Consider the following 72,089-nt stretch of genomic DNA (forward strand, 5'->3'; position numbering starts at 1 on the left):
TGTGAAGACTACAGTAATCAAATATTTTCCCAGGCTCTCTAACTACTGTCAGCCATGTTCTGCTGCATTAGCCACGAGCAATGTTGGCCATTTTGTGCTGCTCAGTCACGGGAGTCCTAACAATCCCCTCTTTCAGCAATGGGCACCAACCAAAGGCCCTTAAACAGAAATTTGTTGTCAATTTATTGTCCAGTATTCCTTTGGGATTACTTTATTTAATTCAATATAATCAATTTCCAACTGCTATGACCCATCTGGCTTCTTAACTGGTCACATTGGTGAATCAGTAGTGAGTATATGGTCCTTTGGACCCCACAAAACACAAATGCCTGTATGATTTCTTCAAATGTCTTTACAGTTCAGATTTGATGGGATACTACTTGTGCAGTTTGTGACACAGGCCATGTACGTAGATGGGTTTAATGTCTCTCAACCTGCAATTCAGTGTATCCTAAGCCCACACCATTCAATTGCGGAGCAAATTGACTTGAATTTCCCGCTCAAAGTTGGTAGGATTCCCACTCGTTGAAATATTCCTAACTAGACGACAACTGTCTCCTAGCCTTTGTTTTAGCCCATTACAGGTCATTCTGCTATAACACGTGTTTGTTAAAATGAATTCACTGTAGTGCGATTGACGAATTGGTACACTGTTTCTAAAGCCTGAACTTTTAAAATGTGTGTTGGCTGTAATGCAATTACATCGTCAACACTTCGAAAGCACAATGTTTCTATAACGTGGGCTGCACAAGAACACAAGCAGCACATTATACAAGAATGATTTGTAGTTATTTATATTATTCTCTTCCCTTTGCTGTCTATTTAGTGCTCCCATCTCAGTAAGTAAATCTATTCCCAGTACTATGCTCGCTGAATTTTTACTCACCCAAAAATGCATTGGAGTCATTAACGTATCTAAATGTAATAGATGAATCTGACCTTTATATGCCTCTATTTGCTTACTATCCATCCCTTGTATCAATATTTTATATTTTGTGAATGGTAGGTCTCGATCTGTGACTGACACGTACACTCCTGTGACCACGTCCTCTTCACGAATGTTGAGTTCCTTCTGTGACTATCTGACCCATCCTCTGCTGCATATCCCTGTGCTGTTCATTTAAACATGGGATAAGGCCTTCTATTTCCTCGTGATTTGAGGTAACTGTGGAGTGGGTGTCAATGTTTGATGTGCCTCATTTGAGCTTGGCCAATAACTGGGGTGTGTGATGGGACAATGTAAACTATGATGTCTCTACGGTTCACACAATGCAGTTCCCTTTTTATCCTGATTGAGTGATGTGTCGGAGGCAGCGCATGAGTGATTTCTAATATATGCCCTTTCATGTTATTAAATTCACATTTATCAATTCTTGTTAGAACTTACAGTGATCTAGTATCCTCTTAGATTGGATTAATTGTGCCAGCTAAGTACCATCAATCCTATCATGTACTTCCTTCATCTGCATCTGGCCAACTTTATATCTTACCTGGCCCACCATCCAGAATCCATGTGTGCGATCCTCTTATTCTCTAGCAAGTGGTTGAATAGAATTGAATCCTTGGAATGTGGAAACAAGCCATTCTGCTTAACAAGTTTATATCAACTCTCCAAAGAGCATCCCACCCAGGCTCACTCCCCTACCTTATCCCTGTAACCCTGCATTTCCCAGCGCTAACCCACCTAACCTACACATCCTTGGACACTATGGGCAATTTAGCTTGGCCAATCCACCCTAACCTGCACATCTTTGGACTGTGGGAAGAAACCCAAGCAAATTCCCACAGACAGTAGCCTGAAGGTGGAATGGAACCCAGATCTCTGGTGCTGTGAGGTAGCAGTGCTAACCACTGAGCCCCATAGTTGATTGTCATAACACGTGCCTCAAGTAGAGCTATCCCATCCAGCTTGTTGCCTTTACCTAGCCTTGTTAGCTTCCTCTGCCTCCTCTATTAATTCTTTCATTATTTGTCTCAACCATTGTACATGTTCATCCATATCCTGTCCATCTAATAGTCATAGAGATGTTCAGCACAGAAACAGACCCTTCGGTCCAACTCGTCCATGCCGACTAGATAATGAATTAATCATGGAAGACTCAGTATTGACTCCTGTCAAAACATCATTCAATACCTTGCACTTATATCTAGTGAAAGTGTACTATTCAAATCTAGCATTCCAGAATTTAGTGACTCCCAAGGCATCAGCAGCTTGATGCACTCTATATTGGCTAACATATTATACGTTTTCTTTAACCAGTCTGAACAATTTTCCAGCAGCTGAATACCTGAAATATTGCTCAGAATGTGTACAATCTCATGCTTTACGTTATAATACAATATCTCTCCTTCGTTTAACAGTGCTACTTCATTAGCTGGATGTTTCAAGTCTTTTGGGGTTGTGGAAAAGGAAGAGCATGTGGTGTGGTTGAAGCTGTGGGAAAACACACATACAACAATAATACTGGCACCCACTCCCTCATTTATCCCTTTGGTTAAAATATTAAGTATCCCCTTGCAAGTCTTCACCTCCCTCTTTTTGATCCACATCCACTACTTACTTTCTAGAAGTTCCCAGTTGATGAAGTTCTGATTAAATCACGAACAGTTTGTTTTTACTTAATTCTGCTACTTGGCCTGAATATGTCTCAGGAATCTTGCATTTGTTTGGGGTGGCATGGTGGCTCAGTGGTTAGCACGGCTGCCTTACAGCACCAGGGTCCCAGGTTTGATTCCAGCCTCGGACAGACTATCTGTGTGGAGTTTGCACATTCTCCCTGGGTCTGTGTGGGTTTCCTCCCACAGTCCACAGATGTGCAGGTTAGGTGAATTGGTCATGCTAAATTGCCTATAGTGTTAGGTGCATTAGTCAGAGGAAAATGGGTCTGGGTGAGTTACTCTTCAGAGGGTCGGTGTGGACTTGTTGGGCCGAAGGGCCTGTTTCCATACTGTAGGTAATCTAATCTGCTCTCCTGCTATTTAGTTTCCCTCCGTATCTACCACCCTTTGTGCAGTGCAGTGCATTCCCCTTAATATTCCTTGATCCATCCACAAGTAACTCAGGAGATGGTCTCTAAGACACTTTGTTTCCTTCTAATGGTTTCTCTCACTCACTCATGCTCATTCCCTTTCCTCGTCATCAGTCCTGTCATATTTCTACTTTATCTTTAGTTTCTGGAATATCTTTAGAGGTCAGGAATAGCACAGACTCCCATTTAACTCTGTGGCCATCTGATACTGTTCTTAATTTATTTTTGCCTCTAAGTTATCCCATTCGGGTGATGGGGTCAGACACCATGCTTGTCCATGTGACACAATCGCATCGGTGAAGTCCAGCCACTATGGGATATGATTGTTTTCTTATCTTGTCTCAAAGTTTTTATTCTCTGTCTTTCTTCCCTTGATCCCTTGAGTTTAATGATCTGCTCAAATTGTCTACATCTGTTTCTTTTTCAGTCAATTTGTTTACATAACCTGTTCTAAATCATAGAATCCCTACCATGTGAAAATAGGTCCTTTGGTCCAAGAAGTCCACACCGACCCTCCAAAGGGTATCCTACTCAAACCCACAACTACCTGATGAAGGAGCACCACTCCGAAAACTAGTGCTGCTGGGCTATAACAAGGTGTTGAAAATGTGTTGCTGGAAAAGCGCAGCAGGCCAGGCAGCATCCAAGGAACAGGAAATTCGACGTTTCGGGCATAAGGGCTCTGATACTCCAGCATCTGCAGACCTCACTTTCTCCTATAACAAGATGTTGTCTGATTTTTAACTTTGTAAGCCCTTCCCCATTACCCTACATTTACCCCTGACTAATGCACCTAACCTACACATCCCTGAACACTATGGGCAATTTAACATGGCCAATCCACCCTAACGTGCACATCTTTGGACAGTGGGAGGAAACCAGAGCACCCGGAGAAAACCCACGCAGACACAGGGAGAGTGTGCAAACTCCACACAGACAGTCACCAGAAGCTGGAATCGAGCCCAGGTCCCTGGTGCTGTGAGGCAGCAGTACTAACCACTGAGCCACCGTGCCACCCTAAAGTTCACTTTATGCAACTTCTGGCGCCTCTGAATATTATAAATTCAGATTCATGCTCTTTAATTTGTTTTTTTTTGTCAGTTCTCTATCCGCAGATACCTCACCCAATAACAGTAAAATAACATCGTACGTGCACTTAAAATTATCCCAGCCCTTTTCATTTGCATCCGTCTTGAGGATATTTCTTCAGTATTTTCCTTGTCTGCCAATTTATCAATGCTTGTGTCATTGAGTGGTAACCACATCCATACGCAAGTACCCCTCTAGAGCTGCAACATACATGGTCTTAAACAATACAGCTCTCATAAATTACAGGGCCGTTCATCAGGCTTAACCTTCAACTTTTGCTTTCTCATCCCTTTTTGTTGAGGTGTCTATGTGTCATCATTTTGGGCCCTTTCACTCCAGCTCACTATCACTCCTCCCAGAGTTCACAATCTTTCATTTCTGTAACATTTTGACATAATAGCCTATAACACTTTTTTGTTTTGACTGTAATTCCTTTCACTAATACTAGTTTCAATGTTTTAATGGATTATGTGTCAGTTTTTTATTGTTTAAACTATGTTTTTTCTCCAGTAGATGTACATGCCTGAGACTTGTTCTTTGGTGCATTCCTTTATCATGCATTCCCTCATGTTTGTTATCTTTGAGGTAACAATCACTTTTGCCGACTTACATTGGTATCCCAAGACCATGTCCCGTATTCTGGACTCCTATGATCTTATCAAAAGAGCTATGAGATTTTACTCATCCCTTCACATATGGTCCTGATGCGTTAGGTAGTAGTTTGATTATTAATTGCAGTTCTCCTAAAAGGAAAGACAAGGACACAAACATCACCAAGAGAAAACTCTGTTGAGTGCTTTAATCTAAATTTTCTTTTCACTAAAACACATTTTAACCTCAATTGCCATTTCAACCCATTTCTAACTCTTTTGTCTTCAACCACCAATCTCCATCCTTAGTAACTTCATCTCATCCAATTTCACAATTTAACTATTACCATCACACATAGTTCCAGAGCTCTGGTGAGATTTGTGGTCCAATGAATATTTTCTTATAATACTTTAAAATCGAAGTCAAGCATTTCTGTTTGAACCAGACAAAAACGTCCTCTGTTTGTTCTTTCTCTAAGATGATTCCCACTTTTTAAAACAGATTTTTAAAAACTTATTTTAGATATTTGATACATTTCTATGTAAATTTGTTCAAATTCAATATTCTGTTTACTCCCTCAAAGTCACTAACCATGTTTTTATATATCGAAACCACTGAGAATCTGTGAATTTTCCACAACCTTTTTAAATTTTAAGGTAACTATCCCTTTTATATGTTTTAGACTGGCAAGCCGTGTGGGTCTGAATATAATTTTTTTATCACGACATGCTTAAGTGTAACCAGGCTTAATGGTTTTGAAATCCCTGATACTCAATACATTTAATGTTTTCACATCAGTTCTCCAGTGCCAAATTAATGAATGGCTTGATGGGTTGAGGATGCCTTATCCATCCCTGCATTGTGAAGCTGAAAGTCTGCAGGCAGGTTCAGAAGTTCATAACCACTGATGAAAGCTTCGGTATCTTCAATTCTCTGAAAAACAAAAGAACATCCATCCATTCGATTTCAAGCATAATGGGTTAATTAGTGGTGGTTTACTGCTGGTTTAAAGGGAAGGGGTGAAAACTCCTAGACAATATTACATCAACAATCTCTCTTCCTGCTGTACAAAAATGTGTGTTATAATTAACAAGGGAAAAGCCTACCTCCTCTATTTTTAGATCCTTCTATTATAAAACTCCTCTATCAGTTTTCTCAGATTTTAGAGCATAACATCAGATGATTTCTCTATTATTTGGAAACTTTCATACATTTATGTTGAGTAAATCTTATCATCTGGAATTAAAGATCCACTCATGATAAAACAGTTCACTCATAGACTCATAGAGTCATAGAGATGTACAGCATGGAAACAGATGCTTTGGTCCAGATATTTCAACCCAATCTAGTCCCACCTGCCAGCACCCAGGCACTATCCTCCATACCTTTCCTATTCATATACCCATCCAAATGCCTCTTAAATGTTGCAATTGTACCAGCTTCCACCACATCCTCTGGCAGGAGCGTTTCAGAACTGACAGCCAGACTACTGCGACCCTTAGGACTCATAACGGCACACAAACCAACAGCCACGCTCAGACAACAACTTACTAGAACAAAGGAGCCAATACCCAACATGTGCAAAACTAATGTAGTTTACAAAATACCATGCAAGGACTGCACAAAACACTATATAGGACAAACAGGAAGACAGCTAACAATCCGCATACATGAACATCAACTAGCCACGAAACGACACGACCAGCTATCCCTAGTAGCCACACACTCAGACAACAAGCAACATGAATTCGACTGGGAAAACACTACTATCATAGGGCAAGCCAGACAGAGAACAGCCAGGGAATTCCTAGAGGCATGGCATTCATCCACAAACTCCATCAACAAACACATCGACCTGGACCCAAGATACCAACCACTACAGCGGACAGCTGAAACTGACACCCGGAAGCGGCAAGGACAGACCACTATAAATACCGGAAGAAACATCAAAGAAGCGTTTTGCAGGAGGCTCCAGAGCACTGATGATGTCGCCTAGCCAGGGGACGAAACGTTTGCAACAAAAACTTCCAGCTCGGCGAACAGAACCACAACACCTAACCCTTAGAATGCACTAGGCCTTGGCTCCAGACCGAGGTTGAGGTTCATGAAGCTGGGAGATCACTCTTGTGACCAAGAGTTGCGATATTTGGCAAAATACAAATAGTGGATGTGACGCAAATAAAAGGCCGGGTAATTCCTTTGGAGTTCCCGTGGTGAGTCAAATGGGATGGGAGCGCAAAGAAAATGAGCAAAGACAATTGTCAGGGCGATATTAGAAGGGGTTGGTTTATGTTTTTGGATCATTGGAATCTCTTCTGGGGTAGAAGGGACCTGTATAAGAAGAATGGATTGCACTTGAAGTGGAAGGGTCTGGGGGGTTAATGGTAAGTAGGTTTCCCTAAGATAGGGGATTTCAAGACGAGGGTTAATGAAGCTTCACTGCTTTCCAGAATTTCTCTAAATCAAGAACTGAACTGGCCAGAAAGTTGGGGAGGACAGAAACTAGCTGAGCAACCTTGCCCTATTTCGCAAAGCCGGAAATAGTTCCATAAATATTTAATATAAGTCGGATTCAATTTCTCACCTGCCCTCACCTTTTTAACGCACTCCCAGATCAGGGACAACATGGGTTAGATACAGTGTAGAGCTCCCTTGACATTATTCTGTCAGCGTGCCCCTCACTTTACCCAGTGTCAGTATGGAGCGCTCTCAGGACAGGGACAAAACGTGTAATGTGCCAGTCATTTCTAATATCTGTAAATGTTATAGGTTGGATCTTCCTCACCAATCTTGAGATTGATCTGGGACGGAATCCTGCCGAATACCCCACACTACAGTCACGCTGGCTTCACCAGTGAGTATCTGAGACTTCCTCCTCCCTGATGGGTGCACAGTTTGATTTGTTTCTTGCAGGGTCTTGCTTCAATTGGCACTCACTCAACTATACCAATGACTCAGACCAGCCCTTTTTTGAACCAGGTGTCCATCTTCAGCTGCATCATCAATGACCTTTCCTCCATCATAAGGGTCAGAAGTCAGATTTTTTGCTGATGATTGTACAATGCTCAGCACCATTCACGACTCCAGATACTGAAGCAGTCTATGTTCAAATGCAACAAGATCTGGACAGTACCCAGGCTTGGACTGACAAGGGGCAAGTAACATTCCTGCCACACAATTGCCAGGCAATGACCATCTCCAATAAGAGACAATATAAAAAGGATAGACATTTTCATCACTGAATTCCCCACTACCAACATCCTGGAAGTTACTCTTGACCAAACACTGAGTAGACCAGCCATATAAATGTATTGGCTACAAGAGCAGGTCAGAGGCAAGGAATACTGTCGGGAGTAATTCACCTCCTGATTCTCCAAAGCCTGTCCACCATCTACAAGGCAATCTCTTCTGAGTTCTTAACTTGGTGAGAGACCATTTATGGACAAACCAAACCAACTGATGCAGGAATGTGAGAGTCTCCTAATGATCCATGGCAGGTAAAGTGCCTTGTTCAGAAAAAAAGGCAATACGATGACATGACATGCAATCACAGTACATGACAGAAATATGGTCTCACTCATTTTACACAAAGTGGAGATGCTTCAAGTAGAATGTTCACTTTTTGTTAGGGAATAAAGATGTTTTATTTGCTCAGCTGGTCTGTATTAGAGATATTGTTAGGTAGAATGAAGTGTAAATTGAAATGTAGCTATAAACAGACCACCAAATTTTCCACCATTCCAATTATGTCATATATCAGTGAGAAGTGAGCACATGGTAGAACTTTGCCAACAATGGGAGACAATTTCCTCCTGGTAATGTCACTGAGCGAATAACACCAGGTCATTGTTCTTGGGACATCACCACAGCAGATGGTGAAATTTGCATTCAATGAAACTCTGGAATTAAAAGCAGGCTCTAATGGTGACCATGTGACCATTGTCAAATGACCTAAGATCTGATCTGGGTCACTAATGCCCTTCAAGGAGGGAATTAAGAAGGGGCAATAAATGCTGGACTAGCCAGGGATGATGAATAGAAATGGGGAGAAAGATGGTGTGCATCTGAGGATGGAGAATCAGAGATGATCCACAGTCTGCTGGGAGATGTGTTTGACATTGCTTTGTCCAAGAGGAAGGTCCATTTCAAAATGCTGAAATATTTTAATTCACGTTTGTGTGCATGACTCAATGTATATCTGAACGTGTGTGTGTCTTTGTGTGTTTTTCTCTGTGTGTTTGTGTCTGAGTGTGTATTGATGTTTGTGCGTGTGTCAGTACAATGTGTGTGTCTGCATATGTGTTGATATGCATGCGTTGGTGTGTTCAGTGAATTGTGTGTGAGTGTCTATGTTTGTGTGAGTGTATCTGTATGTGTAATTGTTTGGGTGAGTGTGTGTTTATCAGAGGACATTAAGTTGATCACTGCAGTTAAATTGTTCCTTCAAACAGATGGGCCGAATGGCCTCATATGCTCTGTTATTCTGACATCGTATTGTTGATGGTGTTGATTTGATAGTTGGATTTTATTTTTCCACTTTCCTAACAGGTAGAGAAAATGATTGTAGATGAAAAAGGTGAAGTGATCAGGCAACATCCACCTTTCAATGGAGCCAGTGATGTAGGCAACTGCACAGAAACAGATCCTTCACTCCAACTTGCCCATGCCAATCCAATATCCTAAATTAATCCAGTCCTGTTTGCCAGCATTTGGCCCATATCCCTCCAAACCCTTCCTATTCATATACCCATCCAGATCCTCTAAATGTTGTAATTGTACCAGCCTCCATTACTGCCTTTGGTAGCTCATTCCATACACACACCACCTTCTCTGTGTAAAAGCTGACTCTTAGGTCCCTTTTAAATCTTTCCCTTCTCACCTTAAATCTCTGCCTTCTAGTTCTGGACTCCCCTGCCCTATAGAAAAGATCCTGGCTATTTATCCCATCCATGCCCCTTCTGATTTTATAAACCTCCATAAGGTCACCCCTCAGCCTCTGATGCTCCAAGGAAAATAACGCCAGCCTGTTCAACCTCACTACAGCTCAAACCCTCCATACCTGGCAAGATCCTTGTAAATCTTTTATGAACCCTTTCAAGTTTCACAACATCCTTCCTGTAGCAGGGAGAGCAGGATTGCACACAATATTTCAAAAGTGGCCTAATCAATGTTCTGTACAGCCACAACATGACCTCCCAACTCCTATACTCAATACACTGACCAAAAAAGGAAAGCATATCAAATGCCTTCTTCAGTGTCCTATCTACCTGCGATTCCACTTTCAAGGAGCCATGAACATGCACTTCAAGATCTCTTTGTTCAGCAACATTCTATAGGACCTTACCATTAAGTATTTAAGTCCTGTCCTGATTTGCTTTTCCAAAATGCAGCACTTCACATTTATCTAAATTAAACTTTTTCAGACACTCCTCAGTCCATGGCACATCAGTTCAGGCCCCATTATACTCTGAGGTAGAATCATAGAATCCCTACGTGTGTGAAACAGGCCTTTTGGCCTAACAAGCCCATGCCAACCCTCCAAAGAGTATCCCATCCAAACCCATTCCCTATTCCTCTACATTTACTCCCGACTAATGCACCTAATCTACACATCCCTGAACACTATGGGCATTTTAGCATGGCCAGTTCACCTAACCTGCATATCTTTGGATTGTGGGAGGAAACTGGAGCACCTGGAGGAAACCCACACAGACACAAGGAGAATGTGTAAACTCCAGACAGACAGTCACCCGAGGCTGGATTCGAACCCGGGTCCCTAACACCGTGATGCAGCAGTGATTACCACTGAGCCACCATGCCACCCCACTGTCCACTTCAATGCCCACTATACCACCAACTTGGTGTCATCTCTTCACATCCAAATAATTTATATAAATGACAAAAGCAGTGGACCCAGCACCGATCCTTGCATCACATTGCTGGTCACAGGCCTCCAGTCTGAAAAGCAACCTTCCACCAGCTCCCTCCATCTCCTACCTTTGAACAAGTTCTGTAACCAAATAGCTAGTTCTCCATCTATTCTGTGTGATCTAACCTTACTAACCAGTCTACTATGAGGAACCTTGGTGAACACCTTACTGAAGTCTGTATAGATCACGTCCACCACTCTGCCTTCATTAATTCTCATCATTCCTTCTTAAAAAAACTCAGTTACATTAGTGAGACATGATTTCACACACATAAAGCCATGCTGACTATTCCTAATCAGTCCTTGCCTGTCCAAATACATGTAAATTCTATCCCTTCAAATCCCTCCAATAACTTACCCACCACTGATGTCAGGTTCATCAGCCTATAGTTTCCTGGCTTTTCCTTACCACTTTCCTTAAACAGTGGCACCACTTTCGCGAACCTCCAGTCTTCCGGCACCTCATCTGTGAGTACCAATGATTCAAATATCTCAGCAAGAGGCCCAGCAATCACTTCCCTGGCTTCCCACGGAGTTCTAGAGTATACCTGATCAGGTCCTGGGGATTTGCCAACCTTTGTACGGTTTAAGACATTCAGCATCTCCTCCACCTCTGTAACATTGAGACTTTTCAAGATGTCGCTATTTATTTCCACATGTTCTCTAACTTCCATTTCCTTCTCCACAGCAAATACTGGTGCAAAATATGCATTCAGTATCTCCCCATCTCCTGCAGTTCCACACATAGGTGGCCATGTTGATCTTTAAGGGGCCCTATTCTCTCCCTCGTTACCCCTTTCTCCTTAATGTATTTGTAGAACGTTTTTGGATTCTCCTTAGTCCTATTTGCCAAAACTATCTCATGCCCGCTTTTTGCCCTCCTAATTTCCCTCTTAAGTATACTCCTACTGCCTTTATACTCTTTCAGGGATTCAGTCAATCCCAGTCTATACCCGACATATCCTTCATTTTCTTGACCACAAGCTCAATCTCTCTAGTCATCCAGCATTCCCTACAACTACCAGCCTTGCCTTTCAGGTTAATGGGAATATACTGTCCCTGGAACTCTCATTTACCTCATTTTTGAAGGCTTCCCACTTTCCACCTGTCGCTTTACATTCAAATATCTGCCCCCAATCAACTTTTGAAAATTTTTACCTAATATCATCAAAATTGGCCTTCTGCGAATTTACAACATTAATGTTCAGATCAATTCTTTTCTTTTCCATCACTATTTTAAAACTAATAGAATTATGGTCACTGGCGCAAAGGGCTCCCCCTCTGACACCTCAGTCACCTGCCTTGCCTTATTTCCCAAGAGTAGGTCAAATTTTGCACCTTCTCTAATAGATACATCCACACACTGACTCAGAAAACTTTCTTGTACACACTTAACAAATCCCTCTCCATCCAAGCCCTTAACACTATGGCAGTCCCAATCTATGTTTGGAAAGTTAAAATTCCCTACCATAACCACTCTATTATTATTACAGATAACTGAGATCTCCTCACAAATTAGCCCTTCGATTTCGTGCTGACTGTGGGGAGTCTACAGTACAATCCCAATAAGATGATCATCCCTTTCCTATTTCTCAGTTCCACCCAAATAACTGGACTCGACATACTCCCCAGAATATTCTCCCTAAGTACAGCTGTAATGTCATCTCTAAGCAGAAATGCCACTCTCCCTCCTCTCTTACCCCTCTTTCTATTCTTCCTATAACATCTATAGCATGGAACATTAAGCTGCCAGTCCTGTCCATCCCTGAGCCATGTTTCTGTAAAGCTACAATACCCCAGTTGCATGTTCCCAAACAGGCTCTGAGTTACTCTGCCTTCCCTGTTAGGCCTTTTGCTTTGAAATAAATGCAATTTAATTGATCAGTCCTACCTCATTCTCTGTTTGTTACTGTCTGCCCTGACAGTTTGACTTGCTCCTTTTCCCAACTGCACCAGTCTCAGACTGATCTGTTTTCCCACTATCTCCCATCAACCACCACCTCCTTTACTCCTTTAAATCCTCCAGAGGATTTCTAGCAAATCTCCCCTCCAGTATATTAGTCCAGTTCCAAATCGGGTGCAACCCATCCTTCTTATACAGGTCACTTCTACCCCAGAAGAGATTCCAGAGATACAAAAATGTGAATCCTTCTCCTCTGCACCAGCTCCTCAGCCATGCATACATCTGCTCTATCTTCCCACTCTTACCCTCACCAGCTTATGGCAGTGGGAGCAATTACTACCTCGAACACCGACTTCTTATGTTCCTATATTCTCTCCTCAGAGTCTTGTCCTTTTCTCTTCCTAAGTCAGTGGTTCCAATGTGTACAATAACCTCCTGCTTGCCCCTCTCTCATTTGAGAATATTTTGCACTCTGTCTGAGATATCCTTGATCCTGGCACCAAAGAGGCAACACACCGTCTAATGTCTTGGTGTCGGCTACTCAAACATGTGCTGTGCCTCTGATTAGAGAGACCGCTATCATAATTGATCGCTTGGAACCTGGCATACCCCTTGTTACACGTGTGGTTAGGTGTGTGTTAATCAGGGAAGATTAAGTTGGTCGCGGCAGTTGAATTGTTCCTTCAAACAGCTGGTAAACTCACAATGGGCTGAATTGTCTTCTACGTATCATCGATGGGGATGATTTGAGAGTTGTATCTTCTTTCTAACCTTTCTCAACTTTCCTAACAGGTAATAGAGATGGAAGTGGATGAAAAAGATCAGGTAAGTGTGTGTGTGTAAAAGAGCGAGTGTGTCTGTGTGAGTGCATGTGAATTGTGTGAAGGTGAGACAGAGTGTGTGTGTGAGAGTCTGAGTGCCATATTGCTTTGTTCAAGATTAATCCCAACAATCTTGTGTCCATCTATGTATGTATTTGTGGGGTGTATCTGTGTCTTTGTGCATGTGTGTGGGGATTTGTGCGTGTCTAGACACTTGTGTGTAAGTATTTGTTTTGGTGTGTGGGTAAATGAGTTGACAGTTTGGTGCAGGAAAAGCACAGTAGGTCAGACAGCATCCAAGGAGCAGGAGAATCAATGTTTCGGGCATAAGCCCTTCATCATGATTCGCCTGCTCCTCAGATGCTGCCTGATCTGCTGTGCTTTTCCAGCACCATACTCCCGACTCTGATCTCCAACAGCTGCGGTCCTCACTTTCTCCCTGTATGTGGGTACTTGCGTACCTATTTGTTTTGTAGAGTGTGAATATGTTGGTATTGGTATGGATGTGTTGGTGTGTGCCTATGTATGTCCATGTGTGCGCAACTGTTTGTGTGTGTGCATGTACGCTTGTGTGCATCAGTGTGTGGGTCTCTGTGCATGTAGTTGTGTGTCAGCGTGTTATGTATGTGTCCGTGTGCATATTTGCATGTATGTGATTGAATGGGTGTTTATTGGGAACATTAAGTTGATCACTGCAGTTGAATGGTTCCTTCAAACAGGTGGGCTGAATTGTTTCCTATGTGCTCTGTTATTCTGACATTGCATCATCAATCTGGATTATTTGAGGGTTGGATCTTATTTCTAACACATTTCTCCACTTCCCTCATAGGTGGAGATGGACATCGACAATGAAGACAGCAGTGACCAAGATGAGGTAAATCACAGAAGATGTGGGAAATTGTTTTCAGGATGGGTGTGGGTGTGTGAGATTCTCTGTATGTGTGAGAGTTTAGGGGAGTCCACCATTTGCTGTAGTAGGATTTGAAGCCAGCCCCCAGGATATTACCTGGTTCTCTGGATGAACAGTCCAGCAATAATGCCACTAGGCCATCACCTCCCCACAATGTAAGAGTGTGATGAGTGTGTGCCTGTTTGTGCATGCATGACACTGTATGAGTTTATGCATGTGTGTGTGAGTTGGTGTGAACATGTATGTGAATTTGTGAGTATGGGTTTGCGTGAGTGAATGTGTGCACAAGTGGGTGTGTGAGTCTCTGAGTGAGTTTGTGCTTGTGTGTGTGAGTTTATGTGATTCTCTGTATGTGTGAGAAGTCTGGGGAAGTCTGTTTGTTTGCGTGAGTGGTGTCAGTTTATATGTGTGTGAGTCTCTGTGAGTGTGTATCTGAGTCTCTGTGAGTTTGTAGATATGTGAGTGGGTGAGAGTTTGTGAGTGAGTGCAAGTGTTTTGAGTTGTGGGAGTCTCTGTGTGGGTGTGTGAGAGTCCCTGTACATGTGTCTGGGTATTGGAGTTTGTGAGTGTGTGTTTAAATTCATGTGAGTCTCTGTGAGTAGGTGAATGTGTGTGAGAGTGTGTGTCTATCTGTGTAAGAGAATCTGCATGTGTGATGGGAGTCTGTGTAAGAGACTGTGAGTCAGTGTGTATGAATCTGTGTGTGTATAAGAGAGTGAGTGTGTCTGTGTGAGTGCATGTGAGATTGTGTGAATGTGAGACAGAGAGTGCGTGTGGGAGTGTGAGTGCCATACTGCTTTGTTCAAGATTAATCCTAATTGTGTATGTATATGTGTGTGTCCATCTATGTATGTATCCATGGGGTGTATCTGTGTCTTTATCTTTGTGCATGTGTGTGGAGGTTTGTATATATCTGGACATTTGTGTTTAAGTATCTATTTTTGTGTTTAAGTATCTATTTTTGTGTGTGGGTAAGTCAGTTGGGAGTTAGGTACTGGAAAAGCGCAGTAAGTCAGGCAGCATCCGAGGAGCAGGAGAATTGATGTTTCGGGCATAAGCCCTTCATCATGATTCGCATGCTCCTCAGATGCTGCCTGACCTGCTGTGTTTTTCCAGCACCTTACTCTCGACTATGATCTCCAACATCTGCAGTCCTCACATTCTCCCTGTGTATGGGTATTTGTGTACCTATCTGTCTGTGTTTTTGTTTCTTCAAACAGGTGGGCTGAATGGTTTCCTATGTGCTCTGTTATTCTGACATTGTATCATCAATCAGGGTGATTTGAGGGTTGGATCTTACTTCTAACACATTTCTCTACTTCCCTCATAGGTGGAGATGGACATTGACAATGAAGACAGCGATGACCAAGACGAGGTAAATCACAGAAGATGTGGGAAATTGTTTTCGGAATGTGTGTGCGAGATTCTCTGTGTGTGTGAGAGTTTGGGAGAGTCCACCAACTGCTTTAGCAGGATTTGAAGCCAAGCCCCAGGACATTACCTGGTTCTCTGGATGAACAGTTCAGCAATAATTCCACTAGGCCATCATCTCCCCACACTGTGAGAGTGTGTGACTGTATGAGTTTGTGTATGCATGACATCGTGCGAATTTATGCACGTGTGTGTGAATTGGTGTGAACAAGTATGTGAATTTGTGAGTATGTGTTTGTGTGAGTGAATGTGTGCTCAAGTGGGTGTGTGAGTTTGTCTGTGTGCATGTATGAGTGTGTGTATGATTGTCTGAGTCTGAGTGAGTTTGTGCTTGTGTGTGTAAGTGTGTGTGATTCTCTGTATGTGTGAGAGTTTGGGGGAGTCTCTGTATGTGTAAGAGGGTGTCAGTTTATATGTGTATGAGTCTCTGTGAGTGTGTGTCTGAGTCTCCATGAGTTTGTATATGTGTGAGTGGGTGAGAGTTTGTGTGTAAGTGTATTGAGTTGTGAGAGTCTTTGTACGAAAATGTTAAGCGTGTTGGAGTTTGTGAGCATGTGGCTGATTTTGGGTGAGTCTCTGTGAGTGGGTGGATGTGTGTGTATCTGTGTAAGAGAATGTGCATATGTGAGTGCGAGTCTGTGTGACAGACTGTGAGTCAATGTGTGAGAGTCTGTGTGTGTCTGTACGAGTCTACGTGTGCGAGTCTATGAGTGTGTGAAACGTTGCCTGAGCCTGTGTAAATGTGAGTCTGTGTGTCTGCAAGAATCTGTGCAAGTGTGTGAGTTTGAGTCTGTGTGACTGTGTGCAAGTGCATAAGTCTTCGTGTGTGTGTGATTTTGTGAGTCTGAGGGTATGTGTCTCTGTGTTGAATGCATGTGAGTGAGAGTCTGTGTGAGTGCAGGTGAGTCAGTGTGAGTGTATGCAATTGTGTGTGACTTTGTGAGTGTGTGTATGTGTGTGTGTGTGTCTGTGTGTGCAAAAGTGTGTGAGTGTGTGTTTCTGTGTGTGTGTGTGTCTGTCTGTCTGTCTGCATGTGCGAGTCTATGTGTTACAATTTACCATTTCATTGTCAAATGTGGGAGTTAAAGAATTGATATTATTGGTGATATTATTGAATATTGAATAAGTCGAAAGCTTACTGTAAAGGCTCATGGGTAAAATTTGACATTATTTTGAACACATTGTCCATCTTTCTTCAGGTTGAAGACGTGGAATTGGATCCCAATCAGCACTTCTGTTTGAAAACATTTATTTAAACAATTGTTAAAAATTAGTAATAAGATAATATTTATTAATTAATATTTATTAATTGATATTCATTCTTAAATTGGCATCTCTTAATTCTGACACCATGCCCTCTGGCCCTAGACTCTCCCATCAGGGGAAGCATCCTCTCAGCATTGACCCTGTCAAGCCCCTCAGGAATCCTGTATGTTTCAATGAGATCATCTCTCATTCTTCTAAACTCCAGTGAGTGGACTTCCAACAGTTTAAACCTTGCTCAGAAGACAATCTTTCCATACCAATGAAACTTCTCCGAATTGTATTCAATGAAATTATATCTTTCCTTAAATAAGGAGACTGTACTTCCCACAGTATTCCAGATGTGGCCTCCCCAGCACCTTGAACAGTTGCAGTAAAACTTCCCTACTCCAACCCCCTTGAAATAAGGGCCGACATTCCATTAGCTTTCCTGATTTCCTATGTGTGAGCTTTTTGTGTCCCGTGCACTAGTCCCCACACTTCCCTTATTCTTTTGTTCTCCCTTCCAAAATAAACAATTTCACATTTGACTTGGAAATATTCCTTCACTGTCACTGGGTAAACATCCCGGAAAAGGACATTGTGGGTCAACATATAGCACACGGAATGCAGTGATTCAAGAAGCCAGCTCACCTCTCAAGGGGCAACTGGGGATGGGCAATAAATGCTGGACAGCTAGTGATAATCACATTCCACTAGAAATTTTATTTAAAATTTGCATATTATAATCCATTTGCAAACACTTTGCATATTTACTTAACATATCAAGAGCTCTGTATGAACTCTTTGTATTCCTCATACAACCTGACTGTCCAGCAATTTGTGCGTTGTCTGCAAATTTAGCCATTGTACTTTCACTCCTTCCTCTAAGTTATAATAAATATTGTAAGCTGTTAGAGTCATAGAGATGTACAGCATGGAAACAGAGCCTTCGGCCCAACTTGTCCATGCCGACCAGATATCCTAACCTAACTTAGTCCCATTTCCCAGCACTTGGCCCATATCCCTCTACACGCTTTCTATTCAGAATCCCATCCAGATGCCCTTTAAATATTGCAATCATATCAGCTTCTGCCACATCCTCTGGCAGCTCATTCCAAACACACACCACTATCTGTGTGAAAAAGTTGCTCCTTAGATCTCTTTTCTATCTTTCCCCTCTCACCCTAAACCTATACCCTCTAGTTCTGGACTCCCCCACCCCAGGGAAAGGACTTTGTCTATTTATCCGATCCATGCCCCTCATGATTTTATAAACCTTGATAAAGGTCACCCCTCAGCCTCTGACGCTTCAGGGAAAACAGCCGCAGCCTGTTCAACCTCTCCCTGTAGCTCAGATTCTCCACCCCTGGCAACATCTTTGTAAATCATTTCTGAACCCTTTCAAGTTTCACAACATCATTCCAATAGGAAGATCAGAATTGCATGCAAATTCCAAAAGCGGCCTAATCAATATTCTGTACAGCGGCAACATGACCTCCCAACACTTATACTCAATACTCTGACCAATAAAGGAAAGCATACCAAATGCCTTCTTCGCTATCCTATCTCCCTGTGACTCTATTCCTCTTTGTTACTTCTTCAAGACACTCAATCAAGTTCATGAGACATGATTTCCCTAGCACAAAGTCCTTGCCTTTCCAAATACTTATAAATCTTGTTCATCAGGATTCCCTCCAACAACTTGCCCAGCACCAACATTAGGCTCACTGGTATATAGTTCTCTGGTTTGTCCTTACCATCTTTTTAAAACGGTTAGCCAACCGCCAGTCTTCCAGCACCTCACCTGTGACTATCAATGATACAAATATCTCAGCAAGGAGGTCAGCAATCACTTCCCTAGCTTCCCACAGAGTTCTCGGGTACACCTGATCAGGTCCTGGGGATTTATCCACCTTTATGCGTTTCAAGACATCTAGCACTTCCTCCTCTGTACTATGGACATTTTTCAAGATGTCACCATTTATTTCCCTACATTCCATATCTTTTGTGTCCTTCTCCACAGTAAATATTGATGCAAAATAATCGTTTAGTATCTCCCCCCTTTCCTGCGGCTCCACACAAAGGCCACCTTGCTGAACTTTGAGGGGCCCAATTCTCTCCCTCGTCACCCTTTTGTCCTTAATGTATTTGTAAAAACTCTTTGGATCCTCCTTAACCCTATTTGCCTGTCTCATGTCCCCTTTTTGCCCTCCAGATTTCACTGTTAAATATACTTCTACTGCCTTTACACTCTTTTAAGGATTCACTCAATCTATCTTCTCTGTATCTAAACCCTCTTGTCATCCAGCATTCCCTATACCTACCAGCCATTCCTTTCACCTTGTGGTTCCAGCATTGATCCCTGGGCCAGTGGCTACATTGTGCCAACTTGAAAAAGGACCCCTTATCCCCATTCACTGACCATGAGCTGATTCTCTATCTGTGCCAACCTCCAACTCTGTGCTGTTATTTTATTGTAGTGATTGATGCCAGGGTCAGATGGCTCTCTGACTATGAGATCTTTGATTGGGGTTGTTAACCTGGACCATTCAGGGAGATAGTATTGCCGTTATCAGGTTCCCTGGTGACATTGGCGCTTTCTTGGTGGTGGAAATATTGAAGAAAGTGTTTTCATTAAATAAATAGACAAGGTCTCTTCCCTGGGGCGGGAGAGCTCAGAACTAGAGGGCATAGTTTTAGGTTGAGAGGGGTAAGATATAAAAGAGACCTAAGGGGATACTTTTTCATGCAGAGGGTGGTACATGTATGGAATGAGCTGATGAAGTGTTTAAGAGTGTAGTTACTGTTATGACTAAGGAAACAAGGCAGTCTCTTTGTGCACCATAAACTCCTGCAAAAAGCAACACGATAATGACTTGATCATCTGTTTCAGTGACACTGGTTGAGGAATGAATGTTGGCCAGACCACTGGGCAGAATAATCACATGTATAGATGGGATTAATGGTCATTACCTTTTCCCCAGGATGGGGGATTTCAAGGCTAGGGGACACATTTTTAAGGTGAGAGGAGAGAGAGATTTAAAAGAGATAGATGGGACAAATTGTTTACACAGAGGGTGGTTCGTGCGTGAAATGAACTTCCTGAGAAAGTGGTGCATGTGGGTACAATTACAACATTTAAAAGATATTTGGATAAGTACATGAACAGGTAAGATTCGGAAGGATATAGTTCAGGAGCAGGCAGGTGGAATTAGTTTAGTTTGGGATTATGTTTGGCATGGACTGGTTGGAGCGAAGGGTCTGTTTCCATGCTGTATGACTCTCTGACATGATTGAAACAAAAGAGTTTCTGTCATGATTCTGCTCCAGATTTATTCAATTAATAAATAGATTTTAAATTCCTCAGCTGTTTAATAAACAAAAGGCTAGATCTCTGTATTGATGACAAATTAACTACTGATATCATAAAAAGCTACCTGGCTCATTCAGGTCTCTTAGGGAAGGAAATTTGTTATCCTTATATAAATTAGTCTAAACCAGAGTCCAGACCCACAACAAAGCAATCATTCTTGAACTGCCTTTTGAAATGACTCCACAAGCCACTCCAGGAGATTCAAGAGGTGGTAACTCACTATCATCTCCTCATTAATGGGAGCAGGATTTTACTGAAGAAGGATATCAGGAGGGCAGAAAGGGGGCATGAGATAGCCTTGGCTGAGAAGATTAGGGTGAATCCAAAGAGGTTGTTTAAGTCTCACAACCTTGACTGAGTTTTTTGAAGAAGTAACAAAGAGAATTGATGAGGGCACAGCAGTGGACATGATCTATTTAGACTTCAGTAAGGCGTTCATCAAGATTCCCCATGGGAGACTGGTTATCAAGGTTAGATTTCATGGAATACAGGGAGAACTAGCCATCTGGATATAGAACTGGCTCAAAGGTAGAAGACAGCGGGTGGTGCTGGAGGGTTGTTTTTCAGATTGGAGACCTGTGACCAGTGGAGTGCCATCAGGATTGATGCTGGGTCCACTACTTTTCGTCATTTATATAAATGGTTTGGATGTGAGCATAACAGGTATAGTTAGTAAGTTCGCAGATGTCACCAAAACTGGAGGTGTAGTGGACAGCAAAGAAGGTTACCTCCAATTACAACAGGATCTTGATCAGATGGGCCAATGGGCTAAGAAATGGCAGATAGAGTTTAATTTAGATAGCAAATCTTAGCAGGACTTATACACTTAATGTTAAGGTCATAGGGAGTATTGCTGAACAAAGAGACCTTGGAGTGCAGGTTCATAGCTCCTTGAAAGTGGAGTCGCAGGTAGATAGGATTGTAAAGAAGGTATTTGGTATGCTTTCCTTTATTGGTACTGAGTTAGGAGGTCATATTGCAGCTGTACAGGATATTGGTTAGGCCACTTTTGGAATATTGCGTGCAATTCTGGTCTCCTTACTATCAGAAGGATATTGTGAAACTTGAAAGAATTCAGAAAAGATTTACAAGGATGTTGCCAGGGTTGGAGGATTTGAGTTATACGGAGAGGTTGAATAGGCTGGGGCTGTTTTCCCTGCAGCGTCGAAGGCTGTGGGGTGACCTTATAAGAGGTTTATAAAATTATGAGGGACATGGATATGATAAATAAACAAAGTCTCTTCCCTGGGTGAGGGACACTGGCCCGAAACGTCGAATTTCCTGTTCCTTGGATGCTGCCTGACCTGCTGCGCTTTAACCAGCAACACATTTTCAGCTCTGATCTCCAGCATCTGCAGACCTCACTTTTTACTGTATGGAATGAGCTGCCAGAGGAAGTGGTGGAGGCTAGTACAATTGCAACATATAAAACGATCTGGATGGGTATATAAATAGGAAGGGTTTGGAGGGATATGGGCTGGGTGCAGGCAGGGGGAATTAGATTGGGTTGGGATATCTGGTCGGCATGGACGAGTTGGACCGAAGGGTCTGTTTCCACGCTGTATGTCTCTATGACTCTATGACTAAGTAAATAAAATTCGATTTTATAATTATAAGTTCACTGCTTTTTCATTTTTAAATAAAAGTTTATTGTGCAAATCCTGTTACACCTTATATCCTAGTAGTCACCCATGTTAAATTTCTACACATTTCATACTTATAAGTGTTATGGACCAGGCCAGACCCCCTTAAAATATTATAAGAAGGTAGTTGTGGAAGAAAGACCTGCTATCCTGCCCACCTACAGCATGACCACATGACAAACACAGAAGCAGGCCTGCCATACACAGAGATCAAGTCTGCCAACACATACAGAACACACTCACAATGCTCCAGTCTTGGCCAAACAGGTTAACAAAGAAACTAGACATGGCCAGGCTACTCCCAGACCAGAGAATACACTTCCCAAACAGCCTTCACAGTAAAGCTCCCAGCCCCGATTAGCACCGGGGTCCCAATACGCTAAGGACAGGTTCGCTCCCCATTGAAACCGATACCGCATAAACAAACAGGCATACTGAGAGGCTCCAGAGGACTTCACTCACAGGAGGAAAACAATTCTTTACAATTATCACCTTTGTGTTGTGCTCCTACAAAACCTACCGGCACCTTCTGTTCGAGGAAGCGAATCCTGGCCATCTGCCAGAGGATCAGTTCTGTTTCAGCCTGGTCAATTTCTCTTCCGCGACATCGCTTTGTCAATTTCACTGCGATCCTCGTTTATGGTCTTTGATTCCTTGGGCCGAATTTCTCCAACAGTAGCCTCGACCCTGGCTTTTTCTTAATTCAAAGGCAGATGTGAAGTAGATATTCCTGGTGTGATGCAGCCAGTCAAACCACTCAGCTTTAATCAAAACAGCATTTACTTAAACACTACAGTTGAAACATGAACAAAAAAAACGGAATTTAGAATGACTTAACTATTGGAAAACTTAACTGACCCGACACAGCAACTTAACTAAGAAGCTCTTCCAATACCTGTAACATCCCATAAACACCCCCCTTAGCAAAAGGTAAATTCAAACACAGGTTCTAATAGGCAGGAGAGATTTCAGACAGAAAAGTCAGACAGGAATCATCTGCTGAAGCATCAAACCTTTTTGCATTACAGCAGCTTCTCTCTTACAGCTAAATCAGGAGCTGCTCACTGTTCCAACTAAACCAAACTAGGAAATTTACACGTAAATAAAGGAACGTCAAACTTACAGGAAAATGGAGTTATGGTGACAATTGTTAAGTTTTTTTTCTTGAGATTCTTACACACTTGATGCAGCTGCAATCTGCCAACTTCTGTGAACAGCCAAAATTTATTAAGCAAGTACAAGCCATGGAGGATCATTTAAAACTCCTCACAATGCTTGCAAAGCATATCAATATCTTAACAAAGGGACTAGTTCTTCCTTTGTACAAAATCTTACATCACAGTCAGTAATGCCCACAAGATAACCTCCAGCCACTCCCCCACAGTCACATGGCACTTGAGACAAAATGCAGTGACCTGATTATCTCCAAAAACAATGTACTGCAAATCATCCCTTAGTGACAAGATCTGTCGTAAATTGTTTTTCTAACTACAGGATGTGATCAGAATTTTAACTTATTGATTCTGAATAGGAGATGATAATGTAAATTCACTCTGCATAACAGGAGAAGGCAATGTTAATTTTTTTACACTCTACCTGCAAGACAGAGAAACATACCACCCTACCCTTGGGACATCCAATGTCTTGCAGGTCAGCAGAGCAAATTAACTCCTTAACATCTCAAAAATCAGGTCAGGTGTTTGGCAGTCAAAGAGTGGGCCAAGCGCGGACTTGAAGTGAGTCCAGAGCTTCTGGATTGATGAGGCATTCTGATTTTCAACTCACGGAGGCAGCAGCAGAGATTGGTCTGAGCCCAGTATGAGACTCTGCTATGAGACTTTAGCAGTGGCTATTCAGAAAGGTGGGCACAAAGTATTCTCATGGCAGTGATGGGGCCGAGTTTAGGCTGGTGCAGTAACCAGCAGCTGCATTGTTGAGGTCCATCAAGGATTCACAGAGGCAAAGGTGTTGGTGGAGGTGAGTGGTGACTTTTGTTTCATACACATGCCACCCTCTGCATGGAAAACGTTGTCCCCTTGGGTTACTTTTAAATCTTTCCCCTCTCACCTTAAACCTATGCCCTCTAGTTTTAGACTTCCAAACCCTGGGGAAAAGAGATTGGCTATTCATCCATGCCATTACTGTTAATAACATAGTTTAATAACACTGTTCCTAACAGTTATAACAACCATTATCGGATATGCAGTTATTATAAACATAAAGTCTGGTACTTACTTCAGATTTTGTATTTTACAATCTAGATTCCTCAAGGTTGCACACAGTAGTTTCACTTCTGAATCTTGGAGATTATTGAGAGTCAATCTAAACATAGAGCAAAAAACATTTTAGAACAGCCTGATTTATCCAGAGATAAAAAAACATGAGCCAGATTTACTTTTGGCTGAGGAACCCACCATTGTTGGGATATGGATTAAAGACATGATTTTTGCCCAATGCCATCATTAATTAGCATTAAGATGGGTTCGGAGCCGGTGAGAATGCAGATGTATTAGATGAATCATGGGCTTATTGATACCATTGTGGCAGCTATCCACTGTCTCACCATAGGAGCAATTCACTTACTTTATGCAAAACGTTTATTCTGTCCCGTTACAAAATTGAAATGATTCTGCTCTCCTGGTTTAAACTGAGAAGTCACTCACCGTATGCTCCATTAAACAGGCTCTGCATTTACTGCTGACACAACTACTGTCATATTTCAAAGGCATTCTGTGGGGTTCCCCACTCCTGGTGGCTCTGGGGTTGGGATAGATTATTGAGAAATTTGCTATAGACGTTGGCAATTTTACTGGGAATTCCTTCTGGTTGTGCATTGCATAAATGTACAAATAGGGAATTCAAGGCTCAAAATTATGTCAAGAGTGTGGTGCTGGAAAATCACAGCAGGTCAGGCAGCATCCAAGGAGCAGGAGAAGGCCTTTGCCTGAGACTTCGATTCTCCTGCTCCTCGGATGCTAGCTGACCTGCCATGCTTTTCCAGCACCACACTCTCAACTCTGATTTCCAGCATCTGCAGTCCTCACTTTCTCCTAATTGATTTTAACCTAAAATAAATAGCAGGTTTCCTCATTTACTGTGGATTATTGGGAGAAATTTTAAAGAATTAGTCTAGAAATGGTCGATTTTATAGTTTTCTAAATTGAATAATTTTTACTGCTCCCACTCAAAGGATAGATCAGAGTATTTTCTAAACAGCATGAAGTTAAAAACAATGAATGTTCAGAGACTTGGGTGTTCAGGTGCAAAGATCCTTAAAATGTCACAAGCAGATGCAGAAAATAATCAAGAAACCTAATGGAATGTTGGCTTTTATATCGAGATGACTGGAATACAAGAACACAAAGGTTGCACTGCAGATATGTACAACACTGGTTAAACCCCACTTGGAGTACTGTGAGCAGATCTGGGCACCACACCTCTGGAAGGATACATAAGCCCTGGAGTGAGTACAATGTAGGTTTACAAGAATGATACCTAGACTTCAGGGAATACAAGGAGAGATTGTACAAATTTGGCCTATTTTCTCTTGCGTTAGAAGGTTAAGAGATAGTCTGATTGAAATCTTTTAAGATTTAATGAGGAAAAGACGGATTAGGTAAACAATTCCCACTAGTTGGAGATTCTAGGATTAGGATACGTAGTCTAGAAATTAGGGCCAGACTGTCCAGGAGAGATATTAGGAAGCACTTCTACACACAAAGAGTGATAAGATATTTGGAATTCCATTCATAAAACAGCAATGGATGCTGAGGAACTTGCACAGTTTGACATAGGAAATGGAGAGATATTAGGGGCTCTGAGAGACTTAAAAACAGACAAATCCCCTGGCCCAGATGAATTGCATCCCAGGCTGCTGTGGGACATGAGGCAGGAAATTGCAGGAGCTCGGACACAAATATTTAATTCCTCTCTGGCCACAGGCGAAGTGTCAAAGGACTGGAGTGCAGCTAATGTGGTTCAACATTTTTAAGGGGGGGTGGTAAAGATGAACCAGGAAATTACAGACTGATCAGTCTCACATCAGGAAACTACTGGAGCAAATTCTGAAGATGTGAATTAATACCCACTTGGAAAGCAATGGTTAATTAGGGATAGTCAGCATGGCTTTGTCAGAGGGAGGTCATGCTAACAAATTTGTTTGAATTTTTTGAAAGTGTGATAAAGTATGTGGATGATTGAAGTTCAGTTGATATAGTTTATATGGATTTCAGCAAAGCTTTTGATAAGGTCCCACAAGGCAGACCGATTGAGAGTGTTAAAACACATGGAATTGAGGGAAAATTACCAAGATGGATTCAGAAACTGGCTTAGTAATAGGATACAAAGGGGAGTAGTAGAAGGTTATTTGAATGACTGGAAATTCAGCGTTTTACCACAAGGATCATTACTGGGAGCTTTACTGTTTGTTATATGCAAATGACTCCAAAATTGGTAAAGCGATTAATAGGAAGAAGATGGTTGAAGATATTGATGGGTTGGTCAGATGGGCAAACCAGTGACAGATAGTGTTAAACCCCTTACACCTACCAGACATCCCAATTTGACTTAGTCTCATTTGCCAGCATTTGGTCCATATCCTTCTAAACCCTCCCTATTCACATACCCATTCAGATTCCTAGGGCAGCATGGTGGCACAGTGGTTAGCACAGCTGCCTCGCAGCGCCAGAGACCCAGGTGTCTGCGTGGGTTTCCTCCGGGTGCTCCGGTTTCCTCCCACAATCCAAAAATGTGCAGGTTAATTGGCCATGCTAAATTGCCCGTGGTATTAGGTAAAGGGGTAAATGGGTCTGGGTGGGTGGCGGGTCAGTGTGGACTTGTTGGGCCAAAGGGCCTGGTTCCACGCTGTAAGTAATCTAATCTAATCTAATCAAATGTCATAATTGTACCAGCCTCCACCACTTCCTCTGGCAGCTTATTCCAAAAGTGTACCACTCTCTGTGTGAAACCTTTATCCCTGAGATCCTTTTTAAATCTTTCCCTTCTCACCTTAAAGCTATGCCCACAACCTAGAACAAAAACCTTGACTATACATTATATTAGTGCCGTCACAATTTTATAAAACTCTGTAAAGTCACTCTTCAGTCTCCAACACTGCAGGAAAGAAGCCCCAACCCTTTCAGCCTCTCCTTATAACTCATACCTCTCGACAACATCTTTGTAATCACCAATCTTTCACCAATGTCCTGTACACCTGAGTCATAACATCCCTCTACTCAATGTTCTGACCAATAAGAGCTAGTGTGCTAAATGCCTTCTTCACCACCCTGTCTACCTGCGACTCAAAGTTCAAGGAACTACGCACCTGTATTCCTAGGTTTCTTTATTTGGCAACACTCCCCAGGGAGAAAGTGAGGACTGCAGATGCTGGAGATCAGAGCTGAAAATGTGTTGCTGGAAAAACGCAGTAGGTCAGGCAGCATCCAAGAAGCAGGAGAGTCGATGCTTCGGACATGAGCCCTTCTTCAGGAATCAGAACACTCCCCAGGGCCCTACCATTAATTGTATGTCTTGCCTTGGTTTGCAACATGCAACACCTCACATTTATCAAAATTATACTCCATCTGCCACTCCTTGGCGCATCTGATCAAGGTCCCATCGTGCTCTGAGATAATCTTCTTCACTGTTCACTACACAACCTATTTTGGTGTCATCTGCAAACTTGCCAACCATACCTCCTATATTCACAACCAAATCATTGATATAAATAGTGAAAGCAGTGGACCTAGCACTGATCCTTGTGGCACACCAGAGATCACTGTTATTGAGTCTGAAAAACAACCCTCCACCACCACCTTCTTTCCTACCTTCAAGCCAATTTTGTACCCAACTGGCTAGCCTTCCCTAGGTCCCATGTGATATAACCTTGCGAACCAGTCTACCATGCCGAACCTTGTTGAATGCTTTGCTTTCACCAATCTTCTTGGTTACCTTTTCAAAAAACTCTATCAAGTTAGTGAAACACAATTTCCCACTCAAAGTCATACAGACTATCTTTCCAAATACATGTAAATCTTGTCCCTCAGAATCCCCTCAAACACCTTACCCACCACTAACATCAGGCTCACCAGTCGATAATTTCTGGCTTTTGCATACAGCCTTTCTTAAATAGTGGCATTACATTAGTCAATCTCCAGTCTGCTGCCACCTCACCTGTGGCTATCAATGATATACATATATCAGCAGACGGCCCAGCAATCTATTATCTAGGTTCCATCAAAATTCTGGGAAACACCTGATCAGGTCCTGGGGATTTCTCTACTTTAAGCGTTTTAAGATCTCCAGCAACTCCTCTCCTGTAGTAATGAACTCTTTTCAGGACAACACTAATTATTTCCCCAAGTCCCCTAGCTTCCATGTCTTTCGTCACAGTAAATACAAAATGTTTGTTTAGTATCTCACTTATCTCCATATAGACAGCCACACTGATCTCTAAGGCACTCAATTACCCCCTAGTTACTCCTTTGCCTTTAATGTATTTATAAAACCTCTTTGGATTCTCTTTAAATCTCTTTGCCAAAGCTATCTCATGTCCTCTTTTTTGCCCTCCCAATTTCCCCAACTGCCCTTAAAGTCTTCCAGCGATTCACTTGTCTTAAAATAAGAGGGTGTCGCTGATGCTAAAATGTTGAAATAAAATCAGAAAATGCAAGAAATACTCAACAGCTGTGGCAGCATCTGCAGCAAGAGAAATTGAGCTAAACTTTGAGACTATTATGGTCCTTCCCAAACTACTGAGTATTTCCACAACAGTTCCCATGGCAAATTGTCCCTTGCTTGTTAACTCCACCATTATGCTGGCTCCCAATTTAAGAGATATTTCTTGTATTCATTCTTGCATGTGCAGGCATCAATGTCAAGGCTCGTATATATTGCTCACCTCAGGCTGCACATCGAGCTGTTAAATGTGGAGTTCCAAGATTTGGAATTAGTCAGGATATTGTCTTGGAAGAGAACATTGGAGAATCCTGTTGTTTGTTATGGAGTCATAGAATCATACAGCACGGAAACAGACTTTTCAGTCCAATTGTTTCATGCCGACCATGTTCCCAAACTAGTCCTTCTTGCCTGTGTTTGGCCCATATCCCTCCAAACCTTTTCTATTCATGTACTTATCCAAACATCTCTTAAAACCTTTCATTCTCACCTTAAAAATATAGCCCCTAATTTTGAACTCCTTCATCCTAAGAAAAAGACTTTTCATCTTATCTATGCCCTCATGGTTTTATAAACCTCTACACGGTCACCTCTCACAATCTCCTGTGCTCCAGTGAAAAAAGCCCCAGCCTCTTCTTATAACTCATCCCTCCATTCCCAGCAACATCCTGATCATTTTTTTCTGAAGCATCTTCAATTTAATAATTTCTTTCCTATAGCAGGTTGACCAGAACTACACACAGTACTCCAGAAGAGGCCTCAATAGGACCAGGAACATAATCCCTCTAAACTCTTGTTATCTCACTTTTGAAAGCATCCCCTTTGTCAGTTGTTACTGTACTTGTGAACAATCTATGTCAATTAACATTTGAAAGTTCAGCAAAAAACATTTGTTTGATAAAAACTGCCAAAAAGCCTTGCTGCATCCTTAGGTAGTTGGTACATAGGGCATCTTTCAGACTTTGTCCAAGGTGTTTGTTTTTAAAATGGTGGTTAGGCCATTTGAAAAGGCAATTATAGCCCTCCATATTGCCCTAGGTCCAGGGTGAGACAAGCCACACTGGGTAAGGACAGCAGATTTCCTTCCTGGAAGGACACTGAAGTAAAAATCCATCAATTTACCAATCTATGATAGTTTCATGAAAACAAAGACCAAATATCAAATCAAGATTTATGGACAGAATTTAAATTTCACCACCTGCCAAAATAGGACTGTAACCCATGTCTCCAAAGCATTGACCTGGATTATTAATCAAATGACATACCAGGAACACAATCCTTTTATTCTGATGATTTCAGGTGGAATTACCCAGCTAAATGAAGCACATTTCATTACTATTATGTGCTGTGAAGCAAAGACTTGAGTTTCGACAGCTGTAATAAATTTTCATTTTGCGTAGGTGGGTATTGCTCAAGTGTGCTGAGATCAAAGAGCTACCACGAGCACAGATATGAAAAGGTGGGTCTTTTGTTGGTTGCAGGGTGAGGAAATTTAGATCTCATCATCTGAACTGAAAACATTAAAAACCTTCTCCCCATTTTAATTCAATTTTGTGAGCAAATCCAAACATTAAAAAGAAGCACAACACGGCTGAATACAGCCTCACTTTCCACACAAAGGATCCTCTGCAATCTCCAACAGGACGCCACTATTGAATATTTTTGTCAGCAATCCACTGGGTCTGTTTCTGTGAGTGACACCTTGGCCCACTCCACCATTCTAATGCACGCACAGCACCTTTCCAGGTAATCAGAACCATAACAGCACCTCACTGCCCAAGAGCCCACACCTTCCAGGTAAAGCATCTCTTGCTCTTGTAATCTACAAGATTGGCTGTGCACAATTTGATCTTGGTTACATTAGTGAGATTAAAACAAATAAATTGCAGGTCACCTCCACTCTATTCAGTGCAATGACCCTGATCTTCCAGGTACTTGCTATATCATAAAACATCCTGCTGTTGTTAACATTGCTCCCCTGGGTCTGCTGCAATGTTCCAACAAGGATCAAACATCTAATTTCCTGTATGGTCACCTTAAAGCCTCTAAAAGTGAATATTAAATAGCACTTCAGTGCCTGATCACATTTGTTCTCTTTATTCTTACATTCTCTGCCAGATATGCCTCATTTACAATTGTTTCCCCTTCACACATTTATCACCTAAACTTTCCCAATTAACCAATTGATTGCAAAATATCTACTTGCAAGGTCTCCCTTGCCCCACCTTGTCCAAAAAAAAACTGGGGTTTCCAAACTTGGCTCTCCTACAGTAGCATAATTGGATTCACCTTTCAAGTGAACCAACAATCTAAAATGGAGAGATGCTTGACAGAATTTCACTTGTAAGCAGTATTTAACCACCCTTCATGCTTGCCCCTCCTTTGATTATTTTGATAACTTCTACATTTGTGTACTGTAAGGGCTAATGTTTCCCAAAAATTAATTTATATAAAACAATTAGGACCCAAATTTAGAACCAACATTTTGCTGTACAAAGTAGCACATTTCCTGTAGCTAACAGGTCCAAGCAGGAAGCCAATGTGCTTAATCATCCTTTTGTGGTTACACCCACACTTGGGAAACCACCAATACAGCACTCTTGATTAGTCATCCATCACCCTAATCAGTGGCAATTTCTTAAATTTCCAGTGTTTGTCAGAGTGCACCATAAGGTATGTTCCAACCAATTCTTTAAAACGGTGGCACAGTGGTTAGCACTGCTGCCTCACAGTGCCTGAGACCCGGGTTCAATTCCCGACTCAGGCGACTGACTGTGTGGAGTTTGCACATTCTCCCCGTGTCTGCGTGGGTTTCCTCCGGGTGCTCCGGTTTCCTCCCACAGTCCAAAGATGTGCGGGTCAGGTGAATTGGCTATGCTAAATTGCCCGTAGTGTAAATGTAGGGGTATGGGTGGGTTGCGCTTCGGCAGGTCGGTGTGGACTTGTTGGGCCGAAGGGCCTGTTTCCACACTAAGTCTAATCTAATTCTGTCTTCTACCAGGTTGTTTTACATGGTACATTTTAAAATTGGGCAATGACCATATGTGCAGATCAAATTAAAATGAATCCAGAAAATTGTAAATCACTTTCTCCAACGAGAAGCTAATTTCCCACTATGCAGTTTCCACAAAAAATGCAGCTAAGTACAGTGCCTGGGAAGATAAGACAAATACAAAGACAACTTATTTAATTGTTTTATTAAAAATCACAACACTTACATACAAAAACTACAATAGCTAATGCTATATTACAAGCCTTTTGCACTTCGTCTACTTTTAGCCTTCCTAACTTCTTCTATTAAATCTTTTAAATACTGAATTTCTTTCACTAAGGAGTCAGCTTTCTCTTGCAAGTTTTTATTTTTCTCTTCCAGTAAGGTGCACTCTGCAAGTATAGCACCGTGCTCTGCTCTCTTCTTTTGTCTATACCGTGTTGCTGCACTTTTATTCTGCTCCATCTTCTTCAACTTTTTCTCCAGACCTCTTGACTCCACACTGCTGACTTTTACTTTTGATGAACTGCCTGTATTTTCTACACTAGGACGATCATATGGTTTTGGTCTTACAGGGCTCGAGTCATCTGATGACAAGCCACTACTTTGTGGCGACCCTTCTGATATACTCCTGTCAGAAGATTCAGCAGGAGAGTGAGGAGGACTAGCCCCAACTCCACTGTCAGAATCCAGTAATGGCCCTTCATCCTCCTCTTTACAGGAATCCTGCAGAGGCCAGGACCGAGTAAATTCCTCACTACCTAAAACTTTAGTTTCCTTCTCCAGCAAGTGTAAGAAATGATCAGGGGACAAGATTAAAGATTCTGGGGTAATGGTTGGGGTATTAGGAGCCAGCTGATCTGACCCTGGGGGTGAATTTGGAGGTGACCCAAGGTCAGAACTCGAGCCAAGGTCAGCTACTTGTAGTTTAGCTGGCAAAGGATCAAAAGGCAATTCTTCCAGGTCACAGGAACTGTCCAATACAGCCAACAGCTCCTCTGAGGAGGGAGAGCCATTTTCACCCATAATCAAGTTGTCAAAGAGATCAGTCTTCTCCATCCAGTCAAAGCCGGTGAATGCATCCTCTGTAAAACAAGGGAGAAGAGGTTAAGTCAAGATCATTCACTTACTTAGAAATCCATTAGAGAACAGAATAGGAAACACCACAGGGCCCAGTCTCAACAAACTGAACATAACAGGACATTAGTTAAGCAGTACGCCACATCAAATCATAACCTGTAACAGTTTGTCTTGCTCATTAGGCACCGAAACAGCACAACGTGGGGGGGGGGGGGGGGGGGGGGGGGGGGGGGGGGGGGGGGTTAAATGTGGACATTTTAACTGTACAGATACTCAAGCTTATTTCCAACTTACTACAAGATATTAGTTTGTAATTAAGGTGCATTACCTACACCGGTTTAGGAACAAATTCATAAGTGAGTCAACCACCCACTACACTCAGCTATTCAAACATCACAAGACATTTCTGAACTTACCCATTGAATCATCCGTGTCCAGTAACGTGTCAACACATGGGATCAGGGAGGACACATCGCTTTCCTCATTGCCACCAAACAGTGGTCTGAGGCACGATTTCACCGGCCCGGCCTCCTCCAGGTCTGTGTGCAGGAGACACGGGTCCCCTTCAGCCGTCAGAAACGGCGAATTGGGGGACAACATGAAGTCCTCCATCAGGGAAGAGAAAGAATCTGGCCAATCTGAAATCATCTGACTGTATTTTTAAACTGAGATACTCTTCAAGGAAAAACAAAGTCTTCAAGTCGAGTGTTTCTATGCTGTCGACTACAGCAAAGCTGAGAAGCCCATTGTGGAGCCTGGGAATAAAACACAGCACCATTCATTTCAGTATGGCATAGCAGCATTCAAGAAAACTGAGCAGAGAAACCAAGCAATGTATAAATTCGACATTTACACAGTAAGATGACATTTGATGAAACTTAATAGATTTGTGGCCTCCCAGAAGGATTACACAGCATGGGGGAAATCCCGTCAGCCAGATCAGATGGTGTTACTAATGTTCCTTCAGATTCAGGAAAGGCTTGGCTTTGTGCTTGCTATATATTTGATTTCAGACCACTCAAATGATCATACAGAATATATTGTGGGGGCAGGAAAGGGCAGGATGGTCAACACTCAATGGCAAAATTGCCGGAAGGTAGAGTTGCAGAATTTAGGAATACTAATCACTTGCTGAATCGTAAACAGACCAAGCTCAGAATAGGGGCAGATGAAAACCTGGTGAGAAGAATTGTCAAGGGAGCACAATGTTCCATTAAAGAGTTAACCAGGATCCTGTAACCACACCCAGCAGGAAGGAATGGCGGAAGGACAACTGCCACTGGGTGTCTCCTTCTCAGCTCTGCCACGTTTTAATGAGATGATGAGCCGCCATCTTCACCCAGTCACAAACAACCCACAGGCTCCAGACCATTGGGGGGGGGGGGGGGTACAAACATTGAACTTACCCCCCAGCCCCACAGGGCATAATATTTATCAAAGGGAATGCAGGAGAGTGCTGAGGGGACAAATATTACAGATTAAAAGGACCTCATCTGTTGATTACACAACCCCCACCACAACTTCCAAAAAAAGGAAGTATTTCAAAATGGGGGACAAACAATTGAGGACTAATTTCCCAGCCACAAACTCGTTGACCTCTAAAAGAGATAATGGATCCTTTCCATTAAATGTACGTAAAAGTACAACACAAGGTCAGAATAGATTGCGATCACATTTTAAAAGGGGATTGTAGTGAGTTTCATCACCAACAGATGAGGCGAAATCCATTTAACTGAACACGGCAAGAGGCCTCTTCGGGCCACGAGGAAGTGGGGAGAAAAGGCGGGTAACCCGGGGGTTTAAGGGACGGGATTTTTTTTAGGGAAACGAGGCAAACTTACGCCATTTTTGAAGCTGGTGCGTGTCCTTGTTGCCCAGTGCTCTGCACTGATGCGTCGCTGCTGCTGCTGCCTGTCTACTGAGTCGCCATGTCGAGACCCGGGCGGATCGGACTCCGACACATTAATAATTCGAACATCTGCAGGCGATAGAATAAAGCGGTTCGCCCGGAGCCGCCCCTTAAATAGCCTCGGCCTCCCCGCGCCCTCCTGACGTCTGCGCTCCTTCCGCTCACTCGATGTCATCACAAAATAGACCACACCTTCCACTGACAGACGCGCGCAATGACAAACGAAACCACGCTTTAAATCACCGCCTTTGGGTGTGATTTTGTTTCTGCCGTCGAGCGATTGGCATTCGGTGTAGTTTTTATTTATTTATTGGGGTCCTTTTTTTTTGAAAAGCCGAAACCGTTTGTGAGAGGCATGGTGGGTCCTACTTTCGATCACGCGCTCGGCTGTTGCTGGGGCGCTTTCTGATTGGTCCACCCGTCACGTTCACGTGATGGAACGACGCTGATTGGCAGTGGGATGAACCGCGCTCGCCAATGGCACGCCCGGAGCTATACCACGTGGGTGGATTAGCCGGCGAGGGTGGGGATTATGGTGAGTGTTATTGCTTATAAAGGAATGATGTATCATAAGCTATCGCTGAATCATAAACTATAGATGAGATCTCTCTGAAGGAAAGGCAATTAGGATTTCAAACGGGTAAATATTTAGAATTAAAGAGGAGCTAATTGGATAACTCTAAGGGCTAGTACAGGTATGATGGGCTGAATGGCTTCAATCCTGTACCATTTGTAATTATATCTGGGAAAACTAGATTCTGACCCACTTATCTCTGTCAGTCTGATGATCGAGCTCTTAGAGTTATACTGTTGTACAGCATAAGTCAGACCCTTTGGTCCAGCTACTTCACACTGACCAGATTTCCTAAATTCATCTAGTTCCATTTGGCCCATATCGCTTTAAACCCTTCCTGTTCACATACCCATCCAGATGCCTTCTACAACTGTTCTAGGGAAAGGTAACCTGACCCAAAAAGTTAACTCTAGTTCCTCGTCACAGATGCTGCCAGATCTATTAAACCTTTCCAGGGATTTCTGTTTTATTTCTGATGTATAGCATCTGCAGTTCTTTCAGCTTTCTACTATAAGATGTCAGAACAAAGTAGGCCATTCTCCTATCCTCCTTACTATCACATTAGTTGAGCTGGATATATAGAATCCCTACAGTGTGAAAACAGGCCTTTTTGGCCTAATAGGTCCAGACCAGCCCTCTAAAGATATCCCACCTGAATCCATTCCCCTTGCTCTACATTTCTCTTGACGTGTGCCCCAACCGACACATCTCTAAATGACATGTGGAGTTTAGCATGGCCATTCACCTAATTGTGGCAGGAAACCCACATAGACACTGGGAGAGTGGGCAAACTCCATACAGACAGTGGCCTGAGGCTGGAATTGAACCCAGGTCCCGAGTGCTGTGAGGCAGTAGTGTTAACCACTGTGCCACCATGCCATCCAAATAGTGTAAGTTACTTTATAAAGAAGCTAAGTAAATACAAAATGTGGAAAAGAACCCACATTTGGGGGGGACATGGTGGCTTTGGGGGGGCATGGTGGCTTAGTGGTTAGCACCACTGTCTCACAGCGTCAGGGACCCAGGTTCGCTTCCCGTCTTGGGTGACTGTCTGTGTGAAGTTTGCACGTTCTCCCAGTCTGTGTGGGTTTCCTCCCACAGTCCAAAGATGTGCAGGTCAGGTGAATTGTCCATGCTAAATTGCCTATATTGTTAGTCAGGAGTAAATATAGGATTGGGGAATGTGTCTGGGTCGATTACTTCATGGGCGGCACGGTGGCACAGTGGTTAGCACTGCTGTCTCACAGCGCCTGATACCTGGGTTCAATTCCCGACTCATCAGACTGACTGTGTGGAGTTTGCACGTTCTCCCCGTGTCTGCATGGGTTTCCTCCGGGTGCTCCGGTTTCCTCCCACAGTCCAAAGATGTGCGGGTCAGGTGAATTGGCCATGCTAAATTGCCCGTAGTGTTATGTAAGGGGTAAAAGTAGGGGTATGGGTGGGTTGCGCTTCTGCGGGTCGGTGTGGACTTTTTGGGCCGAAGGGCCTGTTTCCACACTGTAAGTAATCTAATCTAATCCAAGAATATGTTGTAAGGGCATGGTATGTGGTGGGAAGAGGCTTGCATTATGCTTAAAAGCCTCAGGACCTATTTGAGTGCTGTACTTTCAAAACAACAATCACATTGCTTTATGTGGGATCTTGCTGGGTGCAAATTGGCTGCTGTGTTTTTCAAACCGGTGTCTTACCACCTTCTATAAAATGCAACTCTTCCAAATCTAGGCATCCTGCACTGTAACGTGCACTGAGTTCCACTCACTCGTACTTTCATTGCCTAACGTTAAATCCCTGTCTATTGACACTTCAAATTTAAAATTCTCATCCATGTGTTCAAATCCTTCTGCTGCCTTCCTGTTTTTTGGTAAGACGTGAGGGGTATCCTGATACAGTCATTTCAAGTAATGTGAGAGGAGGTTTGTTGAACCTTGACCAGATAGCAGCAGACCATTCCATCTATTAATGTACTGTCCCTGACGTGATTTTGAGAGAATTAGAACTCATGATGAAAACATGGATTCATTGCTATAAGGAAAGAGTTACAACATTGTTAACTAATTGATGGAAATCAGGTCAGGCATATTAGCTGTAAGGATAATTAAAATGGTGGACAATCTTCATCAAGCTTGTTGAGATTAAAGCTTTAATTCTGTATCTATAGTTGCACTTCCAAGAGAAAAAAATTCACGTAATGTCATGCTGATTGGACTCTCAATCTGGAATTGCAGTGAAAACTGTCATATAGACGTAAGAAGATCCTGTGTGCCCTTCTGTACTTTGAATAATGCCACGTCAACCTGCCTAGCTTTCACCTGACAAACCATAATAGGTGAACGGGAGCCTGAATTTAATACTTCAAGCAAAACATCGACAGCAGATCTCACAGTTGTTAAATCTGCCTTTTAACATTGAATTTGTTGCTGCAAGAGTAAATATGATTCCTCACATGCTCGCACTGGTGCATTTCTATACATGTGCATTTGCGAGTGTGTGCTGACAACTTGCTGGATCGATACCCAAACCTCTCCTCTTTCTCCGTGACTTGGCAAACAACATGTTTTCAGTGAAGCATGTCCACGTTTCGTTTCCATGGAAGCGCTTCTATTGATAATTAAACCCCATTTAAAGTGCAGTTAAATATTCCCATTAACAGCATCTGGGCTTCTGCACTGTGTTATTTACTTAGTATGTGACAGGCAAAATTATTAGTGTGACTTAAAATGACGACAATAGTGCATCAAGAGGATTAGAAAGAAATCTAGGTTTAATCACCTAGTACTTTAAGCCCAAATTCAAAACATGAGTCACAATGGTAATATGTACAATATAAAATTTCCCTTTCATTTAAATTCTAACTTTAAATAGCTATATAAATATTCAGAACATGTATATGATGTAGGTTAAAATAAAACAAAGAACTGAATGCCGGAGATCTGAAACAAAAACAGAAATTGCTGGCGAAACTCAGCAGGTCTGGCAACATCTATGGGAAGAAAATAGAGTTACTGTTTCAAGCTAGGTAATTCATGAACTTGTGGCTGGCACACCCACTGAGAGAGTGTTGCTGTGTTGGAAAAGCTGTCTTTCAGATGAACTATTAATCTGAGGCCCCTGCCTGCCCTCTCAGATATGCATACATTATCCCACCTTTCCCCAGAGGTCTGGCCATTATTTATCTTCCAGCTAACATCAGTAAAATAACTATCACGTCACTATTTCATTTATAACCAACTTGTGATGACACATATCTGGGAAAGATGAGACTTGAACCCACACCTTCCAAGTAGGGGCACCATTACTGCAATACAAAACTCCATTTTACTACAATTGCCATTTCCATGCATTCTGCCATTCAAAAGCTAACTAGGCTGGATTACTTTTCAAGATCAGGATGGTCTGGCTAATGGGAGGTCTGTCTTAATCAACCTATTCTGACCTGTTATAACACACCTGCAGGGCAGGTGGGACTTGAACACAGATCTTCTGGCTCAGAGGAAGGGACACAACCACTGTGAAATGAGATCATAAAGATGTAGGAGAAAATTGAGGCTATTTGGTCCATCTAGTCTGCCCCGATATTCACTCAGATCATGGCAAATCTGGTAATCCTCAATATCACTTGCCCCGCCTTTACCCTCAAACATTTGATTCCCTTACTGATGAAAAACTTTTCTCAGCTTTGAATAAACCTTACAACCCAGCCTCAACAGTCATATGTGGCACAGAATTTCATAAATTCACTATCCTCTGAAAGAAGAAATTCCTCCTCATGTCTGCCTTAAAAAGGTGACCCCCTCATTCTGAGATTATGCCCTCTGGTGTTAAGCCTGCCCCACGACGGAAACAACATCTCCGCATGTATTCTGCAAAGCCCACTTAGGGGTAGATATTTTTCGTTCAGAAACCTATTGGACATGTTATGAAACATCTCAGAGAAATCTGGGACTTAAACATCGTGTACCTGACCCAGTGATAGGGATATTACCGCTGTGATCTTTTATACGTCACAATATTGGCTACATTTCAAAATACTTAATTAGTTACTGAGTAGCACAGTGATATCCTGGAAGGCAGGATGTAAATGACAGTTTTTCTTTCTAACTTTGTGCCTCAATGAAAAAAAATAGCAGGGTAGAGAGCTGGCAGATTTAATGGGCCATGCTGTCATCTGCGACACTGGCAGACTATCCTAGAGGATTGACAGGAGCAATTTATTTTGTTGCTGTGGATCATGTAGATGTGTATCTGGCCACAGATAAAGTTAAATTGATGCAGCCATTAATTAGAATTTATTGTTTTGTAGAAAGTTTGATTTTATCACAGGCTTTTATCCTCCAGTCAAGAAACAATGCTAAGAAAAATTACTTCCAAATCTTCTGATTCGCAAATTTAGTACAGAGCAACATATCAAGACTTAGACTTAATGACCAACTGATCGCTGAAGATGGTGAAAAAGACATAGAGTCATTGAAATATACAGCATGGAAACAGAGCCTTCAGTCCAATGTGTCCATGCCGTCTGGATAACCTAAATTAATCTAGTCCCATTTGTCAGCATTTGACCCATATCCCTCTCTACCCTTGCTATTCATATACCCATCCAGATGCCTTTCAAATACTGCAATTACACCATTTCCTCTGGCAGCTCAATCCATACACGCACCACCCTCTGCATGAAAAAGTTGCCCCTTAGATCTGTTTTATATCTTTTTCCTCACCATAAACCTATACCCTCTAATTCTGGACTCCCCTACCCCAGAGAAAAGACTTTGTCTGTTTATCTTATCCATGCCCTCGTGAATTTATACACCTCAATTAGGTTACCCCTCAGCCTCCGAGACTTCAGGGAAAACAGCCCAAGCCTATTCAGCCTCTCCCTATAGCTCAAAGCCTCCAACGCTGGCAACATTCTGGTAAATCTTTTCTGAACCCTTTCAAGTTTTACAGCATAAGGTTATCCCTTGGCCTCTAATGTTTACAGAAAATAGCCCCAGCCTATTCAGTGTCTCCTTATGGGGAGGCACAGTGGTTAGCACTGGTGCCTTACAGCGCCAGGGACCCAGGTTCGATCCTAGCCTCTGGCGACTGTCTGTCTAGAGTTTGCACATTCTCCCTGTGTCTGCGTGGGTTTCCTCCCACAATCCAGAGATGTGCAGGTTAGGTGAATTGTCCATACTAAATTGCCTATAGTGTTCAGGAGTGTGTAGGTTAGGTGCATTAGTCACTGGTAAATATAGCTTAATAGGGTAGGGGAGTGGGTCTGGCTGTGTTACTCTTTGGAGGGCCAGTGTGGACTTGTTGGGCCGAAGGGCCTGTTTCCACACTGTAGGGATTCTATGATACCTCCAACCCTTGTAAATCTTTTCTGAATCCTTTCAAGTTTCACAACATCCTTCATTTATCAGGGAGACCAGAATTGAATTCAGTTTTCTAAAAGTATCCTAATATCCTGTACAGCTGCAACATGAACTCCCAACCCCTGCATCTAATGCACTGACTAAGAAAGGAAAGTATACCAAATGCCTTCTTCACTAGCATGTCTAACTGTGACTACTTTCAAGGAACTATGAACCTGCACTCCAAGGTCTCTTTGTTCAGCAACACTCCCCAGGACTTTGCCATTAAGTGTATAAGTCATACCCTGATTTGCCTTTCCAAAATGTGGCAGCTCACATTTATCTACATTAAACTTCATTTGCCACTCCTCAGCCATGTGGGGATGGTTCCATTTATTCAACAAGGCACAGATTCTCAAAGCTGAGAGATAATGTAGGGACTGGATAAAATATTTGTTAGGCCACAGCTGGAACACCACACACATTTCTTGTCACTACATTGCAGGAAAGGTGTGATTGCACTGGAGAGTTTTTAAAAATTACTTCAGTGGATATGGGCACCGCTGGCTGTGCCAGCATTTATTTCCCATCCCTAACTGCCCTCAAGAAGTAGTGGTGAGCTGACTTCTTGAACCACTATAGTCCATTGGTGTCAGGACCCACACAATAGAATTAGTAAGTTTCAGGACTTTGACCCAGTTACATTGAAGGAACGGCAATATATTTCCAAGTCAGGATGATTAGGAGCTTGAACTGGAACCTGCAGAGGGTGGTGTTTCATGTATCTGCTGCCATTGTCCTTACAGATGGTGGCTGTAATGGATTTGGAAGATGCAACCATCCTCCTTGGATAAAGCTAACCAGTGCAGACTTGTCCCCAGTTCCAATTGACTCCAACTTTGCTAGGGGTCCTTGATACCATGCTTAGTCAAATACTGTTAAGGGCTGTCACTCTCTTCTCAGCTCTGGAATTCAGTTTTTTTTATCCATGTTTGAACCAAGACTGTAATGAAGTTAGGAGGTGAGTGGATCTGTCAGAACCCACACTAAACATCAGCTAACAGGTTATTGCTGAGCAGGTTTTGTGTGATAGCACTGTTCCATCTTTTTACTGATAATCGAGAGTTGTGTCATGGGACGATGATTGATCAAGTTGGATATATCCTGGTTTTCCACTTTGTTGGGCTGATACCAGTGTTGGAGCCTGGCTTGGTGATGATAGGAGAGTATGGGATAATGGGCTGAGGAGTGGCAGATCGATTTTAATTCAGATAAATGCGAGGTGGTGCATTTTGGGAAAGCAAATCTTAGCAGGACTTATACACTTAATGGTAAGGTCCGAGGGAGTGTTGCTGAACAAAGAGACCTTGGAGTGCAGGTTCATAGCTCCTTGAAAGTGGAGTGGCAGGTAGACAGGATAGTGAAGAAGGCATTTGGTATGCTTTCCTTTATTGGTCAGAGTATTGAGTACAGGAGTTGGGAGGTCATGTTGTGGCTGTACAGGACATTGGTTAGGCCACTGTTGGAATATTATGTGCAATTGTGGCCTTCTTCCTATCAGAAAGATATTGTGAAACCTGAAAGGGTTCAGAAAAGATTTACAAGGATGTTGCCAGGGTTGGAGGATTTGAGCTTTAGGGAGAGGCTGAACAGGCTGTGGCTGTTTTCTCCAGAGCGTCGGAGGCTGAGGGGTGACCTTATAGAGGTTTACAAAATTATGAGGGGCATGGATAGGGTAAATAGGCAAAGTCTTTTCCCTGGGGTCAGGGAGTCCAGAACTAGGGGGCATAGGTTTAGGATGAGAGGGGAAAGCTATAAAAGAGACCTAAGGGGCAACTTTTTCACACAGAGAGTGGTACGTGTATGGAATGAGCTGCCAGAGGAAGTGGTGGAGGCTGGTACAATTGCAACATTTAAGAGGCATTTGGATGGGTATATGAATAGGAAGGGTTTGGAGGGATATGGGCCAGGTGCTGGCAGGTGAGACTAGATCAGGTTGGGATATCTGGTCGGCATGGACGGGTTGGACCGAAGGGTTTGTTTCCATGCTGTACATCTCTATGACTCTAAGTTTGTAAAGACCTGATGCCAGTGGAATAGAATCCCTGCCGAATGATCTTTGAGCTTTGATCAAGCTAAAGTGAATTTACAGAGAGTGGGGATTTACATTAGACCTTACAATATTAGATCATTAGAATAATTGAAGTTACAATTGGTCATGAATGCCACAGATCATTGACTGTTTGAACAAATCATGTCACCCATGGAAGGTATATCAGTTTTAAAAATCACTATTTGTGTTCACCAAGGAGTAAGGATATTGAATAATTTGGGGTTTTATTCAATACTGTCGAGGCTAGAAATCTGAAACAAGCACAAAGAATGCTGGAGAAACTCAGCAAGCAGGTCTAGCAGCATCTGTAGAGAGAGAGCAGAGTTAATGTTTCAAGTGTGGTATGACTCTTCTTTGGAATTATTTTGAGGAATTGTTATTCCAGACTTGGAACATCAAACTTTGTTTTTCCCTCCACTGATACCGTCAGACCCGCTGAGTTTTTCCAGTGTTCCAGTGTGAATAATTTGAAGTGTTTGGCAATTCTCAAGATAGGTATACTATTGTTAAATAGCAGAGTGGATCTAATGTAATTGAAAGTTTAATGGAATGCTTTCTAATGTACCAGAGTAACTTTTATGGTTTGTACATCAACAACCATTGCTGCTTCTTTTTAACCACATCTTTCATACTAAATTCAGATCGTTCAGGTGTACAGCCAACTTTGTTTTAACCGGCACCCTCAATAAAACAGCAAACATTATATACCTCAAATATTGCGACATTTACTGTATCATTCTGTCCAACTATTAAAGGTTTTAATTTTATTCACTTCAATGTAAATATGTTGTTGTTCAATCAAATGGCCACACAAAATATCAACTGTTGATTCAATTTTGAGTCAATTTCTCCTCAAGTACTGCAAAGTTCAAGTCATTGGTTGAGGGTGTGAGGCTCTTTGCTGGTAAGTTTTATTTAAGGCAAAGTTGCATAATTATTTAAGTGATTTATGCTGTAAATAAAGTATTACAATGATGTGTGTAGTCCCTGCATTGTGTTTGTATTACTTAGTGTGTGATTTACATTGATTACGTGAACCCTTTGATTATTTGGAATATTTTATCAACCAGTCCTCTCTTGGTTGCATAGGTGCTGGATAATAAAGAGTTTGCTGCATATTGTGTCTGTTCTGATCATAGAATTGTACAGGAGACCCTTCAGCCCTTTCTCTAGCACCAAAGTTACTCTAAATCTAAATCATGTTTGAGAATGTTTAATTGTTATCCATTTATCATAATAATTTATCATGTAAAGAATTTGGAATATGTTATGCTTCAGGGTTTTTGTTTTGAAAAGCATTATTGATTCTCACAGGTTTTTACAGCTATTTTTGTGCTAACTGGATATGGATTGCCAGAAAAACTCAGCAATTCATTATCTCTGCTCTAATGGATCTAACAAGGCATCAGATGAGTGAACCCTGCATTAGTTATACTCGTGGGAAGAGAGTGGTTGGTTTTGTTGACAATTTAACTGGCAATTCTCTGAATTAAATAGGAGTTTAAGGTGCAATTCTTCCACATTCTGTGAGTGCAAGGGGACATTGATTCACAGTCTTGAGTACTGCTACCTCTCCTGTATCTGCCAACGCTAGATAGCCAGCCTCATCCCCGACATCTCAGGTGCCTTGAGGTCAACTGGAAAATTTCTGTCGGCTTCTGACAATAGGCTTCAAGTGGCCATAAATTGCCTGTCCTTATGGTTTATTGTCAAGCAGGAACAAAGTCATTGACTGCTCTTACAATCCCCCAAGACCTATTATGTTAACTGATTAAGAAAGCAGTGCTGGTTTTCTGAAAACAAAAGGTTTGAAAGGCTTATGTCATCTAACACATTCTTGTGACTTTTATAAGATTCTGTCTGTATATTTTCACTGTCAAAACCATTGACTTCATTGTTGGCTTAGTGGTTAGCACTGCTGCCTCCCAGCACCAGACACTTAGGTTCAGTTCCAGCCTCGGGCGACTGTCAGTGTGGACTGTCTATGTGGGCACATTCTCTGTGTCTGAGTGGGTTTCCTCCTCGTGCTCCATCTCCCTCCCACTGCCAGAAAAAGTACAGGTTAGGTGGATTGGGTATGGGAAATCACCTATAGTATCCAGGGGTGTGTAGGCTAGGTGGGTTAGCCATGGGAAATGCAGGGTTACAGGGATAGGGTTGGGAGATGCTCTTCAGAGGGCCAGTGTGGATTCACTGAGCCGAATGGCTTGCTTCCACACTCTAGGGATTCTATGATAAGCTATTAATGTTGACGCTTTAAACATATCAAACATTATTGGGGGTTGGATCATTTTAAACTCCTTGCTCACCATGTGGCCAAGTGGAGGAGGAGGTTCAACATCAAAACAGGAAAGCGGCCTCCAATTTGACCACAACTGATTCATAGTACAGAGTAAAACGAACAGGCCAGAGTAAGTTATGAAAATCACGTGGTAACAATCGCTAAGCTTTCTCACATCTCTCTTCCTGTCTTAATGATGTGACTGACATGCCAGGAATTCCTTGGAAAGATGTCTTCCATAGTTACCCTTGAATATTCTAGTAAGCAGCTGCAGATTTTACATGTAATGTACCTTCAACTCAGTTCCTTTAGTCTTGCATTGTTGCATAAACAGTTTTAAAGTTGTTCACCCAGTGGTTATTGGGGTTTCACCAAATCGAATTGTAATCTGATTTGTCCTAGAGTACAGAAAGAGGCCCTTTGGCTCACCATGTATGTGCCAGCCCCCTAACATTCGTCAATTCTAATCCCATTATCCAGCAGTTGGCCTGTAGTTTTATATGTTGTTTCATTTCAAGAGATCATCTAAATACTTCTTAAGTGTCTTGAGGGTTCCTGCCACCACCACCTTTTTAGACAGTGAACTCTACATCCCCACAATGCCCGGGGTGAACATTTCTTTCCTCAAATCCCCTCTAAATCTCCTCCTTCTTACCTTAAAATATGCCCCTGGTCATTGATCTCTCGACTAAGGGGAAACATTCCTCACTGTTTACACTCAGAACTTCTACATATCTCAATAAAATTCTCCTTCAGCCTTCTCTGCTCTAAGAAAAACAACCCCAGCCTGTGTAATCTCTCTCTAGCTATGTTAATGTCTCCTTAAGTTGCTTGGTGTCGAATTGGTTCTTTTAAATATTTTTAAAAGGTGTTTAATAATTCAAAATTGCTGGGTCAAAGTATTGGAAGTTGTCTTGTTCTACCTACAGCACATGGACTGCAGTGGTTTAAGAAGGCAGCTCTCACCACCACCTTCTCAAGAGCAACTAGGGACGGGCAGTATATGCTGGTCTAGCCATTTAAGGGAAACACTGGTAAAACTGAAATTGCTGGAAAAGCTCAGAAGGTCTGGCAGTACCTGTGAAGAGAAATCAGAGTTAACATTTCAGGTCTGGTGACCCTTCCTCACTGGGCCTGAAATGTTAACTCTGATTTCTCTTTACAGATGCTGCCAGACCTACTGAACTTTTCCAGCAACTTCTGTTTTTGTTTCCGATTGACAGCATCCACTGTTTTTTAGATTTGTATTAAGCATCCATCCCTAATTGCTTTGAGTGCTTTGCTTGGCCAGTTCAGAGGGAAATGAGGAGTCAACTATGTTGCTGTGGGCCTGGGCTTTAGCCAGACCACATTAGGATAAATATTAAGGAAAAGTTTTTTTTTACAAAAATCAATGTGAGTTTCTGTTACTGGGAGTAGATTTATATTCCCAGGTTGAAATATTTTCAACCACCCCGTTCAGAGGTGTTATAGAGTTGCATTTGAAGCCATGCTTCTACATCATTAGCCTGGGCCTCACAATTACTGGCAATTTCCCAGTGGGCGGCACGGTGGCACAAGTGGGCGGCACGGTGGCACAGTGGTTAGCACTGCTGCCTCACAGTGCCTGTAGACCCGGGTTCAATTCCCGACTCAGGCGACTGACTGTGTGGAGTTTGCACGTTCTCCCCGTGTCTGCGTGGGTTTCCTCCGGGTGCTCCGGTTTCCTCCCACAGTCACAAAGATGTGCAGTCAGGTGAATTGGCCAAACTAAATTGCCCGTAGTGTTAGGTAAGGGGTAAATGTAGGGGTATGGGTGGGTTGCGCTTCGGCGGGTCGGTGTGGACTTGTTGGGCCGAAGGGCCTGTTTCCACACTGTAAGTCTAATCTAATCACCATCTTCCCAGGGGTTGCTTCACAATTAACATGCTTTATCTGTCAATGATGTTCGTTGATGAGCTACTGGATACTGAGGAAGTCATTAGCAATAGGGTAAAAAGTGAGGTCTGCAGATGCTGGAGATCACAGTTGAAAATGTGTTGCTAGTTAAAGCACAGCAGGTCAGGCAGCATCCAAGGAATAGGAAATTCGACGTTTCGGGCATAAGCCCTTCAAGTCATTAGCAATAGTCCACTATAGGCATAATAAATGCTATAAATGCTATAGGCATTTCTCTCTATGAAGGACAGACAATGTTGTGGAGGATTACACTGTCTGTGTGGACAAGGTGAGGAGACAGGGATGGGGGTAGTGGGGATTGACTTTATTGTCATTCTTCATTACACTCTAACCATCTGAGCTGGCTGGAACACTGCAGAAAGGAAGGTGAGGTAACCTGAATCCAACTTTAAAAAATGGTGTCTGTTGTGAGTTAACTCGTGTTGCATTACGTGGTTTGGCATTGAACTGAGGTAAGCAGGAATGCAGTTCTTTGATCCTGGATATCTGCTGTGTTAACTAGTCTATAATTAACCTCAACACTCACGCCCTCCCCTTGCTGAAGAGAAAAGGAAAAACCACCAAACCAGAATCTCAGGTTCCAGTTTGGGGCCCAGAGGGTAAACACACTTTTCAACAAGTATTCTCAAAGGATTGCCTGACACCCTTTGATCGGAAGGAGTTTCAGAGGCACTTGAATTCTTCCAAACTAATCATATATCGTGTGTGACTGCAGACTGGACAGTATTAATGAATATTACATAGAATTTAAAACACAGAAACAGGCAAGTCAGCCCAAATTGTCCATGCTGGTGATTATGCTGATCTCATACTTTTCCAATCCATAATTCGTCTTACCCTATCAACATCATGTTTGATTTTATGTCATAGAGTCATAGAGATGTACAGCACAGAAACAGATACTTCGCTCCAACTTGACCATGCTGACCAGATAGCCTTAATTAATCTAGTCTCATTTGCCACTTTTTGGCCCAATCCCTCTAAACCTTTCTTTTCATATACCTATCCAGGTGTCTTTTAAATGTTGTCATTGTACCAGACTCCATCACTTCCTCTGAAAGTTCGTCTGCACGAAAATGTTGCCCCTTAGGTCCCTTTTAAATCTTTCCCGCTCACCTTAAACCTATGCCTCTAGTTTTGGATTCCCTCACCCCAGGGGGAAAAAAATCTAGTCTATTTACCTTATCCATGGCTCTCGTGCTTTTAAAAAGCCTCTATTAGGTCACCCCTCACCCTCTGATGCTCCATGGAAAATATCCCCAGCCTATTCAGCCTCTCCCTCTAGCTCAAGCCCTCCAACCCTGGCAACATCCTTGTAAATTTTTTCTGAACTCTTTCAAGTTTCACATCATCCTTCCTAAAGGATGGAGACAGAATTAAACACAATATTCCAAACATGGCCTAACCAATGTCCTGTATGGCTGCCACATGACCTCCCAACTCATATACTCGATGGACTGGCCACGATCCTATCTGCCTGCAACTTCACTTTCAAGGAACTATGAACATGCATTCCAAGGTCTCTTTGTTCAACAACACTACCCAGGATCTTACCATCAAGTGTATAAATCCTGCCCTGATTTGCCTTTCCAGAAATGTGTTTAGATAGCTTTCCCTATTGTTGGCAAGTTACTCAGATACGAAAAGATTTGTTCTAAATTCATTCACATTATCTTACCCAGCACTTATTACTCAACCATAATTGTCTTGGCAAAATTGCTTTTGGGGTGCCTTCTTGATCTTTTGCAGTCCTTGGGGGTGTAGGGACACACATGTTACTCGGGAGTTCCACAACTTTGACCTGGTGACAGTAAAGAAACAGCAAATGTCTTCATGGAGGAAGCAATGGCCTAGTGTTAGTATTGCTAGACTATTAACCCACAAACTCAGCTAATGTTCTGGAGATCTGTTTTCAAATCCCACCACGGCAGATGGTCGAATTTGAATGGTCAATTATTGGATAAAAACCCATCTGGTTCACTAATGTCCTTTAGGGAAGGTAACTGCCATCCTTACTGGTCTAGCCTATATATGACTCCAGACCCACAGCAATGTGGTTGAGATAGTAAGGACTGCAGATGCTGTAAGTCAAGAGTTGATAAAATGTGGAGCTGGAAAGCACAGCAGCCAGGCAGCATTGGAAGAGCAGCAAAGTCGACATTTTGGGTGGGGACCTGTCATCAAGACTGGAAGAGGGGAATGGGAGCTGAGAAATAAATAGAGGAAGGGGGATGGGATTGGGGGAAAGGTAGGTGGGATGATGATAGATAGGATACAGGTTGAGGGTTATTGTGATTGGTCAGTGGGAAGACTGAAGTGGATAGGTGAGGAGGAGGATGGATAGGTTAGGTCAGGTCAAGGATGCAGGAGGAGAGGCTGACCATGGGGAATAAGCCAGCTGAGTAGGCAAGCAGTGAGGAAGGAGACGTGGCTGTAGTAGCAGGTCTGTTTCAGGATGCGGTGAAAGACCTTCAGAGCGGAGTAGATAACTTGGGGATGCAGTGGGAGAGAGACTCACTGAGATCTTTTACGGAGGAAGGAGGAAGGCTTCTTTAACGTGGTCATCCTTGGAAGAGGCTTTGCTGTATGGTTTTCAGCGACTTGAAGATAGTAAGGACTGCAGATGCTGGAAGTCAGAGTCAGTAAAATGTGGAACTGGAAGGGCACAACAGGTCAGGCAGCATCAGAGAATCAGGAAAGTCGATGTTTCGACTTGGGACCCTTCAGGTCTGGGGAGGGGAGAGAAAGCTGAGAAATAAATTGAAGATGGGGGATGGGGCTGGGGGAAGGTAAGTAGGATGGTGATAGATGAATACAGGTAGGGGGTTATTGTGATTGGTCAGTGGGAAGGGTGGAGTGGATAGGTGGGAAGGAAGATGACCTCTAGCATTAGGGATGGGCAATAAATGTTGGCCTAGCCAGAGATGCCCACACTTCGTGAGTGAATAAAAAAAGTCAGGATGGTGAATAACTTAGAGGGAAGCCAACTGGTCATGGTGTTCCTATGTGTCTGCAACTCCTTGGCCAGCTGGGTGGTAGAGGTCATGGGTTTGGATGGTTCTGTAGAAGGAAGATTGGGGACGTGCTGCAGTACATCTTGTAAATGCTACACACTGCTGCTACTGTGCATCAGTGGTGGAGGGAATGAATGTTTAAGGTGGGAGATGGAGTATCATTCAACTGGCTACATTGTCCTGGATGACAGCAAGCTTCTTGAGTGTTGCACCCATGCAACAAGTGGGGAGTATTCCATCAACTCCTGACTTTTGCTTTCTTGAGACCGTGGAAATACAATCTTGATCTCCGCCCAGGTATACACCTTCCAAGAGGTATCTAACTTGGAAACTGAGTCATATTGATGATTTAATTCTCTCCTACTTCTAGTTCAGGATACTGAGTCCAATTAGAGCATGATCACTATAGCCTCCCCCTTAGCAAGTCCACAATCCTTAATATTCCACCCTGACAAGTAAAACAAAGTTTTTAATTTTGTGCTTTTTGCAGGGGAGTGTTCCAGATTTCTACAATATTTGCAAAAAAACGCTTCCAGCCTTTACACCTGAGTGACCTGCTTTGAAGGTTGGGCCCCATTGTTAAAGACATTTTGATCGAGTTGTTCAGACACACCTTTAGAACACACCTGGCTCTTGAACCCAGACCTCCTGACTGAAAGGTAGGAGCACTATCCACTGCAAGACAAGAGGTCTTATTTCCTATATCCTGGGACTTCAAACCTTCTTCATATAACCAGAGGAACTAGTTTCTCTCTATTTACCTCTTCATCTCATTTAATCTTCTTAAACATTTCAATTAGATGTCCCTTAATCTCCTTAAGGGAATGCAAGGCTTGTCTGCACATCCTGTCCTCACAGCAGTATCCTGTCAGTACCAGACAGTTTTCATAGAATCCCTACAGTATGGAAACAGGCCATTTGGCCCAACAAGTCCACACCAACCTTCCAAAGAGTATCCCTCCCAGACCCATTCCCCTATCTTGCTACCCTACATTTCCCCTGACTAATGCACCTAGCCTACACATCCCTGAACACTATAGGCAATTTAGCCTGACCAATTCACCTAACCTGAACATCTTTTGGACTGTGGGAGGAAACCGGAGCACCCGGACGAAACCCAAGCAGACAGTGAGAAAATGTGCAAACTCCACACAGACTGTCGCCTGAGGCTGGAATCAATCCTGGGCCTCTGGTGCTGTGAGACAGCAGTGCTAACCACTGGGTCAATGTGCTGCCCCATTTAGGAGGGCAGTTGGACAAGCTGGGCTTGTTTTCTTTGGGAACAGAGGAGACTGAGGGGAGATCTAATTGAAGTGTGTATAGTTTTGAGAGGTCAGTTAGAGTGGACACAAAGGTCCTATTCTTCTTGGCTGAGGGGGTCCAAAGCCAGGGGGAGGTCACAGATTCAAGAAAAGAGCTCAGGTGGAAGTTCAGAGGGAATAGTTTTTTGCCCGGAGGGTAGTGTGAATTTGGGACTCACTGCCTGAAAGAGGGGAAATCTCTCATAACTTTCAAAATGCAGTTGGATGTGCATTTGAAGTGCAGTAACCCACAAGGCTGTCCACCAAACTGGAAAGCGCAATTAGGCTGAACGGGCCTCTCTTGAGGTAACTTGGCCCCCATGTTCCATGCAGTTGACTTGTATGATACAGTGAAAGTCACGTTGCTCTTGAGTTCGTTATCAAAACAAAAAAGGTAAAAGTTGAGATAAAGAAAACACAGGTTCAATCACATGGAATACAGGGAGAACTATCCAATTGCATACATAACTGGCTCAGAGGTGGTAGAGGGTTGCTTTTCAGACTGGATACCTGTGACCAGCGGTGTTCCACAAAGATCAGCATTGAGTCCACTGCTTTTTGTCATTTATATAAATGATTTGGATGTGAACATAGGAGGTATCGTTAGTAAGTTTGCAGATGACACCAAAATTGGAAGTATAGTGGACAGCCAGGAAGGTTACCTCAGAGTACAATGGATCTTGATCAAATGGGCCGAGGAGTGCAGATGGAATTTAATTTAGATAAATGTGAGGTGTTGTGCTTTGGAATGGTATAACAGGGCAGGACTTATACATTTAATAGTAAGGTCCTGGGGTGTATTGCTGAACAAAGAGACCTTGGAGTGCAGGTTCATTATTCGTTGAAAGCAGAGTCGCAGGTAGATAGGACAGTGAAGAAGGTGTTTGGTCAGAGCATTGAGTAAAGGAGTTGCAAGGTCATGTGGCTGTACAAGACATTTGGTTAGGCCACTTTTGGAATACTGTATACAGTTCTGGGCTCCCTTTTATCAGAATGATGTTGTGAAACTTGAAAGGGTTCAGAAAAGATTTACAAGGATGTTGTCAGGGTTGAAGAGTTTGAGCTATAAGGAGAGGCTGAACAGGCGGGGCTGTTTTCCCTGCAGTGTCGGAGGCTGAGGGGTGACCTTATAGAGGTTTAAAAAATCATGAGGGGCATGGATAGGGTAGATAGACAAGGTCTTTTCCCCTGGAGTGGGGGAATCCAAAGGGATCCTAAGTGTTTCCACACTGTAGGGATTCTATATCGATATTTGATGAGGGGCATGGATAGACTGAATAGCTAAGGTTTTCTTCCCAGGTATAAGATGAGAGGGGAAAGATTTAAAAGGGACCTAAGGGGCAATTTTTTCTTGCAGAGGGTGGTGCATATATGGAATGAGCTGCCCCCTGAGGAAGTAATGGAGGCTGGTACAATTACAACATTTAAAAGGCATCTGGCTGGATATATGAATAGGAAGGGTTTCTAGGAATACAGGCCAAATGCTAGCAAATGGGATTAGATTAATTTCGGATATCTGGTCGGCATGGACAATTGAACCGAAGTATCTGTTTCCATGCTATACATCTCTATGACTCTATATTCGTATGACCTGGAACATAGAGTCAAAGGGCAAAAGTGTTCTGAGTTTGTTTTTGAGGCTGTTGTAAGCTTTTGTGAGCCCCAGTGAAAATACAACAAAATATTTTTGCAAGTTTTGTCCTATTTTCAGTCAGAAAGAAAGAAAACTTGCACTAAAGGGATCAAGGGAGAGTCAAATCCAATTTATAGGCTCGGGTTGAAGGCTGTGATTGTTAATAAAATAGATCACAGATCTGTCATTTTCATTTTGTCAGCATGAGAGAAACATGGCTCTGGACAAAGGAACAAAAGCACACTCAAGATATTTGTTTTTAAAAAATCCAGTCAGCAGAATCCTGCTCAGTTTTGACACTGCCCTGTGCTTTCTCAGCACACACTAATATAGTGAGCAAGGGAGGGAGAAATCAGTTGGACTGTCAACACAGAGTTTTCCTTATGGTTAACTGTGTGATATTCTTAATTGTATGTTAACTGTGGTTCACCATGAGCAGGAGGGACCATGCTTCTGTTATTACTTGAGTATAAATATATAGGATTCTTAAGGTGCAGTGGCAGTTTCCCTACCTCTGAACCAGAAGGGGTTCAAGCCCCACCTGTTCCAGAAGTATGCAATAACCCTCTCTCATTCACATATAAAGAGACAGCACAATGTCTCTGTAGCATTCTGGTTACCATATCCACCTCAACACCAAAACATTAAAGGGTCCTGGTGATGTGGTGTTAATATTTCTAATCTCCAAGTTCGAGTCTCACTTGTCCCCAGAGGTGTGTTGTAACATTCCTGAGACAGTTGATTAATTATAAACAGACAGTGTAATGTTTTGCTTATCATATTCATTTTATCCAAGAAAGGCATCTTCAGTGCCTACCTCTGAGCGAGGAGTTTGGTTCATACACCTTCCTGCCTCAAAGGTGGGCCCTTGAAATAATTTTAAGTATTTACAGTGGCTTCAGAGAGCCCGATTCAAGTATGTAATACTGATCACCCTAAGGCACTTCGGAAAGTAGAAGTAGTCCATTCTGTCGTTTCAAGCACATATAGTGCACATATGATGTGGTTGAGAAGGGAAATATATAATGTGGTTGATTTAGGAGATATATGCTTGTAATGTTTCACTCTGTGAGTAAAGTCATAGGGTTGTATAACACAGATATCCTAAATTACATTCTTCCCATTTGCCATCATTTGGGCTGTATCCCTCTAGACCCTTCCTATTATGCAAATCCAGATGCCTCTTCAATATTATAATTGTCCCAGCCTCTCCACTTCCTCTGGCAGCTCATTCCATACACACACCATCCTCTGCATGAAAAACTTGCCCCTTAGGTCCCTTTTAAATCTTTCTCCTCTCACCTTAAACCTATGCCATTTAGTTTTGGACTTCCCCACCCTGGGGAAATCGCCTTGGCTAATCACCCGATCTATGCCCCTCGTGATTTTATAAACCTCTGTTAGGTTACCCCTCAGCCTCTGACGCTCCAGGGAAAACCGCCCCAGCCAATTCAACCTCTCCCTATAGCTCAAACCCTCTCACCCTGGCAACATCTTGTAAATCTTTACTGCAACCTTTCAAGTTTAACAGCAACTTTCCTATAAATGTAAATTGAGTGAAGACTGGCTCTGGTTTCACCTTTGAGCAGAATTAGCCGCAATGGTCATCACCACACCCCTCCCCCCACCCCCTGCTAAGCTTGTCAGACAGAAAATAAGTCAGAATGGGTTCAAACTGAGGGAAAATCAAAGGCAGGAAAAATTACGGGCAATGGACAGGAAATTGTGATTGGTGGGAACAGAGGGAACCACAGGCAGTTGAAAGATCACACTATCACACGTTGAATCTTTCTCAAATATTTTATATAATCACTTTGATGTTAATGATCTACCAGCTGAATGCTTACAAATAGAGGTATTGTAACCTGGATTTGTTATAACACGTAATGTAGTGGTAGTCACAAAAGCAGAAATCCTGAAGCCTGGGCTAATGCTTTGGAGAAATAGGTTCAAGCCCCATTGTAGCAGATGATGAAATTTGGAATTGATTGTTTGTTTTAAAAATCTGGATTTAAAAGCTCGCCGAATTGGCAAGCGTGTAACCACTGTCAATTGTGATAAAACCTTTCCTGGTTCACTAATGCCCTTCTAAGGAAGGAAATCTGCTGTCCTTACCTGGTCTGACCTATGTGACTCCAGACCCACCGCAATTTGGTTGACTTTTAACTGCCTCTGGGTATTTAGGGATGGACAATAAATGCTGACCAAGCAAAAAATACCCATATCGCATAAAAGAAATGTAACTTTTACATTTTCACAGTGTCATGTTACTCAAAGTATATAGGAATTAACTAGATTCTTCTGGCGCAGTGGTATTATGCCTACCCCTGAACCAGTTACAAGTCAATCACGTTGAGGGAAGTGAAGTCAAAGGTTTACTCTGCAACAAGAATTGAAAGTAAGACTGGAGTTGAAAAGCAGTCTCAGTAATGGTGACTATAAAATTTTCTTTTATTTTGTTTTATAAAAGCCCATCTGGTTCAGTAATGCCATTTGGAGAAGGAACTCTTCCATCCTTACCTGGTCTGGCTATACATGACCCCACATCCACAGCAATGTAACTTCTCTCTAAAGTGGCCTGGCAAGCCACTCAGTTCAAGGACAATCTGGTAGGGGGAACAAGTGCAAGTCTTTCGAATGATGCCTGTGTCCCATTAAATAAAGAACTTCGCATTGCCCAGTAACCCTCTCTCCTTAACCCTTATTCCGAAGTATACTTCTGTTCCCAACTTTCTATTCCTCAGTCTTTCCTTATCTCCTTTGCACTATTACACTATTCCCTTCCCCCCCAGCCCCACCCCTTTCACATTCTCTTCCTCTGTCAGCTTCATTCCAGTCCCCATCTCTTCCCAGGCTCCTGATATCCCATCTCTCTCGGCCTTGGGGCAGGTGGTGAGGCACCAGTGAAGTCAGAGGTGGCTCGCAGCAGGAAATTTAATGGTTGGAGAACTCCCGTGTGGTCCGTGCCCAATGATTACTTCTTGAGATGGAGGGACTGCGCTGTGAGGAGCTCCAGTCTTTGGAAGAGTGAGAAGAGATATTATTGAAGTCTACAATATTTCTGGATGACTTTAGAATTGGGGCATATAGTCACAGCATAGGCATTAGCCATTTAGGACTGATATGAGAAGAAATTTCTTCATAGAAAGCTGTGAAACTTCACAATTCTTCAAGCAGATAGCTGTGGAATGCTCTGTCTGTTCAACACTGAAGATCAGCAGACCTTTGGACACTAATGGAGTCAGGGATAGGGTAGGTGTGGTGATTGTAATGAGGTCAGCCAGGTTTGCTGATTAGAACTGTTAACCTGGTCCAATCAGGGAGCCCTGGCTGACCGATGTAAACAGGAGCATCAGAGGTTCTCCTCACTCTGAGGAAGCCGGACCAGTGTCAAGTACTATGCATGTGCAAATAAGTGTAACTTGGTGATGAGGGGATAGCAGCCTCTTTGGAATTATCTCAGAAGGAGAGTAGAGTTGTGGAGAAGTTTAGTCATAATCTTATTGAGTGACAGAATGTGCTGGGTACAACCTATCCCTTCTGTTGATTGTGATTTCCATCCAGGAACGTGGATGTGACCATGTTTAATATTTCACATGAGAGACAGTAATTCTGGCTATGCAGCAACCCTTCCACATTGCACTGAACTAACTGTCAGCCTGAAGGTGCACTCAAGGTCTCTGGAATTGGGATTGGAACCGCAACTTTGGACACTGAGGCAAAGACCATTGCCCACTTAGCCCCAGCTAGTTAGAGTGTCCACTTTATTATACATTCAGTTGTTAGGGTTGGTTAGCTCAGTTCATTGGATGGCTGGTTTCTCGCACAGAATAACACCAACATTCAACTCCTGTACTAGCTGAGGTTACACTTTTACCACCTTGATCCTCACCTGAGGGCTGGAGACCCTCAGTTTAAACCATTACCTGTCATCTCTCTCTCTAGTAAAAGAACTGTCCTGTAGGTCAATGGCAACTTTCAGTTTGGTTGTATGTTTTGCTAAATCCTGTGTGTGTCATACTTCTGATTGACCTGAACAGACTGAAGAATGTTTACAGCTGTCTAGATAGAAAATTCCAATGATTCACAAATTTCGAAATAAAGAAATTTCTCCTAATCTCAGTCCTAAATGGCCATCTTTCATCCAGTGACAATATGTAACCAATTCTAAACTCTTCAGGCTGAGGAAAAACATATCTCCTGTCAGGCCTTCCAAGAATCCTATAGACTTCAATGATACCTCCTCTCCCTCTTCCAAACACCAGAGCTCCTCATGGGACACTCCCCTTGACCCATAAGTTAACCTTTTATTGTGATTGTTTCCCACTATTGTTCATTTAGAAAAGAAATGTTTCCCTTTGCTTCTTTTTCCTAATCTCTGGAATGTCTTGGATATGAGAGTACTCCAAAAACCAGAAAATGAACCACCTTTGCTCCTACTTTTTAAGCTAGGAACAAAGAAAGCCATTTAGTCTGCTCCACCTTATAATGAGATCATGGCTGATTATAATCCTGAATTCCACTTTCCTGCCTTTTTTCTATGATCCCCCCACCACAGCAATTTTTTGACAAAATAAATTTCATTCTGCATTCTCCCACTCTCCTGATTGGGACCTGCGTGAAATAACAAAGATGGTGGCGTGGGCCTAGGAAGCAGTGAGGCTGAGTAAATGAAGAAGGAGAAAGCATCTAGTCGCGGCAGCAGCAACACCGGGATGAGATAGACCAAGGTCTCTTGGCAAGCTAGAAGCAGGCTTAACCCCCTGATCCAGACTCGCAGACTGAGCCTAGGCCCAAGCGTCTGATGGCAGAGGCAGCAGCAAGTTTGATTCCAGTGCAGGTCCCTGTGCCACTGATGGGGACTGCATTGGCGAAGTCGGACCAGCATTGGCGGAGGTGAGATGGCACCAGTGAATTGTGACTCTTTCTCCCAGTGGCAGAATGGCGAAGGGGGTTTGTGGCAGTGCCATCGGTTTAGCAGCCGGGACTCGAGGCATTGGGGTGGAGGAGCCCGGATTGAGGCCTGTGTCTGAGCTAGAAATGGGAGCTGTTCCAAACGCCATATAACTTTACTAAGATAATTTTATTTTTCTACCTTTATAGTCTGTGTTTTGGTTTATTTTGTGTTTTAAGATGGCGCCAGAGAGTGGCGATACTAAACAACACTTTTCACTGTATTTGTAATAGATACACGTGACAATAAATCAAATCAGATCATTATCCTTTTTGTGAAGTAATGCTCCTTGACACCACCAACGAATGACTTAGTTCTAACATGAAAGTAGTTCCTCTTGTTCTGGACTTGATATCAGAATACTTTTTCTCAACCTAATCAAATCCTTTAATCGCCTTAAACACCAATTAGATCACCTACGTTACATACCTGTAATTCAGTGCCCATCACTCTTTATCAAGGCTTTTTGATGCACTGCAGCAGTCTAATTTTAACCATCAGCCTTTGTAATTTAGACAATTTCCATTCCTATTGTAGTCTGCCCTGCAGACTGACACAGAAACTCTTTTATTAATAGACTTGAGTTCGAGCATCTCTTGTACATTTTGCGGTTGCTTTATTCACGACCTCACTTCTGAGAGCTAGGTTATGAATTGCATGTTTGAGGGTGTTGTGGTACAGCAGTAGTAGTCCTGCATGTTCCAACATATCTGAACAGGTTGATTAAAATATTATCGATGGCACATTTTTCTGTAGTGACTAGTCTATTCAGTGTTGTACAGTAGAGAATTCTTTCAAAATGAATTGATTTTATGTGACATTGCTGTTTAAGATTTACTTCTTGACTCATTGTCTTCTATTCTTTGTTTCTCTCTACATTCGCATTTTAGCATTGCCCAGATTTTAAAATTCTTATCCTTGATTTTCAGTGCCCTCTGTGACTTTGTTCTGCCCTAAGTTCTTCAGTCTTATAACCTTCCAAAGCTCAGCATTATTCTAACTTTGCACATCTAGAATATTTGTCACTTCATCACTGGCAGCTGTATTTCAACTGGTTAGTCCATCAGCTCTGGAATTTCCACTCAAAACCTCTGTACTTCTACCTCTCAAGACTGTCCTATCTTTTTGACCAAGGTTTCCTAATATCCAGTTATGGCTTTGTTATCAAGCAAAGCTTGACACCATGAATCAGGTGTTTCTACTACATTAAGGATACTGCATAAGCATATATTGTTGTCCCCTCTCCATTCCAGTTATCTCCTCCATTTGAGACCTCCTGTGTTATTGCTGACACGCTAAGGGACATTTTGTTTTGAGTGATAGAAGCAGGGAGATTTGCAGTACAGAAGGAAGCTAATTCCACTGTCTTGCTCTCACATTATGTGTTTGGATATTCTCCTGTTTCCAAATAATTCCTCATATTCCCTTAATGTTACGTTTCTTGTGCCTTGATCACTCCCTGGCCAATGTCATGCAACAACACTGTGAAACATTTTCCTTTTTACCTGTGCTACTGCCCCCCCCCCCCCCAAACCAGAGAAAAATGAGCTTTCCTATTTTCATCAGAATCCCTAGGACCATGCCTGGAGTTGGAGATTGCTTAGGGACCTGTTTTTAAAAAGTACAGAATAGAAAAGAAGTCAAAATCCAAGCTGGGGAATTGAGGAGCTTGGTAACATAATTAAAAAAAATATATATAATGCAATGATGTGCACTCCCTCCATCACCAATACACATCAGCAGTCCTACCATTTACAGGATGCACTATACCACAGTGATACATCAAAGCTGTTTTGCCAAACCTGTGACCTCTACCACCGAAAAGGATAAGGATAGCAGAAGAATGGGAATATCGCCACCTACAGGTTTCTTTCCGAATCACACACCATCATGACTTGGAAATATGATTAGGCAAAAGTGAGGACTGCAGATGCTGGAAACCAGAGTTTAGATCAGAGTGGTGCTAGAAAAGAACAGCAGGTCAGGCAGTATCTGAGGAGCAGGAAAATTGACATTTCGTGCAAAAGCCCTTCATCGTGGAAATATGATTACTGCTCCTTCTCTGTCTCTGGGGGAAAAAAAATCCTCAAATTACCTTCTTAACAGCATTATTGGTGCACTGGTATCAGCAGTTCAAGTAGGCAGCCTTATTTTTAATTTACTCTTGGGATGTAGGCATTGCTGGCTTACCCTTGAAGGTAGTGGTGAACTGCCTTCTTGAACCGCTGCTGTAAATATACCTACAAGGCCCTCAGGGAGAGAATGCTAGGATATTGGTCCAGCGACAGTGATATATGGCTTGGAGAGGAACTTGCAGGGGGTGGTGTTCCTGTGTATCTTCTCCCTTTGTCCTTCTAGCTGGAAGTGGTTATGGCTTTGAAGGGGGCTGTCTAAGGATCTTTGGCAGAATTTCTGCACTGAACCTTGTAGATGGAACACACTGGTGTTGCTGAGTGTTGATGGTGAAGAGAGTGGATACTTTGGAAATGTAGTGACAATCAAGCGGGCTGCTTTGACCTGCTGAGTTTCATCTGCCCAGGCAAGCAAGGAGTATTCCAACACATTATTGACTTGTGCTTTGTAAATGATGGGACGGGCCCTGGAGAGTCAGGAGGTGAGTTACTCACCACCATATTCCTAGCCTCTGATCTGCTCTTTAGCCACTGTGTTTATGAGGTGAGTTCAAAGATATTTAGGGATGAGAAAGACCAAACAGGTTGAATTATAAAGATTCACTCACATCTCTTTAGGATAATTCTAACTTACATGGGATTCCAGACCCAGAGCACTATGATCTACTCGTAGTTACCTTCAAAAATGGCCTCAGCAAATCGCCCAATTTAATTCAAGATACTTCTCAAGAAATGGGCAGTGAATTTTGGTCTTGCGGATAAACCCATTTCCTGGGAATAAATGATAAAACAATACCAGATCTGAGACAGAAATGAGTCGGTCTATAATTTCATGTAATCAGCACAAAAAAAAGTGCATATGTTCAGTATTTAAGGGTAAAGTTGCAGCTTTATTCAAAGAAGCACTTTACAAATGGTTTAAACTAAATAAATCATTTCTCATAAATCCATTAGTCTATTTCAGTAGGTTCTCAGCATGGAGTTCATGGACTTCAATAATCAAATGTGAAGCTAAGATAATACTTTCAAAGAATGCCAATAACATTTTTCCATCAAAAACGCATCATGTACACCAACAAAAAAGTACTATTTGAGTATATTGCTTCGAAATATACACACAAAACAGCAACTTTCACTGAATATGCCCAGGAAGAAAAGCACACAGAATTTTAGTGTCACTTAGCATCTACAGTTCTGCAAATTAAGGAATGTCCTCTACTCTAGATGATTCGACGCTAAAATTGCTCAGAAAAATAAAGTAGACAAATATTGGAAAATATATGAATGGAGACTGGAACCAAGTTCAAGAAAGTTAACTTGTTGGAATGAAGACTTTAAACTGTGCTTTGGAACATCCCAAAATGCTGGTAAATAATTTTTGAAAAATGTTGGAATCTGGCCAGCAAATTCATCATCAAGTTGTAACATGTTAAATTTGCTGTCAGTCTTCACTTTCATCATTCTTTTGTGCATTGTTTTACACTCCTTGGACTGCATTCCTCTATAGGTGTTCCAACACATTTGGATGGTTATCTGCTATTACTGGACATGTACAGAAAGAGACTTACACTGCAACTTTCAGTGTTCCTTCTAAGTTGTGTGGCCATGTTGCGGTCAACGCACACCAATCATTGTGCCAACTCACTGACTTCTGGTTCCGATATTCGCTAATCGAACACAGACTTCGAGGTCTGCGCACCAGCAAAAAGATTTAGTGGGAGTACTGTTCATGATCATGGGACACCTCAAAGCATTTTAAAACCAGTGAAGAGCTTTTCATCCACACTGTTATAAATAGGAATTTATCTACAGCAAACAAAGAGCACTGTGATGATAACTAGTAATCTGTTTTTGTGGTTTGATTGAATGACAAATAATAGCCAGGACACTGGGGGAAAGCTCTCCTGTTCATCTTCAAATTTGTGCCACAGGATCTTTCACATCCATGTGAAAGAATAGACAGGGCTTCAGTTTAAAATCTTGCACCTCTGACTGTTCAGCATTCCCTCACTGTATTGGAGTGTCAAATTTGACTTTTGAGATTGAGTTTCTGGAATGAGTCTTAACTCAACAATCCTTTGAGTTCAAGGCAAGAGTGGAACCCAGCAAGCTACACCTGGCACAAAACAAGAAAACAAACATCTGATACTGAACAAGCTACTCATGTCATCGCCCAATCATCAACTCTGCAGTGTCTCATTCTAAATACCTTACGTATAGAAGTGCAAGATCAGATGTACAGTTTTGGTTCATCAGGCAATACTTGCACTCAAATATAAAAAAAAATCTGTTCAGGATGCTCATCAGATACGAAAACAAAAATCAAGGCTGCCACACCAGCGCAGTACAGAGCTTGGAGCTGCTGGCTTTGAGCAAAACATTAAATAGAGGCCTCAGGCAGATGCAAGGTGATCGTATGGCACTACTAATAAAAAGCAGGAGAATTTTCTTGGTATTTTAACTGGTATTTATCCCTCAGCAAAATACTAAAAATTAGACCAATAACCCTGAAAATCAGATTATCTAATTATTTTGCTGTTCGTGGTCCTCTGCATGCAAAATTGGCCGATTTCCCAGAGTGACTTGCTTTGAAAGTAGTTCATTGGCTATTAAGCTTTTAGGATGTTGAGAGTAACGGAAGGCTACATAAATGCAAGTAGTCCCTGAGCTGGATGTTATCTAGTGCCATGTACTTACACAGGATTCTGACACTGATGAATGATCCATCTGTTCAGGTTTGTTATAATTTGCAATAGTCACAAAGTCTACTAGTTGCATAGTTGGAGCCAATTTTTAATGAGTCACTCAAGGATCTACCATTCTGTCTGGACAGTTACCATTTCTGCATTCCTGTATTTTCCAAGATATTCTCATTACTCTGCTGTCACATGAATGGTGGTCCTCAGAGTTAACAATGAGTACAGGAAGTCCCTGGGTTACGAAGAACCGACTTATGAATGTCATGTACTTAAAAACGAGAAGCCGGAGGTTGGTTCATAAGTTATTTTTTAAAATCCGAGTTACATACAATGTTTTGTCTTAATGAGCAGGTGGACTAATTAGCCTATATCTGGTCTGACTCTCACACACATTTGTAAATAGTTCAACCAGTTCAACAGCGGAAAAAAATGGAACTTGTTCGTAACCTGGGACTTCCTGTACTATAGAATTATAATTTGAATGTCTGAGCAATACTGTTTCAGTTTTTTGCATTGCAATGCAAAATTGTAAAAACCTATGCGAGATAAGAGTGTTCACAAAGGGAATCTGATCTACAATTAAATGAAATCTGATACAATAAATTATTTAATATTTCTGATCTTTTCCATACCAGAGTCCTACATACACAATGTTGGGCTCAAAAAACTGATGGCAATGCTTCATGTTATACCCACATCAGCAAGTTTTAAAACCGTGTACTTAAAACCTGTTCAAGTTTATGAAGAGGGATTTATTATAATCTAACTAATTATTTAGTTATTGCAAGGTGATAAATAAAAGAAACCATAGCACACATCTAATGTAGATTTAAACAACCTGACCATCTTACAATATGGCCGTTCCTATGCCCTGAATATCGTCAACTCAGATTTACATCACATCAAGAACTGTAACATGTCTTTTATTATATAAAAGTATCTTTATTTATTACACTCCAATGGCCGAACTAACCAGGAAAGAAAACAAAGAACTGTGAATGCTGGAGATCTGAAACATACAAAAACAGAAACTGCTGGAGAAACTCAGCAGGTTCTGAAGGGTCACTGAACCAGAAACATTACCTCTGCTTTCTCTTCACAGATACTGCCAGACCTGAGTTCCTCCAGCAATTTGTTTTTGTTTATAATGAGAAAGCATATTGTTCTTCGTGAACTGGAATGAATTTTAAAAATTGTTGCACAAAGTAGTGTGTGCTGCATGAGAGAGAATGCCTCTGTGTTGTAAATGCAATATTCTTCATCATTTAGCTCAATATAGTCCATTAATGTCAGCAGGAATAGTGATGACTTGCTGAAATTTTAGATGCAGCATTAGGTTCAAATGCAGAAAGAGTACAACAATCAGTGTTTTTAAGCAGTATTCCAATGAGATTGTTAATTCATTGGCTAAATATTAACTGATTATTAACGCAAAGAGCTTTTCCTTGCCTTTAAGTTTTCTTTTTTTTCAGTTTCTGTTGGCCAGAGCTACGCAGCTATCCTCATGGATTTCACTGTTTGAATTGTCATCTTTGGCTAGAAATTCTCGTAAATTATAAATTTATAGAAATTGTAAAGTTTGAATCAGGACAGAACCTATCCATGGTAGATAGGATACAACACTTGTGATTACAATGCCAGTATGATATTTGTATTGCTCAATGCGCATATCATTATGATAATTATACAAGTAGCGCAGAATATTAACACCATCTTGCACAACATCATTATTAAAAAATGAGCACTTGTGGTACAGTGGTATTGTCCCTACCTCTGATCCAAGAGGTACAGATTCAAATACCACCTGCATCATCTTACATTTTTTAACAGTTTGATAAGAAACTATCTACAAAAAATTATTATTTGTAACTAGAGACAGATGGAATTATCTTGTACAACTTCACATCGTCTTGCATATTTTAAGCACTACCTATTTTCCATCTCCAAGGATGAGATGAATGCTGCAGCTGAGTTTATAGTTGCGGCTGCCACACATACTTAGCTACTCTTCATTTGCACAGATGGATAATGGGCTATTTGACCACACAACCCAATTCTATCATGTCTGATTAATGCATCAACAGAGTGTCCAGATGGGCACTGACTAGCTGTCAAGAATGAGAATCACAGGCAACTCTTTTGCCTTCTTAGGTGCACTCGCAGATATTGTGGTATCCATTGTAGTGCGATTATTTGTACCAATGCCACCCTGCCATACAGCTTATACTTGTACCGCTGCCATATAATGCTTATTTGCCAGTTCAAGCTTAAGAACAGGAGTGTACATTTTCACTTAGATAGGGACATACTTTTTCTTGCACCCCCTTAACTTACCCTCCATGAATTCCTCTCAAACATGGAATATCAGTCTCTTCTCAATGCTGACTAGCCAGCGGGTGTGCACAAGACAGACTTCCTATTTGGTTTCACCCATCTTCTAGGTCTGCATTAGAAGTTTCAAGATTGGAGGATCAACTCCAACGCCACTGATGTAGAATCATAGAAAATTGTGGAATCCCTACAGTGCAGAAAGAGGCCATTTGGTCCATGGAGTCTGCACCAACCTTCCAAACAGCATCCCATCCTAATCCAGTCCCCCACCCTATCCCCATAACCCCAACACTTACCATGGCTAACCCACCTTTCCTGCACATCCCTGGACACTACAGGATAATATACCATAGTCAATCCACGTAACCTGCACAACATAAGACTGTAGTAAGAAACTGGAGCATCAAGTGGAAAACCACACAGACACGGGGAGAACATGCCAACTCCACACAGTCACCAAAGGCTGGAATCGAACCCAGTTTCCTGATACTGTGAGGCTGCAATGCTAACCACTGAGCCACCATGCTGCTCCACTGTACACCTATGTTCTTAAGAAAATAATGATTAAACTGGCAAACATAAAATAATTCTGCATCATACAGCAGCAGTACAAGTATAAACTGTATGGCAGGCTGGCATTGGTAGCAATGGTTGCACTACCATGGGTGCCACAAAGCTGGAAGTGCATCTAAAGCATAGAAAAAAAATTCAAGTGTGGAAATACCAGTTCCTAACAAGTTATTCGATACAAATGATCTATACCAGTGTTTAAGCTCCTTGTGAGCTTCCTTCTAATCTACTTCACCTCACTCTATAACTACAACCTTTGATTCCTTTCAATGCCTGTAATGCACATGTGCATAATGAGAATCTGAAGGCTTTTGCCCATAAATGCAGCTATGCTAGTTGCCTCAACTACTAGCAATGATAGGTGAAAGTGAGGACTGCAGATGCTGTAGATTAGAGTCGGGAATGTGGTGCTGGAAAAGCGCAGGTCAGGCAGCATCCAACGGGCAGGAGAATCAACATTTTGGGCAAAAAAGCTCTACTAACTGTGATACCAAGTTCCACATTCTGATTACCATGGGCACAAAGTTTCTCCTGAAATACTTATTGGAATCTCAACTGACTCCCCTTGTAGTTTGGAGTCATCTACAAGTTGAAACTTTTTAACAGCTACACTCAAACCTCTTCACGATGTTGAAGGCCTCTTTTAGATCGGTTTTCATTCTCTTAGAAAGGCCTCGGTTTTCATTCTCTTAGAAAGCCTGTTCAATCTTTTGTGATGGGTGCAACCTTTAGTTCAGGTTCCATTACGGCAAAGATTTTTCTTGCACTTTATCCAATGTCTCTCCATCCTTATTGTAATCTGAAGACTAAAGTTATGCATGGGAATGCAAATAAGGTCCAGCCAAGGCTCTATATACATTTAATCATATGGAGAGATGACAGAGGAGCCCTGAGTCTACCCCCACCATACATGCACCTGGGATTGCGGTGGGACAGACCACCAAGCGAGTCAGCAGATGGGAGACAAAGCTGGAAACCTTGGTTGATCAATACCGTCCCAAACAAGCAGCACAGACCAGAAAGAGCAACACAATAAAAAACACAAAGAAAAACTGGAAGAACCACCAAATACTTTACATTATACAGGAGCTTCACACTATCTGAAAGTCACCCTTATAGGGTACAGGAACTCATAATCAAGCAATTTGGAACCCTGAGATAAATCACAAGAACTACAAGATAGAGCTAACAAAAGAACGTTTGTCTTCAAATACTGGGACATAGCAGCACTTATCTGTGTATGGGAAAAGTTGAATCTGATATGGTAAATCCCTGCAGAAAGAAAGTGATGTGATGCATTGGGACACATTTAACTCATGGAAAAGCACCATGCTGACTATAACCTCATTAATGGATACCTTCTTGGGCAGAACATTATTGTATTTGAAAAGGGCATCCAACAATCCTGGCAGCATTTGAACTGGAGAAGTAAATTTAGATGGGTTACCGCCATAATAACACGTTTTGATTAAAGTGGGTGAACATTTCTCGATGAGGAGTACCGATGTTGCCAGATGTATGAATCATTACGGGAAGGGTTGTGACAGTAGCTCACACACAAAAAGCCTGCAAAACCACTTAGCTTGGTAATGAACAACAAAATCAGAAATGATAAATTAAACTTTTTTTGAAGTCTAACAAAAGAAACTTCTTCCTTCACAAATCATTGAACTTGCTATTTTACATAAAAATTATAGCAAAGTGACAGGCCATTTGTGCACACTGGGTCTGTGCCATTGTTTATGGTTTGCACAATTTTATACTTTGTATTAGTTTTAACTTAAGTCAAACCTAAACCAAATCATTATCATTGGCACTTTTGCTTTAAGTGGTAGATATGGCTCAGAAATGCCAATTTTCCTGCAGGTGAGAATAGTTGATATTTACTTCAGCGAGTTGGTAACTCTCCAGGGAAGTATGTTCAATGGAAAGACTCACCTCCATTCAGCTGCAGACTTTTCAGGCAGCTGTAGTTGTGAAACAGGTGCTCACTCGAATTAAGTGGAAGGTAAAATTGCTCATGTGAACATCCAGTTGACAGCATTTGTTTTAGAAGCTCTCAATTTGCATTTTTAAAATGCAGGCCCTGTTGATTTCTCGGTCTGCATTTCTTCAGTAATAATTCTAGACATTTACGTTTTCAAAAATAGAACCAGTAGAAAATATTATTGGAACTCAGTCAAATTGGCTTTATTGACAGCAACAATTTTGAAAATTCTGCTCAAGCCTTTCGAAGTGACATTTACTTTAAATCTTTACATTTTCAGTATTATGGGAAATGTGAACATTCATTTCACATTGGGTTCATTAAAAGGACAAAATACCATTCAGCCCAAGCCTAATTGCCTTTTTTAAAGTAGTAAACAACACTGGAAGTCCTTTCCACAAGATCATTACTTCCCCTTTCATGCTGTTTCGGGTCACGATTACAAGTTTAGGAAATGCAAAATGAAGAGTCACCTGGCCAACAGGGTTATTAAATGGTTAACTGCACTCAAAACTCAGTAATTCACTGAACCCTGATAAATATCAAATTATGAACCTACTATGAAATTAATTCATGTATTTAACAATGTTTCTGGTTCAGATAGGGAACAGTACAACATGTATCCCAACTCATCAATTTCTTCTTCTTTAAGTTCCAAAAACAGATTAACTTTGGTATCTAAACTGCATGGCAAGAAACCTTGCTCCAAGTAGCTTATGAGCTCTTTGAGAACCATCAGAAATTTATCAGATAGACGATCTGGTGACCAGTCCGATTCCTTTGCACAACCATGGAGGATTGCGTTTGTCAGCTGACTGGCTGTCAACTTGTTGAGAACAGGGCTGGATTTGCAGATGGCTTTCAGTATCTTCAGGCAGCAGCAGCGACAACCTCCATCCCTCTCATCCAGAGCTCGCAACTTGACGGTCTCCGCAGTTCGGAAGCTTTGCCGCCACATGTTTTCATACCGTCCATCCCGGTGCGGTTTGGCGATCAGCATATGCTCCTCCATCACGATCAGGGGCAAGAATTCAATAAATAATTTTTTACCGGTGTCGTACTGAACCTCTAAGGTCAGCATTTCGGAAGGGACCACTGGTCGAATGACAAGGTCCAGGACGCTGCCTATGGCTGGCCAGTTGATTGTCCCTGATAAGGCTCTGTCAAATGTCTCATTTACGACTTTAGGCGAGAGGTAACCGCCGACAATGCAGCGGTCCCAGTAGCTGCTGCCGCGGGGGAAATATTCCATGTTTTCCCTGCGGACCAGCCAGAATCCAGGTACATTCATAATAGTCTCCTCCCCTGGGATTGCAGCCCAGAGGTTTTTTTCCAGGATCAGTGGAACCATCAACTGAACATGGTCTGCAGTGATCACCTAAAGAGACAAATTAAATTCAATTGATGGTAAAATCACTGCTAACTGTACTAAGACAAACATATACTAACATGTGAATGTCAAAAACATTAGTAATCAGAATAATAAAATCCCAAGTAGATCCCATGTACAGAAGAAGCCTGAAACAGCAGTTTGTGGGACTTTGCTGTATGTAACTTGTATGTAACTTGGCTACACTTCAAAAATACCTAAGTGGCTATAAACAGCTGAGGTTGTGAAAGGTAATTTTCTAAATGCAACTTCTTTCTTTCCTTTACTGTCACCATAACAATCAAAAACTCTAGAGCAGACTCATCTAATGACCCAAGCAGATTCTTACAAAAAGGCTAACATTGAAGCAAATCTTCTCATTTGGAGTCAGGAAATCAATTAAACCACTGCACTTCCACATCCTCATTGTAAAATTACTCTCTTCTTCCCAGGACATGCTGCACTTTACGCTACACGTCATTCCATAACACAGGAAATGGTCAAATGGTTCTGAATCTGTTCAGTGCCAGGCAATGGAATTAGGTTAAACTCAAACCTGTAGATCGTCATACAGGCTGCCACTAAGATACATATCCCGGAGAGGCATATCAGGAAACTTGGCATGGATGAAATTTCGTAGTTCTGTGCAAATGTCCATAGCAGCCTGCTTGGCTCGGCTCATTTCTGCACTTGGAATGACAACGTGCTTACGATAATACACGAGTAGCTTATCCTGCATGGACAAACAGAGTCGAGCTTTCTTCAAGTCCATTTGGGTTTTCTTGCTGGAAGCAGTGCCTTTGGAAGTACCTGCATTGAAACAAAACAGAGTAATTTCAACTGATTTATCTTAATTTATATGTTATTCATATGTCCAAACCGTATTTTATGTAAATTAAACTGGACAGTTCAGTCAACTTTGCAGCTGAACTGAAACAGGTGGTTTTCAGCTGCAAGTGAAAAAAGGGAAGCTTTTTCTAAAAATGGAGATCATGTTTCAGTTCTATTGCAATGCTGCAAACTGATCTTTACTCTCCTGGTCACAGAAGAGCATTACAAAGATTTAATGGGTTTTGCCATTCTATCATTCTTCCGCAAATTGAACATCATGGCTTAACGCTGTAAAATTAGTAATCATCATAACAATTTGCCTTTACAGTGTATACAACGTAGAAAGTGATTGCAAAGCACTTTACAAGACAATTAAGAGGAGACATAGTTGGCATGGTCCGAACTGGCTTGAACAAGAGTTGAGAAAAGGAGATGAAATAGTTAGAAAGGGAGCAGAGTTTACGGCAGGGATAATGTTGGGAAAAAATTAACTTGGTATCGAAGACAACCACAGGAGAGAAATATAAACACACCAGTACAATAATACACAAAAACTTTCCTTTTAATTTCCTTTTCTTATCTCTTGAAATGATAAAGATTTTTAATCAATAAGGGGATCGAGGACTATGAAAATAATGCAGGAGAGTGGAGATGTGAATCCTCAGTTATGAACTCATTGAATGGCAGAGCTGATATGACAGAAGCAGAAATAGGCCATTCAGCTTACATCTTATGATCTAATGAAACAGATTATTTTAGTCATGTTAATGACTTTTACCTATGGTTGTTCATGTGATTGCACTTAAGAGCTAATATTTAACAGAGCTCTGTGGGAAAATGCAACAGTTTTATTCAAGGGAATGATGTCCACTGTTGTGAGTAAGTTAGACATTATAAAGAACGTTGTTGCTGAGAAATGCAATGCTCAGAATAGTTAGGTGGTTATTTTTAACCGGTGTGGCCCCTATGGGCCAAAGGGTCTTTTTCTACGTCCTATGACTAAATATTCATTGGATGATCTGTTCTAGCCTTCCCAACAGAGCTCATCCCCGTCACGGATTCTAACCTTCAATCAATCCACATACAACAAAGACTGTGGCGTTCTAATGACATCCTGGCTGTGGTATAAAAGATCCCTATGTTTCACAAATGCATCAACTGAGATTTCTTCTTCTAGAATTCTATAATGCCTTATACCAGCTGTATTCTCCCCAACAATTTACCTGCTTCAAAGCTCAAGCTGCCAGTTGGCAGGGTCTGAAGTGATCTGCTAACATTCATTTTCATATCCCTAGTCAATAAACGTGGCGATGACCCAATCCAGCTGGGCTCCTCCCAGCTTTGCTTCCCAGATCTCATATCCATTTTGCTGGGGCTGCTCGGGGCACTGATTGCCCGGTCATACATCTGCAAGAAATAGGGTGAAAACAAATAATACTCATCATCTGCAGTTTGTGCAACATATACATTGCCTTCCAAACTAAATTGGCAGACTGGAAGCCAATATTTATCAATAACAGCAGAGGAGATGGCAGAATGATACAAGCTGGGGTCCTGGAAAAGGTATATCAAAGGTGCACAGTTGGAAGCCAGTCTCTCTACTGGAACTCAGAAACTAAGGAAAGTGTGGAGATTGAGGAGGAAGCAGTATAGGTAAGTGTTGGAAGAAACAATGGTCCCTACCCTCTTAACAGCCAATGTTGCAATGCCCAACATAGCTGCTCCACCAACCCCTAGCACCAGCCTGGCATTTGAGAGGACAAAGTCAATGGCATTTCCAATCCCATTGTCTCCTTTCTTGTTTTTGCCTTCTCCGACACCAGCCATCTTGAATGGAGTACACCTGGAATTAAAAAAGACTGCAATTTAAATAATGTTCACTCCTACTTCAAATCAAAACTCTGAAAACAAATAAAATCCTCCAAATTGTTAAGGTGGTATTTGTGAAGGAAGGAATTTCAACCAGGAACACTGCCTATTTGTCTTTACTGTCCCACCTACCTGGTTCATCAGAACAGGCTTAACTTAATGTGTCAGCTGACATGAAACATGTAGAATTCCAGAACTGCACTGGAGTATCAGAGTTTTTTTGTTAAAAAACATAAAATATATTATTCACCATTGGAATGAGGGTCTCACTGACATTTATTGTGCATGCCTATACAACTGACTTTTTAAAATGGACGTTGCTGCTGGGCTTTATTGCCTGTCCTTAGTTGCCCTTGAGAAGGTGGTAGCGAGCTGCCTCTTGAACCGCTACAGTCCATGTGCTGGAGCTATACTCATATTGCCACGAGGAAGGGAATTCCAAGAATCTGACCGAGTGACACTGAGGGAACAACAATGCATTTCCAAGTCAGGATGGTGAGTGGCTTAGAGGGGAATTTATTGGTGGTGGTGGTCCTAAAT

The 72,089-nt window shown here is 42.1% G+C and overlaps 2 protein-coding genes and 1 long non-coding RNA gene across 5 annotated transcripts; all 3 read right to left on the bottom strand.

Annotated features, from left to right (window-relative positions):
• Positions 1 to 4,805: 4,805 nt before the first annotated feature.
• Positions 4,806 to 28,952, bottom strand: LOC132831471 (uncharacterized). 3 transcript variants are annotated; one of them, XR_009646501.1, is made up of 6 exons: positions 28,863 to 28,952; positions 24,200 to 24,286; positions 22,485 to 22,725; positions 16,843 to 16,937; positions 5,488 to 5,642; positions 4,806 to 4,861 (listed from the first exon to the last, which is right to left on the bottom strand). It is a non-coding gene; the product is annotated as an uncharacterized LOC132831471 (long non-coding RNA). The 3 variants fall into 3 exon arrangements; XR_009646499.1 differs by lacking the exon at positions 4,806 to 4,861 and having other exon boundaries at positions 5,357 to 5,642; XR_009646500.1 differs by lacking the exons at positions 4,806 to 4,861; positions 16,843 to 16,937 and having other exon boundaries at positions 5,357 to 5,642.
• Positions 28,953 to 31,819: 2,867 nt separating this feature from the next.
• On the bottom strand, positions 31,820 to 34,713 carry LOC132831452 (cyclic AMP-dependent transcription factor ATF-4-like). The gene is made up of 3 exons (XM_060849608.1): positions 34,553 to 34,713; positions 33,128 to 33,466; positions 31,820 to 32,716 (listed from the first exon to the last, which is right to left on the bottom strand). The coding sequence occupies exons 2-3, from the start codon at positions 33,357 to 33,359 to the stop codon at positions 31,887 to 31,889; spliced, it is 1,062 nt and encodes a 353-aa protein (XP_060705591.1). The 5' UTR covers positions 33,360 to 33,466; positions 34,553 to 34,713; the 3' UTR covers positions 31,820 to 31,886.
• A 32,945-nt stretch (positions 34,714 to 67,658) lies between these two features.
• Positions 67,659 to 71,507, bottom strand: mief1 (mitochondrial elongation factor 1). Its single transcript, XM_060849176.1, has 4 exons — positions 71,364 to 71,507; positions 70,904 to 71,087; positions 69,406 to 69,659; positions 67,659 to 68,858 (listed from the first exon to the last, which is right to left on the bottom strand). The coding sequence occupies exons 1-4, from the start codon at positions 71,505 to 71,507 to the stop codon at positions 68,052 to 68,054; spliced, it is 1,389 nt and encodes a 462-aa protein (XP_060705159.1). The 3' UTR covers positions 67,659 to 68,051.
• Between the last annotated feature and the right edge of the window lie 582 nt (positions 71,508 to 72,089).

This window comes from Hemiscyllium ocellatum, chromosome 33 (genome assembly GCF_020745735.1).
Source record: "Hemiscyllium ocellatum isolate sHemOce1 chromosome 33, sHemOce1.pat.X.cur, whole genome shotgun sequence".
NCBI classification, from domain to species: domain Eukaryota; kingdom Metazoa; phylum Chordata; class Chondrichthyes; order Orectolobiformes; family Hemiscylliidae; genus Hemiscyllium; species Hemiscyllium ocellatum.

Coding starts and splice junctions, on each gene's coding strand:
- LOC132831452 (XM_060849608.1), bottom strand. CDS start 33,359: ATGATTTCAGATTGGCCAGATTCTTTCTCTTCCCTGATGGAGGACTTC. Junction 32,717..33,127: donor GGACACGGATGATTCAATGG/GTAAGTTCAGAA, acceptor CTTGTTTTACAG/AGGATGCATTCACCGGCTTT.
- mief1 (XM_060849176.1), bottom strand. CDS start 71,507: ATGGCTGGTGTCGGAGAAGGCAAAAACAAGAAAGGAGACAATGGGATT. Junction 71,088..71,363: donor CAACATTGGCTGTTAAGAGG/GTAGGGACCATT, acceptor TATTTCTTGCAG/ATGTATGACCGGGCAATCAG. Junction 69,660..70,903: donor CAGCTTGAGCTTTGAAGCAG/GTAAATTGTTGG, acceptor GTTTCAATGCAG/GTACTTCCAAAGGCACTGCT.